Here is a 72089-nt window from a genome sequence, read left to right as displayed (position 1 = left end):
ACCTCAGCACTGTTCAAGAGTCAACAGTAATACCTATTTCATAAGTTTATTAGAAAGATTAAATTAACTGACATGTGAAAAAGTTTTGGAATTTATAAAGTATGTGCAACTGGGCACAGTGGTTACCACTAAAAAGTCATTTCCCTACATTTCTATACAAGTCTCCCTTAAAAAATTGGACATATCCCAAATACATCTTAGTGAACAAGATACAGAGTAGTAAATAAAGCCAAAACCAAGCAGGAGAAGAGAGATGAAGATTAGAGCAGAACTCAATGAAGTAGAGAAAAGAAAAGTAGAACAGATCAATAAAAGCAGGAGCTGATTCTTTGAAAGAATTAATAAGATCGATAAACCACTACCCAAACTTATGAAAAATAAAATAGAAAGGACACAAATTAACAAAATCATAAATGAAAGAGAAGAGATCACAACCAACACCAAGGAAATACAAACAATTTTAAGATCACATTATGAGCATCTATAGGCCAACAAATTAGTCAATCAGGAAGAAATTGATGCATTCCTGGAAAGCTATAAATTACCAAAACTGAAACAGGAATAAGTAGAAAACCTGAACAGCCAATAACCAGCAAGGCAATTGAAGCAATCAACAAAAACCTTCCAAGACACAAAAGTACAGGGCCAGAGGGCTTCCGAGGGGAATTTAACTAAACATTTAAAGAAGAAATAATACCTAGTCTACTAAAACCGTTTCAAAGGATAGAAATGAAAAAAAAAATACTTCCAAAATCATTCTATGAGGCCAGTATTACCTTCATCCCCAAACCAGGAAAAGATGCCACCGAAAAAGGAGAATAACAGACCAATATCCCTGATGAACATGGATGCCAAAATTTTCACCAAGATACTAGCCAATAAGGATCCCTGGGTGACGCAGCGGTTTGGCGCCTGCCTTTGGCTCAGGGCGCGATCCTGGAGACCCGGGATCGAATCCCATATCGGGCTCCCGGTGCATGGAGCCTGCTTCTCCCTCTGCCTGTGTCTCTGCCTCTCTCTCTCTCTCTCTCTCTGTGACTATATAAATAAATAAATTTTTAAAAAAATTTTTTAAAAAATTAAAAAAAAAAGATACTAGCCAATAGGATACATTAAGAAGATTATTCACTACAACCAAGTGGTATTTATACCTGAGATGCAAGAGTGGTTCAACATTCATAAAACAATCAATGTGATAGATCATATTAATAAAAGAAAAGACAAGAACAATATGATCCTTTCAATAGATGCAGAGAAAGCATTTGACAAAATACAGCATCCATTCCTGATTAAAACTCTTCAAAGTGTAGAGATAGAGGGAACATTCCTCAATATCATAAAAGGCATTTATGAAAAGCCCACAGCAAATATCATTCTCAATGGGGAAAACCTGAGAGCCTTTGCCTAAGATCAGGAACAGGACAGGGATGTCCACTCTTACTACTGCCATTCAACATAGTATTAGAAGTTCTAGCCTCAGCAATCAGACAACAAAAAGAAATAAAGGCATTAAAATTGGCAAAGAAGTCAAACTCTCCCTCTTTGCAGATGACATGCTACTGTATATAGAAAATCCATAAGACTCCACCCCAAGATTGCTATAACTCATATACCAATTCGGCAATGTGGCAGGATACAAAATCAATGCACAGAAATCAGTGGCATTTCTATACACTAACAATGAGACTGAAGAAAGAGAAATTAAGTAATCAATTCCATTTACAATTTACACTTGTACCTAAAACCATAAGATATCAAGGAATAAACCTAACCAAAGAGGCAAAAGATCTGTACTATAAAAACTACAGAACACTTATGAAAAAAATTGAGGAAGATACAGAAAGATGGAAAAACATTCTATGCTCATGGATTGGAAGAATAAATATTGTGAAAATGTCTATGTTACACAGAGCAATTTACACATTCAATTCAATCCCTATCAAAATACCATGGTCTTTCTTGGAAAAAATAATCCTAAGATTTGTATGAACCAGAAAAGACCCTGAATAGCCAGAGGAATATTAAAACAGAAAACCAGAGCCAGGGGCATCACAATGCTGGATTTCAGGTTGTACTACAAAGCTGTGATCATTAATACAGTGTGGTACTGGCACAAAAACAGACACATAGATCAATGGAACAGAATAGAGAACCCAGAAGTGGACCCTGAACTTTATGGTCAACTAATATTCGATAAAGGAGGAAAGACTCTCCACTGGAAGAAAGACAGTCTCTTCAATAAGTGGTGCTGGGAAAATTGGACATCCACATGCAGAAGAATGAAACTAGACCATTCTCTTACACCATACACAAAGGGAAACTCAAAACGGATGAAAAATCTAAATGTGAGACAAGATTCCATCAAAATCCTAGGGGAGAACACAGGCAACACCCTTTTTGAACTTGGCCACAGCAACTTCTTGCAAGATACATCCATGAAGGCAAGGGAAACAAAAGCAAAAATGAATTATTGGGACTTAATCAAGATAAAGAGCTTCTGCACAGCAAAAGAAACAACAAAACTAAAAGACAACCTACAGAATGGGAGAAGATATTTGCAAATGACATATCAGATAAAGGGCTAGTTTCCAAAATCTATAAAGAACTTATTAAACTCAACACCAAAGAAACAAACAATCCAATCATGAAATGGGCAAAAGACATGAAGAGAAATCTCACAGAGGAAGACATAGACATGGCCAACACGCACATGAGGAAATGCTCTGCATCACTGGCCATCAGGGAAATACAAATCAAAACCACAATGAAATACCACCTCACACCACTGAGAATGGGGAAAATGAATAAGACAGGGAACAACAAATGTTAGAGAGGATGTGGAAAAAGGAGAGTCCTCTTGCACTGTTGGTGGGAATGTGAACTGGTGCAGCCACTCTGGAAAACTGTGTGGAAGTTCCTCAGTGAGTCAAAAATAGAGTTACCCTACAACCCAGCAATTGCACTACTGGGTATTTACCCCAAAGATACAGATGTAGTGAAACGCCAGGAAACACCAGGACACCTGCACCCCAATTTTCATAGGAACAATGTCCATAATAGCCAAACTGTGTAATTATATATATATATATATATATGTAATATATATGAATATTACTTAGCTGTCAGAAAGGATGAATACCTACCATTTACATTGATGTGGATGGAACTGGAGGGTATTATGCTGAGTGAGATACGTCAGTCAGAGAAATACAATTACTTTTTTTTTTACTTATATGTGTTTTTTTTACTTATATATGTTTTACTTATATGTGGAATATAAGAAATAGTGAAAGGGACCATAAGAGAAGGGGGGAAGGAGGGAAACTGAGTGGTGAAAAATTAGAGAGGAAGACAAACCATGAGAGATTCCTAACTCTGGGAAACAAACAGTTACAGGAGAGGTGGGAGGGGAGATGAGATAACTGGGTGACTGGCACTAAGGAGAGCACATGATGAGATCAGCACTGGGTGTTATACTATAATGTTGGCAGATTGAATTTAAATAATTTTTAAGTCATCATGGGTTAAGTCCTAACCCATCAGCAGGACTTGTATAGTTGCCCAGCCATGATGATGAATATGTAGTAGGGCCCTAGAGTTTAAATTCTTAGGATCTAGAACAGATTACTTAGACTCTAATTCTGGATGCTACTTACTGGATGTTTTTCCTTAGGCAAATTGTGTAAATTCTTGAGACTCAGTTTCCTCATCTATAAAATGAAAATATATTACCCATGCCATTTGGTTGTTATTAAGATTAAATGAGTTAATATGTATAAAGCATGTAGTGCTTCATGAATAGTGCTTAATAAATTAGCTACTAGCGTTAACTAATAATCTAACTGTTTTTATGCCCACTGAATCATCCAGAAATAATGACTTAAGTTTTTGAATCATGCTACAAGGGTCAGGGTGCAGTCAGGGTCACAGGACAAGTAAGTACAAACAACCTCCTGGAGCCATCTCAGGTCTCCAGAAAAACAACAAGAGAATTAGAATCTAAGTTAAAATCCTATAAGGGGCAAGAAAGCATTAAGCCTTTGTATAATCCTTTAGCACTGCTTAGCTACTGATTTTAATAGTGTGGAGAAAATATCTTTGGAACAATTTTCACAGGATTTGATTCATTGCTTCTGTCAAGTTAAGCTACATTGTGATTGTCTTCAAAATCACATCTACCTTGTATGTCTGCCTCCATCATTTTCTTTATTAGGATGCTCTTGCAGGGTTAATAAAGTGTTTATATTTAAATTATTATATCTGTCAATCAAATGTAGTCTCCAGTCAATCATATATCAAGCTTAAGATGGAAGAGGGGCAAAAATCAGCTAAAATGACTTGGTTGACACAATATGTATGAAGTCTATTCAAGGAACAGGTTAAAAATGTATTTGTTATTCTCAGTTAAGTTTGGGACAGAGAGTTTGTCCTCTTAAACCAGCCACTACATAACTCAGATGACTCTACCATTTTTCCTCTTCTCTTGAGGATTTACGTAAGAATATATATTAAGACATCTCTCCCACTCAGGTTAGTATAGTTTTGACTGCAAATATCAATGTATTTGTATTATGAAACAATCATATTGTATTACCTTCAGTATTTATTACTTGAGTACATAATATGTAATTTAAAATATTACCAGGTTAATGCAACCGTGTTAAAGCTGGATGAAGAATCAGGTTTGTTTGTGCCATGATCACCTTTCATAACTTGTGGCTTAAGTAAGTTATATCACTTCTCTGAGTCTCATTTTCTTTATCTGTAAAAAGAGTTTGGCTCCCTTATCCCCATGCTTCTCTCCCTCCAATCAACATCCATTTCACAGTACCAATGTGACTTTTGTACCTATAGATCAGGTCATATCAACCAAATGATTTAAAATCTTTCAGTAATTCTTTATCACCACAAAAATGAAATTCAGTTTCCCTCAGATGATTTGAAAGTGCCTTGTGATCTACAACCTGCCATTTTATGTCCCGCCTTCTTCACACATGCATATATACACATGATGATATATATGATAATATGATAAATGATATGCATGTGTATATATATATATCACATTTTAATCCATTTGTAGTAATCAGCATTCTCTAACATGACCATTCTCTTTTTTATGTGAACATTTGTAAATAAATCATCCTTCTCAATGTGTCACTTGAAAATCTTTCTCATTCTTTCTCTCCAAACCCTACTACCTCCTCTGTGTTTCAATGCTTTCTTGAACATGCTTATATATACTTCCATTTTCACACATGTCGTTACAAAAAATCTATATATTATACTTCCCCCATTAAATTCTGAGTCCCATTTAGGGCAAAAGTAATGTTCTGTCCATTTGGTTACTCATTGTATTGTGTAAGTACTTCATGATTAAGAAATAGCTGTCATATCAGTCCCAACCACTGAATTAAGCATCTCAAAAACAAACAAATAAAACCTATTTAGCCTAAAAAAGTCAGTAAAGTATACAGAATACATTCTTAAACAAACAAAACAAAACAAAACAAACACCCAGAGGAAGATAAGAATGAAGCAGAAAAAAGAAAAAAAAAGAGTGACCAATAGAATACAAAGATCACAATGGCAGATTTAACTCCAACCACATAATAATTACATTAAATATAAACAGATTGAATACTCAGTTAAATGCAAAAGTTTTCAGAATGTAAAAAAAAAATAAGACCTAACTATATGTTATTTACAAGATACATTTTAAATATTATATACATACATATATAGGCACAGAAACATTAAAAATAAAAGAATGGAAACAGATTATACTCGTAAATTCCAAGCATAAAAATAAGTAGATGAGACTATATTAATATCAAAGATTTCAAGACAAGGCAAATGAACAGGGATAAAGAAGCTCTTTTCATAATGATAAAATAATCAATTATATAACGAAATCCAATTTGCAGGTGAGGAAACTGAAGCCCTGGGAGATTGAGCAATATAAACAGGAAGTGGAAGAGTAAGGAATGAAAGTTATTTCCACGAGTCCATTCTAGATATCCATTCTATCCAATGTGCCATGCTGCCTGTGATTCAACATACCAATAAAGGAAGCAATAAATGAACAAACATAATCACAAAGGTCCCTTTCATCTCCCAAATCTTGGAGTTTATTTTCTCTTCTATCTCTTTCCAAAGCACTCCCTGCCATATGATCTCCACTGTCTATGAGTCTTAGAAGAGGCAGTTCTCAAATCCCACATATGTGCAGATAATTCCTGCTGATAGCAATTGGTCTGCAATAATTTGTGGTTGGTCGATTTATTGATTTTCTTTCTCACAAATTTGATGCCCTCATAACTGCAGTAAAATAGTCTTGTAAGTAATATATATTTTCAGAAAGACAGAGCTAAGCTTCAGACATTCCATAGTTATTAATTTCAAATATGTTAGCGTTTATTGATTTTTTGGAAAATTTACTACTTAAGATGCTGCAGAAAGATGTATTTGCTGTGTACTGGCCTAAGCAGGAGAGAAATAAGATGAATAATTTTTATTTGTAAAATTTCTCTGAATCAAGTGTCTCAGAGCAGTATACTGGCATTGATTAATTTGAGCTCAGAATAAGAAGAAGTACTGGAGCATTTGGGGGTATGTAAGACTATCTGGTGAAAACTCCAATAGAGCTTCTCTTTTAAACTTCTTTTTAAAGCTTTATCAATAAACACTGAACATTATTGGAGAAGTATGAACTCTTTCTTTTTCACAATTGTGTATTCAACTTCATTATCATAAAGTTCAGTTTCATGCCAAAAGTTCCCAAAGTTGTGAGATCGAGTTCCCCAGTTGTAGAATCTTGGCTTTACTACTGTTGCCATTTGAGATTTGATGGAGAGACAATGTGAAATTGTGGTTAAGTGGCTAAATCTTTGAACTAGAGAGAACTGAGGTTGATTCCTAGTTATGTTACTATTAGTATGCCTTTTGATAGGCATCAACTTCTTTAAATTTCTGTCTCCTTCCTATAAAATGGTGAATATAAATACATCCAAATAGGTAAATGAGACATTTTATGCAGAGTGCCTACCATTATATTTAACACAAAGAAAGTACAGTGTTTTGAAACACAGAACAGAATGAAGTTGACTCAGCACCTTGGAATCATTTGTTGGAGTGTTGCTGGTATGGAGATGCCCCCTTGACGTGACTGCCTAGACTATATTATGATGGTGAGGTTGGTCACTTGAGGAGAGCTTCCCTAGCTTCTGTGGAAATGTTTATGCTATACATTGAACTCAGAATATACTGTTTTGAAAAATGAATGAATCAACAGGAGACAGAAGAGTTTGAGGTCTGCTTTTAGGAGGAAAGTTGCAAGTGATCTCAAACTTTATCTCTAATTACACCCAGTCACTGACAGATATAACGTGGGAGAACTTGGACTTCCTTAAGTGGAAAAAAAATTAGATCTCAGAAACCTTAAACACATCAGAATTCACCCCAAAAGTACATGAAAGCAACCATTCCATTTATTCTGCAACATTAGACATAGTGAAACCTTTTTTTTTTATTGGTAAAAGTCTTTAAAAAAAATTTTATCAGGCTGGAAAATAAGAAACTATGAAAGACCATAAGGAGTACCTTGGTCATACAATCTCCATGTGCCTATATTCTTCTTACTGCCCACATGAAACTATGTGTTCATTTTGACACTTCCACATTTTTAAAAGATTATTTATTTTAGAGGGAGAGAGAGAACACAAGTGGAGAGGGCCAGAGGGAGATGGGAAGAGAGAACCTCAAGCAGACTCCCCACTAAGTTTGGAGCCCAATGCAGGGCTTGATTCCACAACCCCAAGATCATGACCTGAGCTGAAACCAAGAGTCAAACACTCAACCAAATGAGCCACCCAGGCACTCCAACACTGCCGTATTTTTAATTGATTGTTTATGTGCTTTCTTATCACATACTTGTGCAATATTGCAGCTTTTACCAATTGGGATTTTTTTCTTGACAACTGTGTTATCAATGATAGTTTCTCTTGATCTTACTAACAACTTTGTTGATATCTCTTTTTCTATCTCCCTCCTTTTTTCCCAACTCTTTCTCTCTCTCTGCTCCATACGTCTCTCCTCATTTCTCATCCATCAGAGAGGTTTGAATAGGTTATAATAAGAACTGGCAATTCCTTCCCATCCCACATCTACAGGCTCACAACATGACTTTGAAGGTTCTCCTATAATGTAGTGGAGTCAGTTTCTCTATCAGTTAGGATTGGTCTGTGGCTGTGACTCATGAAACAATAGAAATCTGACACAAGCAGGGACTTTAAAAGTGTTTGTGGATTATTGGCTATAGGAAGATGGAATAGAGGTATTTTCCCTGTTCTTCCCACTAAATATCAGTATAAACCCTGAATATTATGCATGAAACAACCATAAGAAGACGCTGAAAGGTGAAGAAAAGAAGGCAGATTGGGTAAAGACCCCATAACCCAAGGCATGGCATAAGAGTGAATACCCTGAGCTTTCTTTTTTTTTGCCTCATATATCCCAGATGTGGAGCTGCAAGAGCTGGAAATTTAAAAATGCCAACAGGTACGAACAAAAGAAGCCCCAACAAAAACTTTCTCAATAAATAAAAGGAAAAGGGAAGCCTAGCAAGACATAAAACCTTTAGATAGTAAACACATTTTTCTGGCCAAACATCATAAAAATAACTGTGATACCTGCCCATCTACCCCACCTCCACCATGTCAGCAAAGAAAAAGTGCAGAGCCTAGACCTCCACCCCTAACAGGCTATAACAAATTGTCCCTATGTCCATGTTGGTGTAGTGTCATAGAAGTATGACTAGAAACCTAGGACTGTTATCCATACAGCATCAGTTAGACTTCTACCAATACCCCCAGCAGAATCAGTGAAGATCATGTAGGGACCCTGAGCTTCCACCTTTCCACCTTTACCTGGCAGTAATGAGGCATCTTTCTCTCTCTGATTGAGTGGTGTTAAAGGAAGTAAAAACTTCAACCATCACCCAGTATTAACTGCATTAGCATCACTCCTTGTGGTGTCAGTGGAGGTCATATGAGAAGCAGTAAAACACTCTCCTACACGGAAAACTAGTGAGGCATTTAGTGGGGAAACCAAACTCCCACCTCCCCTGCAGTAAAAAGGATTCTCCTCATTTGGTGTAAATGGATGCAGAGTAGAGAACTCATATCCTAATTCACCTGGCAGTAACAAGGAGGTGCCCTAATTTTCCTGTCTAAAAGATGTAAGAGGAAGCTCCAGATAAAACGGACGACTTCAGTAAAATGGGGAGTTTCATATCATAATATCCAAAATGTGCATGTTTCAATTGAAAATCACTCATCATAAAAAGAAAAAAGATCTTAAAATGCATTTTAAAAGACATCAACACTGACAGAGAAATTAGAATAGTCTGAAAAAAAATAGAATAGTCCGACATGATTTTAAAACAATTTTCATAAAAATGTTTCCACAAGCAATTGAAACATGCATGAAACAAATGAAAAAAAAAACAGTTTGGCAAAGAAATATAGTACATACAGAAAAACCAAATGAAACTTTAGAACTGAAAAATACATTTATGTAAATAAAAAATGCAATGGAACTACTCAAGAGAAGAATGGAGGATACAGAGGAAAGACTAAGTAAACTTGAAAATAGAACAAATAAGAATTACCAAGTCTTAACAAGTGAGATGTAACAAACTGAAACAAAAATAAAGAGAGCCTTGGGAATCTATGAGAATTAAATAAGCAACTTGTGTAATCAGAGTTCTGGAAGGAGAAAATGAGGATAGAGATGAAAAAGTACTCAAGAAACTAACACCAGAAACTTACCAAATTTGGCAAAAAGACATAAACTTACCAGCTCACGAAAATGAACTGTACAGATTCAAGAAACTGAACTAACTCCAAACAAGTTAAATTCAAAGAAATTATGTCAAGGCTTACCAAGTTTTATCAAGTTTTATCAAGTTGCTAAAAATTAAAGACAAAGAAAATACATCTAAAGCAGTGAGAGAACAACAACTTACCTACAGGTAAAAATAATTCAAATGACAGTAAACTTCTCTCCAGAAAATAGAAATATAGGCTAGATGAAGTGGCACATTTTTTAAGTGCTAAAAGAGAAGAATTGTCAACCCAGAACCCTATATTTAGCAAAAACACCTTTTAGGAAAGAAGAAGTCAAGCCATGTTCAGATAAAGGAAGACTAAAGAATTTAGATATATCTAAATATAGGATATACATAATATAGTAAATAATATATACATTATATATTATTATATATTTTATATATATTACACATATACACTAAATAATTGGCTAAAGAAATTTCTTTAAAGAGAAAAGAATCAAAAAAAGAGGGAACCTTAAAAGGAAGAAAGAATACAGTAAGCAAAAATACAAATAAATGCAATAGACCTTTTTTCTTTTCTTGACTTTTCTAGATTACGAAGATTGAAGCAAAATTATAACAATGCCTGGTGTGGTTCTAAATGTGTGCAGATAAGATATATAAGAAAATTATAATATAAATGGAGGAGGATATAGAGATATAAAGGGAAGTAACACTTCTGCATTTTACTAAAACTGGTGAAGTGATAACATCAGTAGACTATCAGAAGTTATATGAATATAATGTAATCTCTAGAGCACACACATAAAAATCTTTAAAAATATTTTTTCTAAAACACTATAGATAAATCATATTAGAATTATAAAAATTTTCATATTACCCAAAGGAAGCCAGCAAAAAAAAAGAAAGAGAGAGGGATCCCTGGGTGGCGCAGCGGTTTAGCGCCTGCCTTTGGCCCAGGGCGCGATCCTGGAGACCCGGGATCGAATCCCACGTCGGGCTCCCGGTGCATGGAGCCTGCTTCTCCCTCTGCCTGTGTCTCTGCCTCTCTCTCTCTCTGTGTGTGTGACTATCATAAATAAATAAAAATTTAAAAATATATATATATTTAAAAAAAAGAGAAAAAATGTAGGAACAAAAAAGGAAAAAAATGGCAAATGTAAACCCTAAATATCAATAATTAAATTAAATGTAAAAAGTCTCAAAAACTGATTAAAAGTCAGAAATTGGCAGAGTGGAATAAAAACATAACCCAACTGTATACTGTCAAGAAAAACTCACTTTGACTTAAACTTTTATAGCAGTTTTAGGTTTGCAGAAAAATTGATCAGAAAATGTAGAATTCCCATATGCCTCTTCTTACCTCTGCCCCCCCAGCAACCTCCATACACAGTTTCCTATTATTGATATTTTGCATTAGTTTGATATATTTGTTACATTTGATGACCAAGTATTGCACATTATTAGATGAAGTCCATAGTTTTCAGTAGGGTTTACTCCTGGTGTTTGATGTTCTATGGATTTTTGACAATGTATAATGAGATGACAAGTATCCACTATTATAGTATCATTTAGAATAGTTCACCTGTTACCAAAGATGATGTACAGATTGCAAATAAGCCCACGAAAAATGAGTTGTTAGATTGAGTTGTTTGATTCTAACCCAGATGCTTTGGCTGGAGAATTCTACCAACTATAGAACAAAAAATTAACTCCAATTCAGCCCAAACTTTTTCGGGAAATAAACAACAAGGAAATGATTTCCATTTCATTTTATGAAACCAGTGTTATTCATTTTATGAAACCAATGTTACTCTATTATCAAAAATCAAACAAAAGCATATAAAAAGAAACTATAGATCAGTTTCTCTTGTGAATATAGATACACAAATCTTTAACCAAATATTAACAAATATAATTCAGATAAATATTTTGAAAATTGTGCATTATTACTCTATAAGGCAAATTTTGGTGATAAAAGGCTGTGTCATTCTCCAAAAAATCATTCAATGAAATAACTATCAATAGATTGAGAAGGAAAGAGAAAGAAGAAAGACCACATGATCCTATGAGTTGATAAGGAAAACAGCATTTGACAAAAAGTAAATACTAATTCATAAAAAAAAAACTATCAGAAAATCAGGAATAGAGAAGAATGTTCTCAAATTGATTTAAAAAGTCTACAAACAATGTAACATTATATTTTATGTGAGAGACTAAATGTTTCTCCCCATCCCCAAGATTGGGAATAAGGCAAGGATGTCTATTATCACCTCATTTACTCAACATATTCGAGATATTTTAATTACTATAATAAGGCAAGAAAAGAAAATGAAAGATAAATGAGAAAGGAAGAAGGAAAATCAGTATTTGCAGATAACATGATTATGTAGGTAGGAAACTGAAAGAAATCTAAAAACAAAACAAAACAAAAACTTTGCAATTAGTAAGTGACTTAAATGAGTTCAGCAAAAACACAGAATAGAAGACAGATAGTCATAAATCGCATTTCTATATACTAGCAATGAACCCTTGGACTGAAGTTAAAAGCACAATACCATTTATATTTGCTCATAAAATGAATTATTTCAGTGTAAATCTAACAAAACATGTACAGGGGTTGTATAGTTAAAACTATAAAGTCCTGATAAAGGAAAACAAAGACGATGTAAATAAATGAAGAATCACAGTGTTATAGATTGGAAGCCTCAACAAAGATGTTTATTCTCCCCAAATTGTTTTTTTTTTTTAAGATTTTACTTATTTATTCATGAGAGACACAGAGAGAGGCAGAGACATAGGCAGAGGGAGAAGCAGGCTCCCTGCATGGAGCCCCATGTGGGACTCGATCCCAGGACCCCAGGGTCATGACTTGAGCCAAAGGCAGACACTCAACCACGGAGCCACCCAGATGCTCCTCCCCAAATTGTTAGACAGTTTCAACACAATTACAATCAAAATCCCAGTAAGATTTATTTTTGTAAAATAATAGATATTATTTTAAAATGTATATGCAGAGGCAAACAGAATAGCTAAGGTAATTTTGAAAAAGAACAATAAAGTTAGAGAAGTAATTTTACCTGACTTCAAAAATTATCATAGAGCTACAATAATCAAAACTGTGGTACTGGCAGAGGGACAGACATATATATCAGTGAAATTAAACTGAAAATTTGGAAATAGCCCAGCAGAAATATAGGCAACAGCTTTTCAAAAAAAGATGCAAAATCAGTCCAATATAGGAAGAATAATCTCTTCAAGAAATGGTGCTGGGGATCCCTGAGTGGCTCAGCGGTTTGGCGCTGTGTCTCTCATGAACAAATAAATAAAATATTTTAAAAAAAACAAACAAAAACAAAACAAACAAACAAAATAAATGGTGCTTAAGCATTTGGATACCCAAAGACAAAGACAAACAAAACAAAATGAAAACCAAACAATGAAACTTGACCCAAATCTCATAACTGATAGAAAAATTAACTCAAATTGATCATAAAATGATAACACTTAGTAGGAGACAATCTAGAAAAGAAACATAGAAGAGAATCTTCAGGACCAAGCCCTTTGGTGAAGCGCTCTTAGGAATGTCACCAAAAGTATGATACATTTTTTTTAAATTGATAAACTGGACTTTGTTAAAATTGTGAACTTTTGCTCTATGAGAGACCCTGTGGAGAAGATGAAAAGATAAGCAGCAGACTGGGAAACTGTATTTGTAAACCATGCAACTGACAATTACTACTATGTAGACTAAAGACTCTCAAAACTCTACAAGTTAAAAAAAAAAATCCAAGTAGAATATTGACATCAGACATGAAGAAACATTTCACCAAGATGATATGCAAATGGAAAACAAGCACATGAAAAGATCTTCGACATCAACATCATTAGCTATTAGAGAAATGCAAATAAATAGCATATCACTACTGATCTATCAGACAACACTAAATGCTGATGAGGTTATGGAGAAACTGGATCACATCCATTGCTGGGTGGAACATAAAATAGTACATCTACTCTGGAAAACATTTTGAAATGTTCTTTAAAAACTAAATGTGCAAATATCATATGGCTCAGGGACTACAGTCCTCATTATACCTGTCAGAGAAATGAAAACTATGTCCACATAACTCCTGTGCACAAATGTTTTATAGTAGCCTTATTCAAAATACTCCAAATCTGGAAGTAACCCTGAGGTCTTTCAATGGGTAAATGGCTAAACAAACACCAATATCATGAATACTATTCAGCAATAAAAAACACATATCTATTGATACAAGCAACCTGGATGAATCTCAAGCAAAGGCTGTATATTCTGTGATTCTATTGATATAAAATATTTTTTGAAGATTTTATTTATTTACTCATGAGAGAGGCAGAGATGTTGGCAGAGGGAGAAGCAGGCTCCCTGTGGGGAGCCCGATGCAGGACTTGATCTGAGGACCCTTGGATCATGACCTGAGCCAAAGGCAGACACTCAACCACTGAGCCACCCAGGCATCCCATAAACTTCTTGAAATGACAAAATTATAGAGAGGAAAGCAGACTAGTATTTGTCATGAGTTAGGAAGAGGCGGGGACAGAAGAGAAGTAGATTTGCCTATAAATGTGCAATGAGAGGGATCCTGCGGTGATTAAATTGTCTTGATTATATCAATGTTGACATCCTGGTTATGATAATGTATTATAGTTTTGAAATATGTTATTATTTAGGGAAGCTTGTCCACTGAGATTTGCTTTTTTTTTTTTTTTTTTTTTTGCTCTTCCTGGTATCTCTCTCTCTCAGGAGAAGTAGCCTGGGCTAACCTTGCAAATATGAATGATACAAGGTGTAATCCCATCTGTCAACCTGAAAAAAAAAGCTGGTCAAATTTGTCAGATATGAGAGTGAGGTTGCCCTTTGATTATTCAGTTACCAGTCCAGTCTAGCTAGGTGATGACAAATGCTTGAGCAATGCCAATAAAGATCAGTTAAGCTAAACTAGTCCTGGAGAACCAATCTACTGATCCACAGATTTTTGAGCTAAATAAATACTGTTTTTTTAAGCTTTTACGGTCATGATAGTTTCTTACACCACAGAAAGTATCTATTACAGAGCCTGAGAAAGTTGTCCAGGTTTTCCACAGTTTTTGAGAACCAGCTTCCCTCTAGGCTGCGTGCCTAGGACTATAGAGAATGTCCTGTGTTCCAGAGAGCAATCAGACCATTTGCACTCTGGGGACACCAGGTTTGATACCGTCATCCTTCTTGGATTCCAGTCACACATCTCCTGATTTGTGTCACTCTTAGCTCCATGACAGAGATACAGCCTTTGCATCTACTGTAATTGAAATTAATTTTTAGGGATCCCTGGGTGGCGCAGCAGTTTAGCGCCTGCCTTTGGCCCAGGGCGCGATCCTGGAGATCCGGGATCGAGTCCCACATCAGGCTCCCTGCATGGAGCCTGCTTCTCCCTCTGCCTGTGTCTCTGCCTCTCTCTCTCTCTCTCTCTCTGTGTGTGTGTGTGTGTGTGTGACTATCATTAAAAAAAAAAGAAATTAATTTTAAGATACTTATTTCTTCTCCTGAATACATCCTCAGTCTGAAAAACAAAACAAAACAGAACAAAACAAAACACTACATCTTATTTGGCTCAAAGTTCCCTGTTGCCTTGTTTTAGCAATGCTTCACATTCTGGAATGTAGGAAAACTTCATGCTAGAGCACTTCTGCTCTTCATCCTTTACTGTCAAGCAGGGCATGCTGTTGTGGCTTTGAATCAGAGAGGCTTTGTTTTCTTTAGAGATTTTATTTATTTACTCATGAGAGACACACACAGAGAGAGACAGAGACACAGGTAGAGGGAGAAGCAGGCTCCACGCAGAGAACCTGATGTGGGACTGGATCCCAGGACCCTAGTATCATGACCTGAGCCAAAGGCAAACACTCAACCAATGAGCCACCCAGGTGACCCAGAAAGGCTTTATTTGAATATTGACCCCACCATTAAATAGCATACTGCTTTGGGCATGCCACTAGACCTCTCTGATCTTCATTTTATTTGTTAGTAACTTTAACAGTAATTGTTTAATATAATATAAAATTGTTTATATTATAAAATTATAAAATTGTTTATATTGTTTATAATATAATATAAAATTGTTTAATATAATGTATATGAAAGGATCTGAAGCCTTGCATGAAAAAAAAACAGTGAGTTCCCTTCCTCAGAATTTCATTTCTCAACCATGTGCCTGTTTAGTCATCAGAGATGGAACTACTGTTCATAAAATCTCTTTAAGTAATTAATGCCTTGGAAACTTGTTTGTTCCCTTCCCTCAGTGAGAAGTTCTATAGTGGTGTTTCATGTTGATATTAGGATCCTTCTATGAGAAATACAATTACCAGTGATGAGCATGGAGGGGCATTACCCAGAAAAAAGTGGAGCAGAGCAACTTCGGGAACCTTTTGTACAGCCCACCATTAACCCTCAGAGAGTGGCTTCAAGAGCTTGGCCAAAGACACAAATGCTCTTTAATTTAAATCAAAGCTGGAAACAATTGCCTTGCTTATTCTAGTGTGTTCTCTACTTAAGAAAAAAATTGCATTGCTGTCTCTTGCCAGCAATTGCTGTGACCCATCAGGCCCAGTGACCTGAGCCCCTGCCGCTGAAATGAAATGACAAAGGGACACAAATCAGTGACTTCTCCTGAAGGTGTGCAGGAAAGGCAAGACCTGCATTCATCTTCTGGATGACAGGAAATGCAAATTAAAAATTAGAGCTCACACATTCCCCACCACCATACAGGTCAATGCTGCAATCATCAGCAGAACACAGAGCTTCTATTTGTTTAAAAAGGCAACAGGGATGGCCTAATTTCCATTTAAGGTGCACATGCTGTCTTCCTTTAGGTTCTTCTAGAAACAATTACCAAGATCATGATTATGAAAAAATTGACTTAGGAAGTAAAGATAACACTGGCAGGGAGAGGAGGAAGTCAAGGGAAGGGAAATCCATAAAGGGTGCTTTATTCAATCAGCTACCACAGTGAACAACATGACATTAATCATGTGGGGAAAATTATTATAGTGGATAAAGGGTGAGGGAATCTTGGTATTTATACCTCACACCCAGCAGTCATTGCCTCATGGCTGCTCCTGGAGAATATTACCTCCCAGGACTCTCTAACCTATGAAGAACATGGACAGAGTAGGTTTTTGGAAACCTAAACAAGGGAAGCCCTCCCCAACAACAACAACAAAAATGCAAGGATGACTATTAGAATTTGGACTGCTACACATGGATCAGAGAGGATGTGGGCAGAACACAAGCTGTGTCTGCTGCACCTATTAAACATTTTACAAGTGATTCTCCGTGGATTACCTTTGTCCTTAAAGGCTTTAAGCCTAAAGGTACAAATTGAAATGCAGTGTCTATTAAATTTATTTTATGAACTTTTGTTGAAATATTTCACAATAAAATATATTATAAAATTGAATAAAAAGAAAGATTAAAACCAGACAAGTCACTATATCTAAGCCAATTTTAAGTTAGTTACAGCCTAATCATTAACTCCTGCTGGTAATGGTGTGAGGTTAAAAGGCCCAGACTTGGGTCTGGCCCCGCTGACATCCCTGCTGATAGCTGTATGACTTTAGAGAACTAATTTACGTGTCCAGTCAGTTTCTGCACCGTTAGGATTTGTGGAAATGTTTCAGATTCAAAACAGTGGTTGTTAAGTGGTCATATGTCCCTTAGAAAATAAGGAAATATTAACTAAAAACTGTACCATTTGGAAACATGAATTATCCCCTACTGCCCACAGAATTAAGTCCAAAACCATCAAGATCTGTCCACACCATGTGATACAGCCCTAACCTTGCTTTTAAACTTCACTTGCTACTGTAAAAAACTCTTCTGCTGTAGTCAAACTAGTCTATTAACAGTTTATCAATCTAGTTGTCCTTTCTTAACTCCATGAGTTTACTTATAAAAACAGTAAGAGCCCAGCAATTGCACATTAGGAATTTATCCAAAGGATACAAACCTAATGATTTGAACATGCACACGCATCTCAATGTTTATAGTAGCAATGTCCACAATAGCCAAAATATGGAAGGAGCTCAGTTGTTCATCAACAGCTCAGTTGTTCATCAACAGATGAATGAAGAAGATGTGGTATATACACACACAAATATATATATTTACATAATGGAATATTACTGAGCCACCAAAAAGAATGAATTCTTGTCATTTTCAACAATGTGGATGGAATGAGGGGGTATCATGCTAAGCCAAATAAGTCATTCAGAGAAAGACAAATATCATATACGGAATTTAAGAGACAAGACAGCTGAACATAGCGGAAGGGAAGGAAAAATAAGATGATAACAAAAAGGGAGACAAACCAAAATAAATTCCTAAGAAACAAACTGAAGGTTGCTGGAGGGGAGGTGGTTGTGGGGATGGGGTAATGGGTGATGGGCATTAAGGAGGGCACTTGATAGAATGAGCACTGAGTGTTATATGCAACTGATGAATCACTAAATTCTGCCTCTGAAATTAATGATATACTATGTGGTAATTAAATTGAATTTAAATTCAAAAAAGAATTTAAAAACAGAAAGATAAAGGCATTAAGAAAATGCTCTACAAAATCATATTGCCCAATTCATACTATTTCTGTAACCTCAAGCACTTATCTATAACAAGGTACAATAATAGTACCTACTTCATAGACTTTTAAGATTATATATTTATACATATTTAATACACATGCAAATTTCTGAGAACAGCACCTGGCACAAGCTAAGCATTCTTCAGCATTTGCTAATATGAGTTATCTATCATTTAAAAAGCCTTCCTCTCTCCACCACTCACAGCCCCATTCTAAAACAAAGCCTCTCCATAGCTCCTATTCCAACCTTACAAATAACTCTGTCCTCTGAACTCCTGTAAAACACATAATTAGTTCCAAGTTTCTGGCGTGCATATTGCACCCACACCACCCTTGATCATTCTCTCTCTGGGTGAAACACTTTATCTACCTGAATTCCATGACATCACCCTCTCTCCTGGCTTGGCCCCTGGCTTCCTGGCCTCTCCTTCCCTGTCTCCTTTGCTATTTCATTCTTGGTTTCTCAGTTTTTTATATATTACCAGCACTCACCAATGACCTGTTCTACTATATTAATTTGCCCACTGGTTAAGCTTATCTTTTGGTAACAAATAGAACATGTTTATGTCAATGTCCCCCAAACTTACATCTAAACCACATTTCTTTCTCTTGAACCTAGATTAAATGTTTTTTTTGTTGTTTTTATTTATTTATTTATGATAGTCACACACACAGAGAGAGAGAGAGAGAGAGAGAGGCAGAGACATAGGCAGAGGGAGAAGCAGGCTCCATGCACCGGGAGCCCGACGTGGGATTCGATCCCGGGTCTCCAGGATCGCGCCCTGGGCCAAAGGCAGGTGCCAAACCACTGCGCCACCCAGGGATCCCTTTTGAACCTAGATTAAATGGGACATCTGAAATTTATCACATCAGTAGCAAAATTCATAATTTCACTCCTACATCTTCTTCCCTCACAACTTTCCCTGGCTCAGTAAATGGCAACTCTGTATTTCCATGTGTGTATGCCTCCAAACCTTTGAGTCATTCTCAGTTCTTCCATTTATCTCACACCCTATAGCAAATCCATCAATAAATACTATTTCTCTATCTTTAAAATATATACAAAATCTGGCCTCTTCTCTTGCTATCATCTTAGTACTAGACACTAGCATTTCTTGCCTGGATTACTGCATTAGTTTTTTATCTGGTCTCTCAGCTTATCTACAACCCCTACCATTTTTTCTTCAAAAGGACCCAGAGTGTTCTTTCTCAAGTTCAAGCCAGATCTTGTCTCTTTTCTGCTGAACTTTCTCCCTTGCCCCCATATACTTTCCAGAGCATTCAGAATAATGGCTAAGCTCCTACTGATGCTACCAGGCTCTGCTTGATGTGCAGCTTTTCCTCCATACATTCATCTCCTATTTTTCTCTTCCCTCTAGCCACACCCACTTCCTTGCTGGTCCTTGGCTCCTGGAATGAAGCACAGTCTACCTTCATTGCCCCTTCACTTGTTTCCTCTGCCTAAAATACCTTTTCTCTCATAGCCACATCACTTTCTCTCTGTTTTTCTTCTGATTTCTCAAATGTCTTTCAAAGAAGTCTTCCTTGACCATATGATATAGAATAATCCTCCCAATCCCATCCTGAGTACTCTGCATTCTCCTTTCACTTCTTTATTCCTCTTGATATCACTTATTGGCTTCTATCATTTTACTATGCATTTTACTTTTTTATTTGTTTACAGTCAGATTTCCTTCATTAGAAATTGGGCAGCAACTGTCTCTTTTAGGTTCAGTATCGATCCGCACCTTCTAGAATTTAGGTGCTTCATTTTTAAATATAATATTTGCTGAGTGGATGAATAAATATAAAATACTATGTCTATATCATAAAAAATTCTAGTTAAGTTGCAAGAGCCCTGAGAAATGGAGAGTTATCTCTTTCCCCACATTTACAGTTCTTGGCCTAGAGTAGAAGTTTAATAAATTTTGGCATTGGAGGTTAGAATCAGCAACTGATAAAGTCGCCCTGAGCTAAGCTAAACAATTTTTCCAAATGGCTTGGTTCAGTAGTAGGGACTTGCAGTGAGGCAAATGGATTATGCTTTCCACTGTGTATTTGCTTTGACAGTATATGGCAACATGGAACAGTGTTTATTTTTCTTAATTAACATAAGCAAGAGATACCACTTGAATGACAATAGTGAGTGTCAGAGTGCCAGGCAGCTTTCCATTTGGCTGAATTGTTTTTATCAGTTTTGAGAATTATTCTTATTCTTGCTTTAATCAACTGCCTCTACAGCAGCTCTCTCAGGAAAAAGTGAGAGCACGAAGGAAACAAACAATTTCTTATTTTGGGGAAACAACACTGACCACTTGGTCAACCTGGACAATCCTCCAAATGAAATCACTCACAACAATGATTTGCTTTGAACCTGCAACTGTTATGCTTTCAGGAACAATCCATGGCGGAAGATGACACACCATAGCACATTTCCATTGGGGCAGCCCCCAGGCTTCCAAAGGAGGAACTAGGATGTTTATTCCACTAGTCAGCTTTTTTAACTGGCTAATATGAAAACTCACTTTTCCCAAACCAGAGATAGCTTTTCAGTTGCAATGTTACTGTTCTCTCTCCTGAAAGAAGGAACTAGATTGTCAAACTATCTAAGCATCAGAAGACCTTGTTCCTAGATCATAAAGAAAAAAAATGTATTAGGAATCTGTGCTCTGGCATTAGGTTGCAATAAAATAACCCTAATTAGGGTTATAAAAATCTCTTATGATGCTTTGGATGAAAAGTATTTGGTCTAATAGTACGTTTCCAAAGGGTCAACCCCAGTGTTTTCATTTAGACTCTGAAATCGAAATTACTTGCTTTTAATGTTGATGGATAAACAAAAGTGTGCTGTACTGAAAATACCTCTGTGCTGGCAGTCAAAAAATCTGACAGTAGTTCTAGCACTAGCACTAAATAAGCCACATCCCTGAAGGAGGAAGAAGGCCAGCTTTGGATTTATGTGGACATGGGTTTAATCCCAATTCTATAAACTTGGGAAATAGAATCAGGCCTCTCTCCTCAAAACATACTTGAGATTCCTCTTGCAGGGCCTTAAATATTTTGCAGTATATCCTAATCTGCCTGTGAGCTGATCCCTGTAGCCATAGGTCAGCCACCTCTCCTAAATGGGATTGTAAACCATCTGCAAAGATTTTGTCATATTCATCTTTGTATCACCCCTACTGAGCTGAATAGAGAATGTAGCAGAGAATAGATGCTCATTAACTAGTTGCCATTTTTTCATGTGCAGTTGGTGGAATGCTCAGTATATTTCCATAAGTGTTTTTCACTGTAACCCTGAAATGTGGGCATTGCCATTCCCTTTCTACAGATGGGGAGGGTTAATGTTCCTTGCTTAAAGCCTGACAACTAATAAATGGACTTAGGAGTAGAATTCACACTCAAGTCCTTTGCCTCCAAATCTAATCTTCTCATGGTAGCAGAGACCTGTGGGCAGGCTGAGACTCAGGGTTTGAGAAGGGCTGAACCTTCCAGAGGACAATTCCAGCCCTATGTTCAGGTCCCCATGTGGCACCTGACCCTACCACCTCCTGTGGCGTCAATAAGCCCTGGAAGCTGAGTGCTCTAATCCTCCACTGCTGGTTCTGCTTGCACAATTGCACTGCATGGGTCTCAGGCTAAGAGCCATGGGCTTGAAGATGTGGCAGTAGGCCTAGGGACATGATCTCTCCTTCCTGTCTGGATGGATAAACAAGATTTCAGTTTTCATACATACTGTGTTGACTAGGACAGACTTTTTGTTATTGTTTCAAGAGCATATGAGGGATTTTTATCTCCGGATCATTTTCATATACTCATCAAACTCTTCTTCTTTCAGGTTTTTGGCCAGTTGCAGGAAGACTATATCTGATTTGCCAGCTAGCTGAGGCTGAGTATGGTCACTTCATCATGTGTGGGCTAACATCTCCCTGCCTGTGTGTTGGGTTCTCACAAATTTGTCTGCATCTACCCACTAACGACCCCTATCCTCTGAGGAGGTATTCCTGGAGTGATTCCAGGCCTCTCCCCTCATATTTGGTCCATCCAGCAGACTTCTCATATGTCCCCCAAACTCTTTAGCTACCTTGGGACAAAGGCTTCTTAGACTGAGGATCTAGGCCTAAATGTGAGAAGGAGGAGCAGCTACAGGTTCAGACCTTCCACCCTGTGGGTCAGGGATGCTCCTTAGAGCCAGGTTTATGGTATCCTTTTCTCTAGGGGCTTCCTCCACTACTGTATACAGCAGACCCAGGTACTCAGGTCTCAGCTCAGACTAAGAGGCAAGGTTCCCTCCTCTTGCATGTGTACGTGACCCCCAGCCCCTGCATGTGCTGTGCATATATGTCTTCTGGTATGTGTGGACTCTCTCAGGGCATAATGGTACTCAAAGGAATGTACAAGCTGCTTTCCGGAGCTGGGGTTCCAAAGCTCCCTGCTCTGAAATCCGTAGGCCTAGTTCTCTCTCAGTAGCATTTTCATCTAGCTCAATACATTACATCTCCCCATAGTTCACACCTCCTCGGCCTGGAAGTTCCTCCACGGGGTGTTACCAAGACAACAACCTGACACCTTAGAAGTTTTATAGCCATCCCCATGATGAGATAGCATCCTTGTTTGTTTGTATGACTAGCTTATATGATAACACAGAATTTAGCAAAGAAGCTTAATGTTCATGAGGATGGCCTGGAGCTAGCCCTCTTCTTCAGTCCTGTTTGGGAGATGCTGGATTCCCATGATAATCTCAGTGTCCTTCTATCACTACACTGCGCTGTGTGACAGACTTTTGGAGACACCAATTCCAGACAGATCTAATGTAATAGCTGTTGACCTTCAGGCATTCCTGCTACTCTCAGACAGTGTGAGATAGGTGATGGATGGGAGTGTGGTGCCCCTAGTAGGTAGGTGCAGAGACATTGCCATCCTCAGAAGTAGGAGCTCAGGTATAGAACATTTCCTTGCCTTGCACCCTCTAGCTGAAGCAAGCTAGGGCATTTATGCCACATTCAATAAAAATTAGAGCCAACCTCATGATACATTGTGATATATCAACAACACAAAGCAATGTAAACCATCATGGAAGCCCCAGTGAAGGAGAAATCAGATCCAGTCAGACCCATGGAGGACTCCCAGAGGCAGGACAAGTAGAGAGCATTTTCCAAGAGAACAACATTAGGATGCAGTCCTAAAGCATGAGCAGTGTTCTGGAAGAGAAGCACATTTTAAGCTTAGAGAATGGCTGTTTACAAGCTCTTGCTATATCAGGTTGGGAGACCCCACTTACCTTGTTAGAGATTGTGTTTCCCCATTTGGCTCACATAACAAGGTCACTCCTTATCCTTCTGGCTTAGTTGGTTCCCTAGAGTAGAGATTCTCACCAAATAATTTATTAAAGGGGTAAACTTAGGTGAAATATGTAAAGAAGCAAAGGGAGCATAATGGGACAGGGGAAGAGGGTGAGCAAAAATGTGGCCTCGACAGAAGAGGAAGTCCAGCCTGATCCCATGGGGAGTTGTGCAGCGTGCATTGTGCCACAGTGACATTCTCATGTTGCAGTAATGGGGCTGGCATTTTTTACTCTATGTCAATCAATCACTGATTTTGACTCAAAGAGGAAGTAGCCTGTCAAGTAAGTGGCTCCTTTTAGGCCAAGGGCAATTCTTCAGAGAAAGGAGGGCAATTCTTCCAATTCTGTGGAATGCAAACAGGAAGTACTATTGGAAGCTGGGAATGAGTATACCTGCTGGTGAAGGAGATCTGGGTTGGGGCACCGATGGTTTCCATGACAAGTTTCTACCTTCTGAGATACTGAAAAGGATGGGAGGTCCTCGGCTGCCCCATTAAATCAGCCAGACTCCTCTACACCACTGCATCTGCCCCCCTAGAAAAGGAGGAAAAACATGAGCTCAATTTGAAACAACAGTCAACACTTGCTTTTTGGAAGCTTACTCTCTCTCTCTCTCTCTCTCTCTCTCTCTCTCTTTTTTCTTTCTCCTGCTCCTGTCAATGCTTTGCCTTTTTGATCATAAGACTGGTTCTCATTTCTGAATCAAATCTAAGTTTTTTCCTCCAGGCTACAAGTGAACTGATTCCTTAAGCTTCCCATACCCCATGGGTAGAGACTGGCAGCATTAACCTCAGGACCTCAAAATTTCAGACCCTGTCCTGGCCACTAATCAAGAGTGCCCTCTATGGTCTCTCTCAGGCAGAAGTGACAGAACTGATTACACATCTGAAAGGCCACATGAAGAATTTCTTATAACATCATTTGCCGTCATGCCTGTAAATTAGTATTTTACAGTCTTTTATTTCACGGGCACCAACCTGAAAGTATTGTTTTTACGTTAAGAAGAAAAAACTATTTTTAGCTTGCTGGGGGAACAAGATGATATATGCTGCAGTTGTCAACTGTCTTTTAAAATGTATGTAGCACACTGGAACTCATAAATATTTAAAAGGACTAAATAATTATCTAAAGCTCCCAGTCTGCTTTTTAAAATTATCATTTCCATAGGGAGCAAGGGAGCATTTGTTCTTTGTCAACTGTCCAGACAGAATTATCATATATGAAAACTTGGCTCTCCTGTTTATTGCTGTTTTTGTCATTTTTGACTCACTATCTAGTTCCTCTTTTAGATCTCCCCGCTGGTTTCAATGCCACAAATTTGGCATGTGTGCCAAAATACCTCTATCACAGGCTCTTCCACATAGAGGGTCTGAACATCTGGGAGTCTGCTAGTACAAGTTCATAAACAGAGGTCAAAGGAAAGACACTGAATACATGCTGTCTCTTCCTGAGTTGTCAGGGAGTTTTCTGAGCAAAGAAATGTGATAATGCCTCAGCTATCTGACACATTCTTAGAACATGTCTATAGTATAATAAATCTTTCTGGATGGAAAAGAATACTAATATAGTGAAATGGAAATTGTAATTCTGTCTTGGCCACTTGCTGCATAACTTTAATGTACTTATTATAAAGTAAAACTCATAATAGTTATCTTGCAGGTTTATTGTGAGAATTAAGTGATCATTTTAAGAATTTAGATAAAATGCAGAGCTCAGTACTAGCCACCTATTAAAAACTCAATAATTGACAATGATTATAATTTTTATCTTATTATTATCCACTCTTTGAAGTAACATGACACTTCAAATTATCCCAGGAAAAAGATTTTTAAATATATTTTATGGAGTGTTACCCTCTTTGATATGATGAATATTTTTAAAATTTTTACATTTCCTTGATGTCAACATTATTAACATTAATGATAATTTAGTTCTAGGACATGGATGATCATCAGGTTTGCTGAAACATGTAGAGATGATTTCCCTACACTAACTATTGTTGGGCTGCAATGCATACTGTTTGGGTCTGTATCTGTTTTTTCTGTCTTTTCTACTTCCATGTTATTTCTCAGGGAAGGCATGTGCTAGCTAGTAGCAAACGCTCCTCTTGAATTTCTGCTTCCAAGTTCACGTGCATTTATAAAAAAGATCACCAAGCTTGGCAGAATTGCAAATATTCAGGGTTTTGTTCCTGGGACTATACAGACAATACATCAGGAAAGTCTCACCAATAATAACACCTAGAAAACATTGGATGAAAAATAATAAACATGATTTTAATGTATAGCAGTGCTATAAAGAATGTAAGGGAAATATTGAGGGTGCAAAATAAAGAAGAATTTGAAACCAGACACAAGTAGGTGCTGAGATTTCTGCCACTTTGGGTGTAACTGAAATCTCAGTAACGGAGTTAGTTTTAACAACCATATATGGTTAGGAGAAATGGATGTGGGGAGATAACCAGGATCCCCATATAAACATGTGATCTGAAAATGCTTCATCAGTAGTAAGAAGATAGACTTGATTTTTTAATGGCACCTCAGAGATAAAGGACAAGAGGAGAAATGTCTATTTTGCTCTGAATTCTGAATAAAGGAAAAGAAAAGATCCCCAAAGATTTTATAAACATAATTCTCTATTAGGGTTAATTTTGAAATTTGCAAAGTCTGCCTGTTCCAAAAAACCCCAGGTTAATAAATTTAGACAAAAGGTGGTCCCAGGTTGGTAAACTCAGGAGCGTCAGGCAGAGGCATTATTCTTAGGGATTCCTTAGAAAGCAGAGCCTGTGGCAAAGGACTTATCGGCCACCATTTTTTTAGGGTGACTGACTCCAAGCAGAGTCAAGCTAGAAGAGCCACTGAAATGAGGAACTCTAATGGTAGGCTGCTGATGGGTGTGACTATTTACTTGACCCTATACAAACCATATAACTACATCTCATTGATATTTTCAAAAGGAGAAAGGGGGAGAACTCTATTTTCCTGGCTTTGATATTTCATTCATCAAATATTTGCCCTATAGGCATTAACATCCCCAACTTCTGAGTGTTTGCAAAGCCCGGTCTTTGAGGTTCCAAACTCTGACATCAAAAGGGAAGCCCTGGGCAAGAGGCAAAACATAGGTGGTATGAGACATATGACTAGGTAATATGGGGTTGTGTCTTCATGAAAAGTCTAAGCCCAAGGAGAGCTGGTGACCATAGTAGCAGTGGGAACAAGAGGCAATATAGCTGAGAGGCTCTGAAGTGGAGTATAAGTAGTGTCTTATATGCCATACTGCATACGATTACCACAAATAAAATTCCTTTAACAATGTGCTTGCAACATTAAATTGTCAAACACACAAAGAAGCAAAACATCATGAGTGATGCAAATAAATCAACATAAAACCCAAGAAAATTTATATGTCAAATAATCAGATACATTGTTAAAAAAACATATTTAAAATACCACTATATTTAGTGAAGAGAAGAGAAAGAATCCTAAAAGCAGACTTCTAAACAATTTATGTATATACTACCCTCTCCAATTTCATGTACACCTTCTATCCTTAATTGTGGGTCGGGCTTGGTGAACTTGCTTCACAAATGCACACGGTGGAAGCGGGTGGAAAAGTAACTTCACAGTTAGAAATATAGAAAATACCACCTTGGTCATTTTGACCAAGGTTAACATCATGAGCAAGAAGTCACATCATTAGCATGTACCCTTGATATGATAAGAAGAGAATGAATCTTTACTTCTGTTATCAACAAAATGCATAATTCCAGTCCAACTTTGAGAAAACCATCAGACAAACCCAAAATAAGAGGGAAATTCTAAAAAACCCCACCTAACTAGTACTCCTTAAAACTGTCATGGTCATCAAGAACTGTCAGTCTGGAGGAACTCAAGGAAACATGATGACTAAATATAATGTGGTATCCTGAATGGGATCTGGAACAGTAGGACATTGGGTAAAAGGAAAAAAAAAAAAAAAAACAAAAAACCTATGAAATCCAAATGAAATGTGGAGTTTACATAACAATAATATACCAATGTTTTTCTTTAGTTGTGACAAACATGACATAAGTGAGAAAACATCATAAAACATGACATTGGTAGTGTCTTCAGAATATTGTTGCTTTAGCAGTGGGGTCAAGTAAGCCCTAAGATAAACACTAGACTCATCATAACAAAGTTTGAAATAAGACTGGAAATGAATTTACTGACCCTAAGTGTCCACAAAATTGAACAAAGTTGAACAGCATTTAGAAGAACACAACAAATTCCAGCATCCAACATATGTAAAATTCAGAGTTTCCAAAACCCAATAAAAAATCACCAGGCACAAAAAATCCCTGCAATATATACCCATAACAAGGGGAGGGGGAATCAATCACTAGAAATAGACCTAGAAATCACAGAGATTATAGAATTAGAATACAAGTATTCATAAGGCTATTATAAATGAACATGATATACTAAAGAGGATAAAGAAAAGCACAAAAATAGTGAGTAAAGATTAGATGAAATGAACTCATTCCCGGTAAAGTGCAACTTATTAAAAGTAATACAAAAATTAAAGAACAATGCAATAGTCCTATGAGTATTAAAGAAAATCAATCAGTGATTTGAGAAAAAAAATTACTTCCCACAAATTATACCTGGCACAGGTATATTTCTTTATTATAGTAAGTCTTACCAAATATATAAGGAAAAAAATCATCTTATGAATACTCTTTCAGTTGAGAGACAAATAGGAAATATTTCCCAAAAATTTGTATGAGGTCTGCATGAACTTGATATCAAAGCCTAACAAAAGAGGGGTGCACCTGAGTGGCTCAATCAGTTAAGCATTGGACTCTTGATTTTAGCTCAGGTTATGATCTCAGGGTTGTGAGACAAAACTGGAGTTGGGCTCTGAAGTTGGCATAATAAAGTCTGCTTAAGATTCTTCTCCTCCAAAACTGAGTAGGGAAACTTAGAGAGGGAGACAAACCATGAGAGACTCCCAACTCTGGAAAACAAACAAAGGATTTTGGAAGACAAGGAGGGTAGGGGGATGGGGTAACTGGGTGACAGGCACTAATTGAGGGCACTTGATGGGATGAACATTGGGTGTTATACTATATGTTGGCAAATTGAACTTAAATAAAAAATTTAGAAAATATTCTCCCCCTCCCTCTCCTTCTCCCCCACCCTTCCCACCCTCCTTCTCCCTCCCCCTCTAAAATAAATAAATAAATAAATGCCTCACAAAGGCATTAAGAGATAGAAACATTCTGTTTTATACACAAATAATACTGAAAATATGCTAATGATGGCAAATAAATATATAATTTATATCTATGTTCATATCTATATCTATGGACATATCATGACCAAATTTAAGACATTGCAGGAATGAAAGTTTGGTTTAACAACCGAAAATATATCAATGTAATTTTCCATATTAATAAAATTACTGAAAAATATTATATGCATACTCAAGAAACAAAAAAATTCTATTTATGATGGAAAAGTCTTAGAAGCTATAAACAGAAGAAAATTGGTAAAGCATATTTCTAAAATAATAATCATGAAGAGAAATGATGCAATGGTCATTTGCAAAAAACATTTCTTTTAATATCAGAGAAAAAAAAAGGCATTTATGCCCACCCCTCTATACCATTTTTATTCAACATTCTATGGGATGAAAAAAGAGCCAAGATATGCTGGAAGAAGAGCAAGTGGAACAAAGAAAAAAGTAGAAGGACTTTCTTTACCAATTTCCAAGAATTATTATATAACTACAGTAATGAGACATTGTGTTATTAGCGCCAGCTAGAAAAACAGACTGTGGATTAAATGACTGTGCAGAAACAGACTTACAGATATATGACCACTTAATTTTGACAATGGCAATACTCAGAAACAATGAAGGAAAAGATAGTTTTTTAATAAATGGTGCTTGGAAAATTGAATATCCATGTGGATAGAAAAAGTCCTGCTCCCTGTTTCACAACCTAGCAATAATACATTTCAAGTGAATTTTAACATGTATGTAAAAAGCAAGAAGTAAATTTAGGAGACTATAATACAGAAGAATACATTTATAACATTATATGAGAACAGAGCTTTATTTTATTTTTTTTATTTTTATTTATTTATGATAGAGAGAGAGAAAGAGAGAGAGGCAGAGACACAGGCAGAGGGAGAAGCAGGCTTCATGCACCGGGAGCCCGACGTGGGATTCGATCCCTGGTCTCCAGGATCGCGCCCTGGGCCAAAGGCAGGCGCCAAACCGCCGCGCCACCCAGGGATCCCGAGAACAGAGCTTTAAATGAAACTAGGAAAATATCAACCTTCAGGAAAAATAGGGCAACTAAATTGTCAACTTTTGTTTATCTTGAGATTCCAGTAAAAAAATAAAAATAAATAAAAAGTCAGCCACACTAACAATGTCAAAGCCAAACTTTGTAGTAAGCTACTAGATCTATGTGACCATGCCCTGCACATAACTCATGGTGAGCTGTGAACTAATGGTCCAGATTGACAGGCTTGATGGATCACCCCCAGGAGGGGAAGAGGATGGCAATGCCTTTTATATTATATTTATACTGAAATGAACTGAAAAATTATAACCCCTCAAAAAAAAAAAAGGAAGAAAGAAAGGAAGTAAAAGAAACAAAAAAGTAAGCCACAAAATGGGAAAAGATGTTCAATATACATAAACAAGGAAAGACTCCTATCAAGATATATAAACAATACTTTTGATTCAATAGGAAATTTAATTTAAAATTAATTAAAAATCAATCTAATAAAAACTGCAAGAAATTTTAAAAAGTGCTCCACAAAATGGACAATTATAGGAAATTACATTAGTATCACTAAAATGAAAAAAAAATCAATAGTGAAATATCACTTCACATTCACTGAAATGTTTAAAAATTTAAAAAATTTTGATAATTTAAGTTTAGTGAGAATGTCAAACAATGAAATCCTTTTCAATACTAACAGTTTGCCTCAGACATATGTTTTCTACCATATTGGCATTTTCAACTAAATTTGAACCTAACATATAATTTTTCAATATCTAGCAAGAATTCACTAGTGTGCAAAAGAATATATATGCACAAGAATATTTATAGCATTATTAATCATAATAGCCACAAACTAGTAATTGCACAAATATCCACACATTCCAAATGATGTCAGTGGAACACAATACAATAGTAAAGATGTTGAACCACCCCTCCATGTTAAAAGACAAATAAATTTGGGGCACCTGCGTGGTTCAGTTGGTTAAGTGACCGACTAGTGATTTTTGGTTCAGGTCATGGTCTTGAATAAGTGGGGCTATGTAGGGAGACACAGGTAGGGCGCTACATGGCTAGGCTCATAGAAATCCCAGATGTGGAAATGCTGAGGCTTATAAAACCAGAGAGAAGGGAACATAACAAGACCACCTTGTTTGTCTTAAATATTAGAGGGAGATAATTTCATGATAGTTACAGATTGACCACTGAAAGTTACCAAGTTCCCTGGTAAGTTTTCTGTAAAAGACAGACCATAAAAGCCCACAGTGGCAACCTACTAGGGACCCCTCTCTTGAGATATTTTTTTCCCTTTCTCTTCTTACTTTCACTTAATAAACTTTCACACTATCTCCCTCTAATCCAACCCCCACATAAGGGCACACCCTCTCTCTCTCTCAAATCTTTTTTAGAGATTTTATTTGAGAGAGCACCCAAGCAGTGGGGGAAAGGAAAGGGGCAGAGGGAGATAATCTCAAGTAGACTCCCCACTCAGCATGGAGCCCCTGTGGGGTTTGATCACACAATCCATGAGATTATGACCAGAGCCTAAAGCAGATGCTTAATCCACTGAGCCACCCAGGGGTCCTAAATAAATAAATCTTAAAAAATACAAGTGCAACCATATGAGCCAAATAATGCAAACCTAAGAGATTATTACTGGATCATTCCATTATGTAAGGTTTAAAAATAGAAAAACTAATACACAATGTTAGAAACCATGTTATTTATAAACCTTGGAAAGGAGAGAGAGGAATGTTTGGGAAGGAATATGAAGGAAACTTTTGGGATTCTCAATATGCTATCCATTAAACTGCTTATCTATTAAAAGTATTGAACATATATTTATGTGAAATTTTTAAAAGAAGATTTGATATAGTTTAGAATAAAGAAAAATCAGGAAAAATATAAATGCCCTTCAATGTGTTAGTAAGGAATCAATTTATAGTGCATAGTTAATACAGAATAATATCCAGTCATTTAAAACACTGTGATACTAAGACAATTTCATTGAGGTGGAACATATAAAAAGATATAAAATATAGTATGATTCTTCACCCTCCTCCCAAAAATATTTAAAATCATAACTTCTTTACAAATTACTTTTGGATGAGCAAAGGTAATTTCCTTATCCGCCTCAAGTAGCCTCTGTTGGTTCAAAATCTCAGAGCTTCCTGAGTGAAATCTGAAACTGGCCTGGAGCAAGGAGGGCAGGCAGAGACCAAAGTGGTGGTGGTGGGGGGACACTACAGATTGGCAGGTGGCAGGTTTAACCAGCATGGGAACTCACCAGGCTTGTCTTGGGGCTTCAAGACAAGTAGATTTCCACCTGCTGCCAGAATCTTAAGGTTTCTATGGAGACATTAACAGAGCTCAGTCACATACACCAATCATCTGTAGGGTCTCAACACAATCTCACTGTCACAAGGAGGCATCCTTGCAAACAGTGGGAAAGGTGGGCGGATGGTACACTGTAAGGACAGAGGAGGGGTTGGGAGCCTCCATCCTGCTCACAAGTCAATTGGGGGTCACGTCCTCCCCATGACCTTCCCCTGTGAATCAGCTCAGAAATACATTTGTCCTTGTTTCTAGTAAATTGCTTATCTCAAATTAACTAATGACCTTTCCAGCCAGAAAAATTCCCCTTTCTTTTTTTAACCTGGAAAAACAGTCAGTGTTGCAGAACAACTATAACATTCTGTAACATTCTTGTGATTTACAATACTTTAAAACCTTCTTTTGTCTGACTTTATAACCCTGGAGAAAACATGCACCTAAACAAAGAGCCTGATCTCAGCTTTACCCTAATGGTGGAGTCTTGGAATAGTATAGAAATGAAACCTGTGCTTGCAGACTGATTATCAGTATTTCCTGGCCAGATCCCATTTCATTTCAGTGGAGATCCTGGAGATTTTGCTCATATATTATTAAGGGAGAAAACAAATTGCAGAAAAATATATATAATATTTATATAAAATAAGACTATATAGATAGATATACATAGGCACTTTCAGGTATGTGAACACAAACATGCAGTGAAATCCCTCCAGATTCTGGTTTATGCCAGTGGGCGTTACTGCTTGGAAATGAGATGGGGGAGGCTCCCTTCCTATTGCTAGGCCATTTGACGGCTACAGTGGCAGCCAGCTCTCTCCCCAGATGACTACTCCCTCTTTAGCCTTCAGGCCTACCCAATGTCAGAGAATCTGTCTGCTAGGATAAAAAGGCCAAGCCTGGACCTCAAAGAGATTCAGAAAGATGTCATGTTTGCAGAGAAGCAGACAAGAAACTTTCCACGTCATTTTCCCATTGTGTGATCACAGCCACCTCACAACTATGATTATCATGCTAAAGGAGAAATAGTGGGTCACTGCATGTCCTCACTGAAATGTACAGTATACAGAAATAATAGTTTAAATAAAGGATGAATGTGATTTCCATGTGAACCTAATAAAAAATTATCCAATACAGATGAATAAAAGTTTAAAAATATTCAGTGGGTCATTGTTGAGAGATTATGGAAGACAAGGCAGAAAGGCACATGTGCATGTCTGTAGGCAGCAATCAACCTGTACTTCTTAAAACTTGGGCTCAAGGCTTGAGTTCTTCTAAAGAGAAGGAAGCAGAGGACATGGAGCAATAAGGGAAAGCATCCACATAACTGTGAACCCATGTGTTTCCATTTCTCAGGTCACAGAGCCACATAATTAGAATCAGAACTAACTGCAAAGCAAAGGGATGGATTTAAAGAAGAAAACAAGGATCAGTGGGATGTGGGAACAAAAGCTGTCTTATGTTATTTTACCATGAGTGCCCTGTCCCATATGAAGACCTGATTTTTATTTTTCATTTTTTATTTTTTGAGGGAGAGAGAGCATGACAGTGTGAGCAGGGATGGGGTTTGGAAGAGTGGGAAGACACAGAAGGAGGAAGAATCTTAAGCAGGCTTCAACCAGCACAGAGCTTGTGGCAAGCCTGAATCTCAAGACCTTGACCCTGAGATTATGACCTGAGCCACAATCAAGAGTCACAGGCCTGGAAACCCTGGGTGGCTCAGTGGTTTAGCGCCTGCTTTTGGCTCAGGGCGTGATCCTGGAGTCCCGGGATGGGGTCCCACATCGGGCTCCCTTCATTGAGCCTGCTTCTCCCTCTGCCTGTGTCTCTGTGCCTCTCTCTCTCTCATAAATAAATAAATAAATAAATAAATTAATTAATTAATTAATTAAAAAAATTTAAAAAAAAAGTCAGACGCTTAACCCACTGAGTCATCCAGGCACCATGAAGAATGGATCTTAAAATCGGCCCTATTTTACTTCTTAGTAAAGAGGAATGGGAAGCGTGTGTGTTTTATGTTTAAAAGTTCTGCTTTAAAATAAAATAAATAAAATAATAAAATAAAATGAAATAAATAAAATAAAATAAAATAAAATAAAATAAAATAAATAAAATAAAATAAAATAAAATAAAATAAAATAAAATAAAATAAAATAAATAAATAAAATAAAATAAGATTTCTGCTTTATTATTGCCATCCATCTGTGTTGGCTGTGTGGGCCTGGCATTTGTTGCTGGGTCCTCTGAATCCTGGGAAACAAAGCCTGCCCAGAGCTCCCAGGGTACTTTTACTAGAGCACCTCTACTTGCCCAGGGGCCCTACTTGTCCAGAGGCTGGCAGGTGGAGTGAGTTGTGGCTACACTGTTCTGAATCACTAACACTTGTGTGTGTGTGTGTGTGTGTGTGTGTGTGTGTATATTTCAAATCGGTTTCAATGTTATATCCCTCTAAATATTACCTCTTAGTCTCAGGCTTCCCAAAGAGAATGGATCAAATTGCCTGTGAGGCTGCAACACTCAGGGGGTCCAGCCTGCCCATCATTCAATAATGAAAGATCTAGATGATTCATGAGATTGCCAAGATCTGTCTTGGGCTATAGAGAGAAGAGAACCAGAAAGCCAAACTCTCCAGTCTATTCTCTAAGAATTCTGTCATTTTTTCCCCACTACTTGAAAACAAGTTTGTAAAAAAAGAAAAAAAAAAACAATGTAAATACCTTTAACAAGGTTTAAGAGCATGACACGTTGATTACAGAAAATAAGAAAATAAAAGTTTCTATAAGACAATAAACATAGTCTAAAAACACCCAGATAGAACCACTGTCCATGCATTAATATATTTCTTTATAATCTTTCATCTATTTAATCTCTCTGTATGTGTTTATAATACATATCTATATATAATCTATGTTACTATTATTCATCTAAGATATAAGCTAAGATTGTTTAGAGAGCTCAGCCTTCTTTTCTTCTCCTTGCCATTTCATATACATGTGTGTGCACTTCTGACTTATTCATGACTCTGATTTTATCCTTGTGAATTTGTAGCTGCTGCTGCCACAATTGCCTCTTTATCACTCTCTCATAGCTGCCCAGACCTTGTTATTATTTATTTATTGAAGTTCCAAAATATTTGTCAAAATCCTTACATTTTGAAATGTAAGAAAACTTTATAATTTAAAAATAAAATCAACCCTATTTTCAAACACCCATCTTCTTGACTTTCCTATTTGGTCTCAGCTCCGGTAAAATAATTCTCAATTAAAGGTCCCATTAATCAAGGTCACATCGAGGTGTCATTCCTCTTATTTCCCACACATTCCTGGCCCTTGTGCAGGAACTTGGGGCTGTTTGTGACACCACCCCCTTGCAATACTTGCATACACCTTGACTAACCTTCTGATAATGCTCTTTCCCTGTTTTACATTCCAAGTAATACCATCATTCACCTTATTACCCAGACTAGAAATCTGTAGGCATCCAAGACTCCTCCCTTACCTTCATCCCACCATACAATTCCAGGTCCTTTAACCCAAGTTCCAAATTACTCCTAATAAATCTCTTCCTGTTCATTCCCTTCGATGTCACCCCAGTTCAAACTCTGTTCATGTTTCTCCTGAGTTACAACAGAAGCCTCCTCCTTGGATGGCTTCTCTCTGGCCCAGCCTTCCTTTCTTGCAGCCTCCATATGGCCTCTTTCAAACACAACTGGTCTCTACACTCGTTGCGTCTGGAGCCTTATATCTCTATCATTCAAAAATCCTCAAAGCTCACTATCTCTCAGGCTTTCTTTCAATGTCCATTCCATAGTGCCTGAGAACCACACTAAAGCAATAAAGTGTGATTGCCACACCAGCAGCAACAGCATCAGCATCACCTAAGAACTGGTAAAAGATGAATATTTCCAGGCCCCAGACAAGAACCTGCTGGTGGGACCTAGAGGTTGACATTTTACAAACTTTCCTGGTAATTCTGACACCCACTGAAGTTTGTGCAAAAAGAATACCCTATTCAAATACATATTTCACTGGTTCTTAAAACTATGAAAATTTACATCTATAAAGAACATTTGGGGGTTTTCATTTACTCAAGTGAAGGCACTAATGCTCAAAAAGGATGTATAGAGTGGCCAGAATGACCAATGGATTTAGGAAAATGCCAGACTCAGCATCCCCATCAGTGATGGTTTCTACCATTCCATGCTGCTTCCCGGGCAATCCTCCTGCCTATAGTCAAAAGAAGTACCTTTGAATCCATTGGAGACTCTTGGTCATATAGAACACCACTGAGACAACTCACTTCTGCAGACTTTATGATCATAGAACAGAAGCCCACAACAAATATCAGAAAGTCATCAAAAATGACCATTACTCTGGGATGTCTTGTTTTGTGTTTTTGGAAGTTTCATTATTATCTTTATTTCTTAATTACCTTCTTTATTTTACCATCAACCACAGAGATGTTGATTGCCAGTTTGAGCAGGGTAAGATTTGTGTCCTCAATGCATCAGTAATAATAGATATAATAATATAATTACTAAGAAAAACACAGATCACAAGAAAATTATACAATAGGGTATTTGTAAAGTGTGCCAGGCAATTTTATATGCTGCTTAGAGGCATCAGGATTGGTTCAACCATGCTTGAGGGAAATTTTAAGAGATGTATTATCATTTTAAACCATAAATCGATTTCTTAGAATTTTTCCGAGAAAAGTACTTCCACATATGCACATGAAGGCATAGAACAAGGAGGTTCCATGCAGGTAGTCTTATAAAAACAACAGTAAGTGGGATAACTGTTAAGTTAACTAAAGCACATTCATCTTAAGCAATGCACCCCCCTATTACAATTGAATGAAGTCCTTTTATATATTTTGACGGGAAAATCTCCCCAATACATACTGTTGCATTAAAAAAGAAAGCTATAGAATCCTTAAAATTTGTAAAAATTTATTTAAAACTGCCACCAAAAATGATTGCATGTCTATATTATATATCATGTGTATGTTAATGCACAGCATATTATAGAGATACATATAAAAATATAAATAGTGGTTACATCCTTGGAGAGAACTAGAATCAGTTAGGAGGACTCTGTTTCTTTCTTTTTTTTTTTTTTTTGAATGAAAAGATTATTTTTTTTAATTGAGTTCAATTTGCCAACATATAGCATAACACCCAGTGCTCATCCCATCAAGAGCCCCCAGGAGGCCTCTGTTTCAATGTAATATTTTTCTAGGTTGATGAATTCAGGTTATAATTAAGGAATTAAAATGAATTTTAAAAAGCAACTCCTTCTCCCACCCCCCTCAAAAAAAAAGCTATGTTATATTAACCTTGGAGAGAGAGAGAGAGAGAGAGAGAGAGATATGAAATATTCACACCCTTTTTTGTTAGACTTAGGATTGCCTCTATATATCTTATTAAGGAACCCCCACATTCCCAGTTGAGAAGCCTATCCCTGAAGTCAAAATTTCTCCCCAGTGTATGCAAATATCTGTATATTTCTTGTTCTGTTTATTTTGAAGATGTATCGACAACTTTCTATATAGTCTCAAATGCCAGAGATTTAGTCCTCCTTCATCAAGGTGTATGGAATCTTCATACCATGCCAGAAGTGTCCTCCTGCTCAAGGAAATTTAATCTTCATTTGAGATAACCTAAAGAAAATATAGCTACATCCACACACATTGGAAGTCCCTTTATGTTTCTTTTCAATATTATGTACCTACGTCTTTTCCTCTCTTCCCTTCCATAGGCTAGCTTGTCTCCTCACTTCAGAACTTCTGGGAAAAACAATAGCATAGTGCCGCAAATCTGAGCTTTGGAATCCAAAATACCAGCTCCTATAATGATCAGCTTTGTGACCCAGCGAAACCAAGTTCTCTGAGCATTATCTCCTTCAACCAGCAAATTATGAAAATGCCAGTTTAGCACACTGTAGACTCGTAATACTTTCTTTCCTCCAGATTATGTTCCTCCACCTTAGACCTCAGATCTCTGACAGACGCCCTCCTGAAACATCACTTATTAATTTTCTGCCCCAAAACTCCAAAGCCTACTTGTTGTTCATAGGATAAATGATAATAAATGATAATTCCTGTATTTTTTATTATGAGGACTATGAGCTGTCTGGCAACAACTGACTCCAAACTTTGTTTTTCCCCCAAAACGCCTTTGGTGATCTCTGTCTTGGTTATATGAACCAATCTCAGATCAAGAGTATTCCAACCCTAACCTTTTCCTCTATTGTGTTTGACTTACCATAGTTTAATTTACATGCAGCAAAATGTACAACTCAATGACATTTTATACATGCATACACCTATGTAACTACCACACAGTGCAAGCTGCAGAACATTTCTATCAGCCCAGAATGTTCCTTAATTCCCATTCCTGATTTATTTCCTTCACACTCAAAAATGAATCACTTTTCTGACTTTTATTCCCATAGATTTGTTCTGTTTAATTTTGAATTTCATACAGATGGAACTAAACCATACATACTCTTTTGTGTCTAGATTCTTTTACCCATCATAAGGCATTTGAGATTCATCAATGTTGTTGCATGTGTTAGTAGTTTATTCCTTTTTATCACTGGATAATATCCCATTGGGCGAATATGCTACCATTTGTTTAGCCATTGTCCTCTTGATGGACTTTTGGGTTGCTTCCAATTTTTGCTGAAGCTTCATTAATTTTTGCAAACAAACCATCCCATCTGTTTTACTCTCTACTTCCTACCAGAGCCTTGCAGGTTTATCCCCCTCAAGACCTCACCCAAACCCACGTCTTTCCTGACCACAGAGAACCCCATTGCTGACTCCTTTTTTTTTCTCCCTGCTGCCCATGGTAATAGTGACTTCTGTTGTCTAGAACTATTATATATCAGAGTCACATGCTGCTTTAACTTAATTTCTCCCAAGACAGCATTCTCCACATTAGATGGAAATGTAGAACAAAGCACAGGTAGCATTGTATGTTTCCTTACATGCATCATAGCCTCTAGCACTATGCCATAGGCAATATTTGTTAAATGAAAAAAAAATTAACTTCAAATAACTTTCGTCATAGCTCAATATTATAAAAATATTAACAAATTCCATAAACAACATAACTAATGGGTGTTATGAGCCAGATGCTCACACCTGAATTCCATTGCCAGCTTTACCTTTAACTAGCTAGGCTTACTTAAGTTACACAGCTACTCAGTCTCAGCTGCAGGGTCTACAAAATAATATTGGTTTTTATTGATATGAGGTTTATTTAAGGCACAGTGCTTTGCACAGTGCCAGGAACCCAAAAATGCTTAATAAATGGTGGTCATTATTATCTCATTTAATTGCTATTAATATCATTTAATTTCACTTAATTCCACAGGTTTGGCAGCATTTCCACCACCATTCTCTATCCCTTATTGCCAGTATTAGCACAGCCAAGTATCTATTTGCTTGCTTTCTGCCTTTTCTCATTAACATGCAAGCTCCCTGAGGGCAAGGACTTCACTTCTTTTGTTAATCATTCTATTCTCATCCCTGGAAGAATGCCTAGTATACTGCAGATTCCCAATAAATATTTATTGAATATGTGACTGAATGAATATAATATCCATCATCTTATGGGTGAAAGACTGAGGCTGAAAGCTTTGAGTTAACTTAGCAAGTCTTCAGGCTCAGAGGTAGACCCATCTTTGCTTTCCCCACCAAGCCACCTCTCTGCCTGTCCTTGGCCAGTAGTGGAGATCCCAGTACTCAACTAAAGAGTCTACCTAGTGATTGAGAGTTCTGATTTTCAGGAAGTTCTTTCTTCTGCTGAGGTGACAACTTTCTCCCTGTGCAAAATTATAGTGTCACTGAGTTGAAAGAGACTTCAGGTAAAGATCCCAATGCCTGGGCACCCAGCAGTTCCTGTTTGCCTGTGACATGTCATGCTGGAGGCAGCATTTAATTCAAATAAGAAGTGACACCCACATCCTGGTGCCTCAGCTGCCAGCAGAGGGCCAGTGACAACTTCCATTACACAGAAGGGTGAGCCAGATGTCCTAGAAAAGCTTCAGCTTCTCAAATCCCATCTACCTAATTAGATTCTCTCCACAGAGTTAGCTGGATCCCTTCCTCTGTGTCAAGTCCTAAATTCTGCTTTAAAATGTGTGCTGCTTCAGTGCTGTAGTCCTGCAAAGAAAGAGGTGCAGCTGGTGATCAGAGGAACAGCAGGAGCTGAGTGATAGGAAGGATGAAGGGAAGGTGATTTGGGAGAGGGAAAAATGAATATTGAAACGTATCCACTTCCATATTTAGCAGAAGATATTTGGTTTTAGGACATAGATTTGTGGGAAGTGTTCAACCTCAGTAAGTTTTCAGTTTTGGGGTTTAGGGGAAAAAATACTTCTTTCCATCCCAACCTTGGTCCTGTAGGACATTCAGATGTCTGACTTTAGAAAACCTTTACATGAAACTGTTATCATTAACTCCAATTATCATGGCCTTCCTTCTCTTCCTGGTTCTGAAAATTCTATTCCAGTGGATAGAAAGCTCTGATCCCCAGTACTCAAGGCATGCATTAGCAAAAGTACTGCAGAGCTGCTGATGAGATGTGCTGGCAGCAGAAGACCTTTGAAAACAAAACAAAACAAAACAAAAAAAGAAGAGTTTTGAGATGGTCAAGAGAAGAGTTTGCACTGATTTCAGTCTTTTACTGATGATACAACGCAGACATCAAACTTGTGTTTTTGTTTGTTTATATTCTTATGAATTGGAACTACTACAAGTAAAGTACAATTTAGGGGAAAAAATGAATTTTGCTTTGAGTTTAGAGTAGAAATGATACTCCTGTGTTGAGAAGTATATGTCACATAAAGAGAAATGTAAAACACTATTGTCACCAAATTTTTAATATGGAATTCAAGACTTGTGAAAATAAGACATAATTTTTTAAATGGAGGGAAATCTCAGAAAATCTGGGTCTTATATGAATGCCTTCTATTCACAGCAGTCCATGATATGGCTGTCAGTAAATCAAAGAGCACCTGTAGTTCCTATCAGTCACTGCCATAGAGGAAATGTTTTCTTGAGCCATGTGCAAGGCCCTGAAGAGGGGAAGCTGCAGACATAAATCAAATAGAACTTATACTATGGTGGAGGAGGAATTATGCTAATGCAGTGGCCATGGGACATGGTCTATAGTGATACACAGTGAACCACTATAGAAAAAGTGGACTGGAGCACCCCAAGGGGAGAGATTGTATGTTACCATTACAGCTGATGACTCATGATGTAAAACTACAAAATGAATGTAATGCAATTAAGACAAAAAGGTGGTACAGTGAGGGAGAGGTGCCCTGAGGCATGTGTGAGTTACAAGAGTGAAGAGGGCTTTTCTATGTACTTAGGTGTTAGAGTTCAGTGTGGTGCTTGAGGCCAAGGGTGGAGATAGGATGTCATGGGAGCAGGGTACTGAAGCACAGGGGAGGCCAACTGCAGAGGGCCTTGTGTTAGGTGGTGGAGTCCAGCCTAGACACAGAAAGGTGCTACAGGAAGCACTGCAGGCTTCTGAGCAAGAGGATTTAGGAAAAGCCTTCAGGTAAACAAAATAGCTTTTATAAGCCAATTCTTGGTTCCTCTTTCTCCTCCAGCCAGGTAAGGCAGAGACCTCCTGGAAAAGGTGGCATTGGGGGAGGTACTGTGGTAATGAGAAGAGAAGATGAACATGAGATTAAGAGAAACAGAGACAAGTAAGACAAACAAGATTTAGCCTCTGTCCTCTTCCAGGCTTTCTTTCAAGCCCATGTTTCATTCTTCAGCATCCACACTGGGGCTACAAGAAGACTGAAACAGAAATGACCTTTCCTTAGACAAAAGCAGCCTCTAGGGTCTCAGGACATCAATAGAATCATATACCTTTGCTCAGTGCTAAGCAAGAACCTCTCATCTTCATCCTCTTCCTTAAGTTCCTTTGATGGGGGATGGAAAAATGTTTTAAAATACAAAAATGTCTACTGATGCAGGGTCAAATTAAAGCATCTTGCTAATGCCACATACAGGAGTTGCTCACCATGATGGTCCTGAGCCACTGACACTTTCAAAAACTCAGGTTATGGGAATGGAAGGAACAAAGAGGAAAAGGGGCACATGGCATGAGAAGTAAAGAGGTTGGGAAGGGTCATTGGAGAGGGAAGAAAAAAAAATAAAATATAAAATCAGGGGGGCTGTTGACTTCCCTGGGTAGGACAAACCCTACATTTTCATTTTTGGAAAATAAAGCACTTGACACATTAAGGAAGCTATATTAGGCCACAATACAAGGTCTTCTCTTTAGAGTTGTATCAGTATCAAATGTCAAGTTCGTCTTCTGGCACTTATGCATAGCAAGTCATTAAACGATGAGATATCACACATATGCTATAATAATGAATATCATTTTTTATTGAGACAGTGTCATCTTGGCATATTATCTTCCACTTTTGTTCATGGGGAAAAAAGTAAACATTCACCCAGTCTTAGAACTAAAATGCCTTTTAATATTAGAAATGTATTATTTAAAGGAAGTTAATTTTTGTTACGGATACTAGGAAGCAAAGATCTATGGAAGAAACACAGCATGTGGAAAAAGTGTGTGTGTTGAAATTCCTTATCTCCTACCTTGTGTGTGACATGAGCCTAGTGCTATGGACACTTCTGAGTCTCTGAAGCTTCACACATAGAGTGGTGGCATCAGTCTTACAGGATTTACATCATGGTGGCATAAATTAAAGAGAAAATTCAGGGAAAACTGTTTCATGGTCACCTAGTTAATTCTCAAGAAAAATTAGATATTCTGGCCCTTCATACATACTAACGAGGTCCTTTAAACTACTAATAAAATTAAGAAGAAGGCAAAATGCCTACAATCTCACATTTTTAAATAATCCATGTGGATAAATTTTGTAATGAAAACATCTCATGGTCAAGTTTGGAAAATCCAAATAATATAGAAAAATAAAAGTGTAAAGAAAACTGTCCTCTCACATTCCAAGTGCTGTGGTCCAAAGTCACCAAGACAACAGATTCACATAATTCTTTTAAGACCAATTTTTAAAATGCATTTGTCAGTGTATACTTGTTTATGAATATAAAGATAATCATCATTCATATTTATACAATAGCTAATAGTGTACATGTATAATGATTTTTGTTTATTGTGCTTAGTAACACATGCTAGAGATCTTTCCATAATAATGTATGTATATATCCTCTTCATATATTTTAATGGTTATAAAAGAGCCTATTGTAATATTTATTTAGATTTTTAAATACATTTTGACCATTGTTTGTTTACTGTTGTTTAATAGTAAACAGAGCTGTGCAGAACATTCTAGTCCTAACAATTTGGCCAACTTTTCCTGGTACAAATCAAAAGATTGGAATCACTGAATCTAAGCACTCAGCTTTTTTTTTTTAATTTTCCACTGAAGAGAAATAATAATTTATACAACTTTTTAGTACCGACATTACCAAATTAAAATTTTTGCCATTTGAATATATGAGAAAGTTTATCTCATTTCATTTAAGTATCTTTGTTTAGAGTATGTTTTAAGAGTATGAATGTCCTTCTAGATGCTTCCAGAACAATTTGCAGAACTGACCCCCCAAAGCAGTTCAGACCCCTCTGAACATCTCATTGAGTCCAGGATCACACCACCTTCACATGGATCTTGAAGTCAGAGAGATGCCTCCATGCTTGATAACTTAAGGAAATCACCATTCAAGTTAAGATGTAGATCAGAGATAGCCATCACCTTTGTAATTTTTGGTCTTGGCAACTAACATCCTCTTTTTTGTATTTTCTTTTTGCAGTGTGGCTATGTAGGATAAGATATGTGGTGATGTAAGATATTAGGATATGTGGGGTGTCTGTGTGTTGTGTGACTTCCTTCTTATATTTTAAATGATCCAGAGTCTCCTTATGGTTTTTCAAGTGATTACTTGGTCATCTGTCTCTCTGCCACAGAGAAAGCATCACATGCAGAATTTTGGCTGCTTAGCCTCTTCAACACTGGCATATGCCTTGGAAGAACCAAACCACCATATTTGCTATATATTCTAACAGTGAACCATATTTGCATACTTACCATTTGGGTCATGGTACATTTTATTTTTGAAATTCACGGAGTTATGTTTTTATATGTAATTTTTAGTTTGATCTTAATATTCATAAGTAAAGTCAGTTCATACATTTCCATTATTGTTGCTCTCTTTGTAAATTTTTGAGCCTCATAGTTAAAATAGTTGTTTAAGTATCATCTAATGGTGATCCCTTAAAAACTCCCCCTACTCCTAGCTTGACATCAATTTCTCTTTATCCTTCACTTATTTTTGCTGCTACACTTCAGTACTCACTTGTCCATCCTTTTATATTTTACTTTTCTGGGTCACACTGTTTTAGATGTTTCTTACATGTAATATGCATTGGGCATTACTCTTTGATGCAATCTGAGCCTTTAATGCTTTCGAGAGATTAAAATTTATGTCATTTTTCCATTGAACTAGCAGAATCAGTCCCCCTAGTATCCTTTTATGTAATTTTCTTCCTTTTAGTATTTTCTGTCTTTTTGCAAAGTGGCTAATGTAGATTTTAGGATATGTGGTGTGTGTGTGTGTGTGTGTGTGTGTGTGTGTGATTTCCTTCTTATATTTTAAAAGATCTAGAGTCTCCTTATGGTTTTTAAGTGATTACACTTACTTTTTATATAGTACACTTACCTCTCTGGGTCATTTTTTTACAACCTATATTGAGTGTCTTTTACAGCAGGTGAAAAAATAAGAACCTTCCATCTCTTGTCACCTCCTCTGTTCCTTCTAGCTTTCCATATTTACTTTTGTTGTTGTTATTAACATATTCTTATTATTATCTCTTCCACTGGTGTACTCTGCAACTTCCTTTATCCCTTTCTAAGGTGCATCTAAATTAAGCAGAAGCTATTAACAGAGTATTTAAAAATATATAAGGACATTTGCACAGTCTTTCATAACTTCCTTTATCACCCACCTCCAGGTTTTGTTTTCATCATATTTGCTTTTATGTTGTCAGAGTTCCTAGTACTTACTTTCTGCAACTACATTCCCAAAACACACTTGGACTTCATTTTATATTTAAATGAATTCAGCATTCACCTTTAGTTCTTTTTCCATGCTTTCCTTCTTCATATGTAGTCATATCTCTGCCATTTTGTCGTCAAGTTATTTTCACAAGAATATTTCATGTTTCTTTTCAATTAAAAAAAATGGCCAAAAGATATGCCTGAACAACATACAAAAGAACTTCGGTTGTCTACCAAACATTAAACAAAGCCTTTGTATTACTAACGATCAAAGGACTATTTAGTAACACTATATTATAATTATTATTACTATTACTATTATTATTATTTGCTGTTGTGGAGTCTACTAGTTGCCTACCCCAATATCTAGTCTCCTCTTCCTCTCTACCAATATTTGCTTTTTACTTGAGTTTTTCATGGGACATATTGCAATTGTGGGGAAAAAATCTGCCATTCACAATTTCACTTGTGACTAAGTTATTCATGGGGTGTTCTGGCAAATAAGATGTGATTGGAAGTTTAATACGGAATTTCTGAGAATGCACTGAAAGAAAGTCAAGTCAGCTAAGAGGTGTTTTTTTCCTATTGCTCTGTCTCCTTCCAACGTGTAATGCATAGATCATGGCTAGAGCTCTCTAGATCTTTTTTGTACTATATTTTACCTTGAAGTGGAGAAGCCATGCACTAGGATTGTGAAGATAAACATTAGGAGCTGGGTACCCTTAACACATAGCAGACTGTTTCTACTTTTTTTATACTTGAGAGAAAAATAACATTTTATTTTTTTATTTTTATTTTTTTAATACTAAATTTATTTTTTATTGGTGTTCAAAATGCCAAAATACAGAATAACACCCAGTGCTCATTCTGTCAAGTGCCCCCCTCAGTGCCCGTCACCCATTCACCCCCATTCCCCACCCTACTCCCTTTCTACCACCCCTAGTCGTTTCCCAGAGTTAAGAGTCTTCATGTTCTGTCTCCCTTTCTGATATTTCTCACACATTTCTTCTCCCTTCCCTTATATTCCCTTTCGCTATTATTCATATTCCCCAAATGAATGAGACCATATAATGTTTGTCCTTCTCCGATTGACTTACTTCACTCAGCATAACACCCTCCAGTTCCATCCACGTCAAAGCAAATGGCGGGTATTTGTCGTTTCTAATGGCTGAGGAATATTCCATTGTATACATAGACCACAGCTTATTTATCCATTCATCTTTCGATGGACACCGAGGCTCCTTCCACAGTTTGGCTATTGTGGACATTGCTGCTAGAAACATCGGGGTGCAGGTGTCCCAGCGTTTCATTGCATCTGTATCTTTGGGGTAAATCCCCAGCAGTGCAATTGCTGGGTCATAGGGCAGGTCTATTTTTAACTCTTTGAGGAACCTCCACACAGTTTTCCAGAGTGGCTGCACCAGTTCACATTCCCACCAACAGTACAAGAGGGTTCCCTTTTCTCCGCATCCTCTCCAACATTTGTGGTTTCCTGCCTTGTTAATTTTCCCCATTCTCACTGGTGTGAGGTGGTATCTCATTGTGGTTTTGATCTGTATTTCCCTGATGGCAAGTGATGCAGAGCATTTGCTCATGTGCGTGTTGGCCATGTCTATGTCTTCCTCTGTGAGATTTCTCTTCACGTCTTTTGCCCATTTCATGATTGGATTGTTTGTTTCTTTGCTGTTGAGTTTAAGAAGTTCTTTATAGATCTTGGATACTAGCCCTTTACCTGATACGTCATTTCCAAATATCTTCTCCCATTCTGTAGGTTGTCTTTTAGTTTTGTTGACTGAATCCTTTGCTATGCAAAAGCTTCTTATCTTGATGAAGTCCCAATAGTTCTTTTCTGCTTTTGTTTCTTTTGCCTTTGTGGATGTATCTTGCAAGAAGTTACTGTGGCTAAGTTCAAAAAGGGTGTTGCCTGTGTTCTCCTCTAGGATTTTGATGGAATCTTGTCTCACATTTAGATCTTTCATCCATTTTGAGTTTATCTTTGTGTATGGTGCAAGAGAGTGGTCTAGTTTCATTCTTCTGCATGTGGATGTCCAATTTTCCCAGCACCATTTATTGAAGAGACTGTCTTTTTTCCAGTGGATAGTCTTTACTACTTTGTTGAATATTAGTTGAACATAAAGTTCAGGGCCCACTTCTGGGTTCTCTATTCTGTCCCATTAATCTATGTGTCTGTTTTTGTGCCAGTACCACACTGTCTTGATGACCACAGCTTTGTAGTACAACCTGAAATCTGGCATTCTGATGCCCCCTGCTCTAGTTTTCTTTTTTAAAATTCCCCTGGCTATTCGGGGTCTTTTCTGATTCCACACAAATCTTAAAATAATTTGTTCCAATTCTCTGAAGACAGTCCATGGTATTTTGATAGGGATTGCATTAAACGTGTAAATTGCCCTGGGTACCATTGACATTTTCACAATATTAATTCTGCCAATCCATGAGCATGGAATATTTTTCCATCTCTTTGTGTCTTAATTTCTTTCAGAAGCATTCTATAGCTTTTAGGGTATATATCCTTTACCTCTTTGGTTAGGTTCATTCCTAGGTATCTTATGCTTTTGGGTGCAATTGTAAATGGGATTGACTCCTTAATTTCTCTTTCTTCAGTCTCATTGAGAGTGTAGAGAAATGCCAATGACTTCTGGGCATTGATTTTGTATCCTGCCACACTGCCAAATTGCTGTATGAGTTCTAGCAATCTTGGGGTGGAGGCTTTTGGGTTTTCTATGTAGAGTATCATGTCATCGGCAAAGAGGGAGACTTTGACTTCTTCTTTGACAATTTGAATGCCTTTAATATCTTTTTGTTGTCTGATTGCTGAGGCTAGGACTTCCAATACTATGTTGAATAGCAGTGGTGAGAGTGGACATCCCTGTCTTGTTCCTGATCTTAGGGGAAAGGCTCCCAGTTCTTCCCCATTGAGAATGATATTTGCTGTGGGTTTTTAGTAGATGGCTTTTAAGATGTTGAGGAATGTTCCCTCTATCCCTATACTCTGAAGAGTTTTGATAAGGAATGGATGCTGTATGTTGTCAAATGCTTTCTCTGCATCTATTGAGAGGATCATATGGTTCTTGGTTTTTCTCTTGCTGATATGATGAATCACATTGATGTTTTACAAGTGTTGAACCAGGCTTGTGTCCCAGGAATAGATCCTACTTGGTCATGGTGAATAATTTTCTTAATGTACTCTTTGATCCTCTTGGCGACTATCTTGTTGGGAATTTTTGCATCCACGTTCATCAGGGATATTGGTCTATAATTCTCCTTTTTGGTGGGGTCTTTGTCTGGTTTTGGAATTAAGGTGATGCTGGCCTCATAGAACGTGTTTGGAAGTACTCCATCTCTTTCTATCTCTCCAAACAGCTTTAGTAGAATCGGTATGGTTTCTTCTTTAAACGTTTGATAGAATTCCCCTGGGAAGCCATCTGGCCCTGGACTCTTGTGTCTTGGGAGGTTTTTGATGACTGCTTCGATTTCCTCCCTGGTTATTGGCTTGTTCAGGTTTTCTATTTCTTCCTGTTCCAGTATTGGTAATTTGTGGCTTTCCAGGAATGCGTCCATTTCTTCTAGATTGCCTAATTTATTGGCTTAGAGCTGTTCATAATATGTTTTTAAAATCGTTTGTATTTCCTTGGTGTTGGTAGTGATCTCTCCTTTCTCATTCATTTTATTAATTTGAGTCTTCTCTCTCTTCTTTTTAATAAGGCTGGCTAATGGTTTATCGATCTTATTAATTCTTTCAAAGAACCAACTCCTGGTTCTGTCGATCTGTTCCACAGTTCTTCTGGTCTCGATTTTGTTGTTGTTGCTCGAATCTTTATTAACTCTCTTCTTCTGCTGGGTGTAGGATCGACTTGCTGTTTTTTCTCTAGCTCCTTTAGGTGTAAGGTTAGCTTTTGTATTTGAGTTCTTTCCAGTGTTTGGAAGGATGCTTGTATTGCGATGTATTTCCCCCTCAGGACTGCTTTTGCTGCATCCCAAAGATTTTGAACAGTTGTATCTTCATTCTCATTAGTTTCCATGAATCTTTTTAATTCTTCCTTAATTTCTTGGTTGACCCTTTCATCTTTTAGCAAGGTGGTCCTTAACCTCCACGTGTTTGAAGTCCTTCCAAACTTCTTGTTGTGATTTAGTTCTAATTTCAAGGCATTATGATCTGAGAATATGCAGGGGACGATCCCAGTCTTTTGGTATCAGTTAAGACCTGATTTGTGACCCAGTATGTGGTCTATTCTGGAGAAAGTTCCATGTGCACTTGAAAAGAATGTGTATTCAGTTGAGTTTGGCTGTAAAGTTCTGTAAATATCTGTGAAATCCATCTGGTCCAGTGTATCATTTAAAACTCTTGTTTCTTTGGAGATGTTGTGTTTAGAAGACCTAATGAGTGTAGAAAGTGCTAGATTCAAGTCACCAAGTATAAGTGTATTATTATCGAAGTATGTCTTAATTTTGATTATTAATTGATTGATATATTTGGCAGCTCCCACACTCGGGGCATATATATTGAGGATTGTTAAGTCCTCTTGTTGGATAGATCCTTTAAGTATGATATAGTGTCCCTCTTCATCTCTCACTACAGTCTTCGGGGTAAATTTTAGTTTATCTGATATAAGGATGGCTACCCCTGCTTTCTTTTGAGAACCATTTGAATGGTAAATGGTTCTCCAACCTTTTATTTTCAGGTTGTAGGTGTCCTTCTGTCTTAAATGAGTTTCTTGTAGACAGAAAATAGATGCGTCCTGCTTTTTTATCCGGTCTGAAACCCTGCGCCTTTTGATGGGGTCATTAAGCCCGTTCATGTTCAGAGTTACTATTGAAAGATATGAGTTTAGTGTTATCATGATATCTATTCAGTCCCTGTTTTTGTGGATTGTTCCACTGAACTTCTTCTTAAAGGGGAATTTTAAGAGTCCCCCTTAAAATTTCTTGCAGAGTTGGTTTGGAGGTCACTTATTCTTTCAGTTCCTGCCTGTCTCGGAAGCTCTTTATCTCTCCTTCCATTCTGAATGAGAGCCTTGCTGGATAAAGTATTCTTGGTTGCACGGTTTTCTCATTTAGGACCCTGAATATATCCTGCCAGCCCTTTCTTGCCTGCCAGGTCTCTGTGGAGAGGTCTGTTGTTACCCTAATACTCCTCCCCATAAAAGTCAGGGATTTCTTGTCTCTTGCTGCTTTAAGGATCTTCTCTTTATCTTTGGAATTTGCAAGCTTAACTATTAAATGTCGAGGTGTTGAATGGTTTTTACTGATTTTAGGGGAGGATCTCTCTATTTCCTGGATCTGAATGCCTGTTTCCCTTCCCAGATTAGGAAAGTTTTCAGCTATGATTTGTTCAAATACATATTCTGGCCCTCTGGCCCTTTCGGCGCCCTCGGGAACCCCAATTACACGTATGTTTTTTTTCCTCATGCTGTCAATTATTTCCCTTAATCTATCCTCATGATCTTTTAATTGTTTGTCTCTTTTTTCCTCAGTTTCCCTCTTTGCCATCAGCTTGTCTTCTATGTCACTCACTCGTTCTTCCACCTCGTTAACCCTCGACGTTAGGACTTCTATTTGGGTTGCATCTCATTCAATTGATTTTTAATTTCTGCCTGATTATATCTAAATTCTGCAATCCTGAAGTGTCTTGAGTCCTTTATGCTTTATTCTAGAGCCACCAGTAGCTTTATAATAGTGCTTCTGAATTGGCTTTCTGATATTGAATTGTAATACAAATTTTGTAACTGTGGCAGAGAGGACGGTTTCTGATTCTTTTGAGGTGAGGTTTTCCTTCTAGTCATTTTGCTCAGTGCGGAGTGGCCAAAAACAAGTTGTATTGGGAAAAGGAGAAAAAGAGAGGAGAGAAAGAAGAAAGAAAAGAGAAAAAGAAAAAAAGGAAGAAAAAAAGAAAAAAGAAGAAGAAAAAGAGAAAAAAAGAAAGGAAAAAAGGGGTGGGGCATGCAAACAAATCAAAAAGCAAAAAAAAAAAAAAAAAAACAACAAACAAAAAAAAAAACAAAAAAAACCAGAAAACAAAACAAACAAAACAAAACAAAACAAAAACAAAAACAAGGGGGGAATACCTCTGATTCAGTATACTGTAAATCCCTCGACTTCCCCTGGAGATTTCCATTGCTGCTTGGTCAATAATTTTTTTTTCCCCAGTCTGTCTAGCTGGTCTTCTGGGGGAGGGACCTGCTGTGCTGATTTTCAGGTGTTAGCACTTGGGGGAGCTGCTCTGCCCCCTGCCTGGTGCAGGGCTCAGTGGGGGCTGTTTACCCCGTGAGGCCCCAGGAGGAACAACCCCAGTGGCGGGGCCAGCTCTGCAGCCCTGGAGTCAGCACCCGCAGTAGCTCCAGAGCTCTCTGTCTGCAGGGCCTGGAGGCTCCGGGGCGGGGCCGCTGATCTGCTCAGCTCGGGGCAGGAGCGTCCTCACTGTCCTGGGCCCTCCCGGCCTCTGCCAGTCCCGGGGGGAGGCCGGATCCTGGGCTGTGTCCCGGCGCCCTGTGCTCCGGGGCCTGCGCTGTGGGATTCGCGCTCCCGCCCCGCAGCCCCCTCCGCGGAGCCGCCGCCCGAGCCCCTCCGAGCTGCTCCGGGTCCCGCCGTGCGCGCTGCAGCCCTTAGGGAGCTCGGCGCACTCTCCCGGGGCGCAGGTGTCTGTTAGTGTCCCCGGAGCCCGAGGGCATCCCCGCCCTCCTGGGTCCTGCTCCACCTCCCTGCGAGCCCCTTTCCGCCCGGGAAGGTTGGTGCGGCTCCTGCTCCTCCCGGACGGGGCTCTCCTGTCCTGGGGACACTCGCCCCGGCCTCAGCCCAGCTCCTCGCGGGGCCCCTCCCCCTTGGATGCTTTTTGTTTCTTTATTTCTTTTTTCACCTCTTCCTACCTTGATAGAAGCGTGAACTCTTCTCACTGTAGCGTTCCAGCTGGTCTCTCTTTAAATCTCAGGCCGAATTCGTAGATTTTCAGGATGATTTGAAGGTTATCTAGGTAATTTGGTGGGGACAGGTGACTTGGGGACCCTACTCTTCCGCCATCTTGCCCCTCCCCCTCAGAAAAATAAAATTTTATATTGTTTTTAACCAATATATATATATATATTTTTTTTAAGATTTTATTTATTTATTAATGATAGAGAGAGAGAGAGGCACAGGCAGAGGGAGAAGCAGGCTCCATGCAGGGAGCCCAACGCGGGACTCAATCCTGGGACCTCAGGATCATGTCCTGGGCCAAAGGCAGGCGCTAAACTGCTGAGCCACCCAGGGATCCCCTGTTTTTAACCAATACTATTTGGATATTTCTGTTATGCGCAATGGAATCTATTTTAATTGACAAGCTTACTACATTGGAAAAGATTTTTTAAATGTGTTGGCAGGAGTGTGGGGTAATAGGAAAACTCCTACATGGTTAGTGAGAGTAAAAGTTAGTGAGAAATTTTGTACTATATATGCAAAACTCACAGATGCAATGATTTCACTCTGAAGAAAATGGTGTGATGAGTTATGATATTTCCATACAATTAAATATTCTGAGGACAAGTTCAGTGTATACCAATTTTTAAGTGCCCTAAAATGAACATTCTGAACAGTGTTTTATGTAGTATAGAATGTCTCTGTTTAGAAACAAACAAATAAGATTAAGAATGTGAGAGAAAGAAAGAAAGGTGAGAGAGAGATGCCTCTCTCCCAGGAGAAAATATAAATAAAAATAAATGTAAGTCTAAGGGGAAAATTACATAAGCCATACTTAAGTAAATATGAAAAAATGAGGAATTCTGGAGGGCAATTATATACATTTATGGATATAATTATATATACATTATGTATACATTATTTGGAATGGTCAATTATTTGGAATGTGACCTCAGTTATTTCTTTTAAGATTTTCTCTATTTATTTGACAGAAAGAGCAAGAGTGAGAGAGAGAGAGAGAGAGATTATGAGGTGGGGGTGCAGACGGAGAGGGAGGAGCAGATTCCCTGCTGAGCAGGAACTCCCATGCGGGCTCCATCCCAGGACCCTGGAATCATGACCTGAGCTGAAAGCAGACACTTAATGGACTCTGCTCCATAAGTGTAAATTTTCTTAACAGGATTGGAATGCCATAGTCAAACAGGAACAGAAATGGTCTATAGCCTCACCACTCCCTTTTTCCCCTAACTCTAAATACTAGTACACACCCTGAGTACTAAAATGGATGAACTCAGACAAGTCATCAATGTTGTAAAAATCTGTGAAGATTTTCCTTCATAGTGTTCTGAAACACTGAAAGTATGCATCAAGGCCAGAGTGTATGGATCATAAAAGGGAAGCAGGGCTGGAAGAAATTCAATCTGAGTTCAGCTCTAGAACAGCACTATAAAAGAGAGGAGTGGTTCCCAGTAACAGGCTTAGAAGCTGTGTTCCTTGTCCATTCTCCTTTTCTGTATAACAGAGGAGGAGGAACTCCTGTCATGGAGCTCAAGACCCAGGATCTGGGCCCTCAGAGAGGCTTTGAATTTTGAACACTTGATCACTAAAAGAATGGCCATATGAAATCATAGAAGAGAGAGAATCCAATTCCGTGACTTCCAGGCTCTTGAGTATCTCCATGCCAGAAGAGAATTATTCATAATCAGGGGGTTAAATTCCAAACACAGGGTAGATGCCCACACAGAAAACCGCAGGGAAATCCTCATGTTGTACTGTTTAATGGACACCCAGGAATTACAAGTGTTGGTGAGGATGTGGGGAAAAAAGGACCCTCGTGCACTGTTGGTGGGAGTGTAAATTGATGCAGCCACTGTGGAAAACAGTATGGAGGTTCCCTCCAAAATTAAACAAATAAAGCTACTATATGATCCAGTAATTCCACAACTGGGTATTTGCCCAAAGAAAATGACAACACTAATTTGAAAAAAATATATGCACCATTCTGCTTGTTTGCTTTTTGCAGTATTATTTACAATAGTGAAGATATAGAAGCAGCCCAAATACCCATCCATACATGAATGAATAATGATGTGATGCATGCACGCATACACACATATGCACACTAGATATCAGCCATAAAAAGGTTGAGATCTTGTCATTTGCAACCACGTGGATGGATATAGAGAGTATAATGCTAAGGGGAATAAATCAGAGAAAGACAAATACCATATAATTGCACTCCTATGTGGGATTTAAGAAACAAACCAAAGAAAAAAAAGAGACAAACAAAAAACCAGACTCTTTAAACTCACAGAGAACAAACTGGGTCATCAGAGGGAGGTGGGTAGGGAGATGAGTGAAATAGGTAATTGGGTACCCTTAACTGATGAGCACTGAGAAATGTATAGAATTGTTGAATCACTATATTGTACACCCCAAACTAACATACACCATTTATTAATTATACTTCAATTAAAAAAAATCAACATTCCCTTTTCTGTTCCACTTATTACTAGCCTCTTACTAGCCTCTTCTGAAAGTGTGTGATTTTTGACTTCTTGATTCCTTTCTTGACTGCCGTTTATCATATTCAAGGACATTTTCCACCAGCTTCATTGGAACAAAACCAAGATAAGCATCATCTTCCTCACATTAAGCACAAACTATAAAGATACAATTTTAATATCTTCCTAAGAGTATAAAAAAGTAGAAAAAAAGACATTTGATAAACATTTCTAAATTACTACCTAGGAACACATATAGATTTATATTCATACTAATTCTACATAAGTGTGTAAATTTTCTTTGCTTTCATCAACAGAGGTTATGATTATTTTTAAATTTTTCCAGTGTGACAGTAAAGGGTCATATGATATACATTTATTTGATTAAAAGTGAAGTTTAAAGTTTTGTTATTGACCGTTTATAGTTTGTCTCTTGTGATATGTCTCTTCCTGTCTTTAAACCAATTTTCATCTTTGTGTTCATTTTTCTTCTTGATTTAGTTGTAATTGTACTTTGTGTATGAAAGATATTGACCATGGGCCATAGTTTTTAATGAAAAATAATTTCTCATGTTTTCATAAAGTTTTTTTATTTGCAATAACATTCTAGGGTCTCCCCAGTATTATCCAATTCACCCAATCTCTGATTAAATACTGCAGTGTTATCTCTTGGGGAAGGAATATCTATGCTATTCTAGGCATCTTGGAATAATACCATAGTTTGGAAGGAGGCAGTAGACAATTTGGGGGATTAAAGTCAATGATTCTAACTCTTTAACAAATGAGAATTTGAGATAAAATTGTATGACTATTTGTGTATATATTTGTAAAATAAGAACCAGATCCTTGTTTTTCCTTATATATAGTCCTTACTCATTTCTTGACTTGACTTTACGATAAAAGTTGATACATGTTTAAATAATTTTTAAATGAATGAATAAGTAAGTAAATAGGTAATAGAATTTTCCTCACTGATAACGTTCTCGTTTTTAAGGTTTTATTTATTTATTTGAGAGAGAGAGTGAGAGAGAAATCACGCACGAGCAGGGGGGAAGGGCAGAGGGAGAAGGGAGGGCTGAACAGGGAACCTGACACTGGACCGTATTCCCAGGAACCCCAGATCATGACCTGAGCCAAGGTGGATGCTCAACTGACTGAGCCACCCAGGCACTCACACTGATAACTTTCAAAGCAGTGTGATCACTAACCTTCCTAGCTATTTTTGCCTTCTTCCATGATAGACAGATTTAGTTCTGCATATTTTTTTTAGAAATCTGCAACTAACAAGTTTCAATAAAATATTTTGGATCTTATAAATATTGAATCAAAGAGCTTTCTCTTTCTGAGAAATGTATTTGGATGATTATAGGCATTCTCTTATTTTGTTTATCACTTATCATAAGTCTATAGGACATAAATAAACAGTAGTCTGACTGTACTGCCTGATTCTGAAATGCAAGCTCAAATAATAATTCCCTTATTAGATAAAAATAAAAGTCTTATTGACTATAAATTGTACTACTGGGTAATTTTAAATGTCAAAGTTCATAAATACATCATTTATGATATCATAGAGGGGTACATTTTAAGGTTTGGGAGAGCAAGACCTGGGCAGATGCATAACATTGTGAAAGAAACACAGTGGGTCACTCTAGGCTGGGATGACCTGGGGTCTACAATATAGGGAACCCTAAATACTCAAGAGTGCACATCAAGGGTCAAAGAGTGACAGATATGAGTATGGAACTGATGAGCACATCACTACTTTAGGGTTGAAGATTATGGAGTTAAGGGAGAAGCTCTGAGATGTCACTGGAAAAGCATATAGACTTTGCAGTCAGACATTCACAGGCTATAGTCCTGGCTATGCTCACCTGGGTGATCATAAGTGGGTTACTTATCCTCTAGGATCTTCAATTTTCTTATTTGTGAAATTATAACAATGAAGCCCATCTCATAGAATTGTTTAAAAGACATGTCCTTGCATTGCATCCGGCTTTTTTACATTCACTCTGGTTCTGCTGTAATAACCCATATTACTCAGTTATAAACTCGTAGCACCTTGCCTCAGCTCTGCACAGCACAATCTCTAGCATCCCTTATCACTATCCTCTGACATAGAGTCACAGGGACCTTCCAGACTCTCACATATTGCATAGCCTACAAGTCCTATTGGAACACTTGATCAATGGGGCACAGGAGTTAGTGGATAAATGCTCTCTTCTTAAGGCCCTTGAGATAGAAAAATTGGATGTCTGTTCTTTATGGTTTCTCAGAAGATCTTGAGGTTCTGACCTGCCTTTCCTTTCCTGCTTCACACTCCTAGTCTCTCACTCTTGTTCCCTCTGATGACTTCCTAGACTTTGTCATCGGCCCCTTTCTCAATCTCAGTGTCTAGGAGGAACTTAGGTTAAGAAAAGTCTCTAGTCAAGCATATGCTAAATGACTTTGAACATTAATATCCTAATTTTGGGTCCCTCCATTCTTTTGTTGTTGCTGCTTTTTGGTTTTTGGGCCCTCCACCCCCATTCTTTAAAAAAAAAAATCTCATATCCCACCTAGGCTAACATCTTCTGCTTTAGAATTGTGGTCTATGGGATCCCTGGGTGGCGCAGCGGTTTGGCACCTGCCTTTGGCCCAGGGCGCGATCCTGGAGACCCGGGATCGAATCCCATGTCAGGCTCCCGGTGCATGGAGCCTGCTTCTCCCTCTGCCTGTGTCTCTGCCTCTCTCTCTCTCTCTCTCTCTCTCTCTCTCTTTGACTATCATAAATAAATAAAAATAAAAAAAGAATTGTGGTCTATTAAGTGCTTGATGGGAACCACTAACTATCCTTTCTTGTTTTAATCCCTTCCAGACTAGGTAACCCATCAAATGCCATTTTTCTCTATATGTATTAAAAGTCAGCATCAAGCACTTAGAAGTCAGGAGGTAAGCTTACCATTTATGTATTGATTCACTCACACTCAGTAAATCATTTAATTTCTACTGAGTATCCCATGTTCTGGAGGTATGTAAGGACACAAAAATGCCATGTCTATCCTAACCTAAATCTTTCTCAGGAGAGGAGAGAACATACAAAAAAATTTAAGAATATTAATGTAACTCAGAACACCAGAAAAGTCACCAAAATCAGCTTCCCTCATTAAGTGTGGCCAATCTCCCCCAGGCACAAATGTGTGCCATGACAATTTCCCTAGGTCTCTCAACACAACTCTCCTTATGCATTAGAAAGATAGGCAAAAGAAAGAAAGAAAGAAAGAAAGAAAGAAAGAAAGAAAGAAAGAAAGAAAGAAAGAAAGAAAGAAAGAAAGATAGGCTCATATGACTGATTCTCCAAGTAGACTGTGACCAATTCAAGGGCAAGTATCATGATTTATTTACCTCTACATCAACATTCAGAAATTGGTAGCAATCAAAATATCATGTTGACTGGTCATCAGTTTATTCATAGGAGCTCTCTGAAGGATATTCCACTTAAGTATACCTTGCTTTACTCCCCTTCTCAATGGTCATATAACATTTAAGGTGGTCTTTCTAAAATGCATATCTACTCATGGTTATTTTCCTGCTTAAAACTTCAATGGGTTCCCATAATTTTTATGATAAAATTTAAGCCCTTTAAGATGGTTTATGACATTCTTTGTGAAATGGCCTTCACAGCTTCATCTCTTGCTGTTTTTTTTTTTTCAAATCCCCTTTCTGCACCAGAGAACTGTATTATGAAAGTCCTATGAGTAACTATCATTATCTTAATTGAAACAAGACTGTGTGTGGACATTCATATGGGATGACAATATAAAAGAATGAAGGCTAGATTAAATTGGGCAAGCTCTTTAGTAGAGACTCTGAGAGTATGACTTAAACCAATAAGCATAGAAATTCACAGTAGGACCTAGAACAAGGGAGCAAGAGCTGAATCAGTGGCCTTTCAAGTGTTACCATGGACTAGAATCACCTGGAGGGCCTGACCTTCAGCCCCGTCCCCCAGGTTTCTGACTCAGCAATAACATGAGCAAGCTCTCAGGTGGTGGTGATGCTCTATGCTCTGAGGACCACTCATCTAGAATATGCAGAGAAATATCTGAGGAAGATTCACCCCACAGATAGGCAAGATCTAGAAAAGGAAAAGACAGAAAGGGAGAGGCTGGGCTTGAGGTTTTACAGAGAGATTGAACACAATCATTGTTGTATAAAGCTACTATTAGTCACAATAGGGTGGTGGCAGGGAGAGGAAGAAAAGTTTGGATCCAAAAGGCATTGTAGAAGGATTGGCATAATATGGAGATACTTGAGTTGGAAATGGCTTAAGAGAAAACAGATGTCAAATTGGCCCAGCATAATCCCAAGGATATGAGTAACCCTATTTCATACATTCAACAAGTATTAGTGACTGCTTACTATGTGTCCTAGTCATTCTAAAACCCTGGGAAATGAAAGCGATGGGATATAGGCCTTGTTATTAAGAAGACATGAACCTTTGCCTTTTTCTGTGCCACACTCATCTATGTGCTAGATGTTTCTTATGCACTGATTCATTTCAATTTAACAGCCATGCTGTGAGTTGGGTAGTTAGTTTCATCTTAATTTGTGAGTTTTCTTTCATGGAGTTCAGTTTTAAATGTCAGAACGATTCCCTGCAAGCAGTCAAGATGAATGATGTAATCAAAGCAGCAGATGCCTGGAAATGATTCCAAAGTGGTGATTTTTGTGCCCCACCCCTCCCTGTCACCTCAAATGTCCTACACCTAGCTTCTGCCTGTCCAGTTTTATTGCAGTGCTGCTCTCCATATGTCTGACATCAAAGGAACACAGTCTTTCTGAAATCCCACAGTGCCCAGTTTGTGTTTTATGTGCACCATAGCTTTCTCAACCATGGCTATTTATAAGCTTGCACATCTCCGTGATAGTTAATAAATCCCCCCTTCATAACCTATTTCTGCACCCTGTGTAAAGAAAAGTATGCAGACAGCACATGATAAAATGAATGAACTTTCCCCACAAGAGATAATTGAGGGTGTGGCAATATTTATTCACCAATTTCATTTACTTCACTAAAATTTTTTTTTACTAAAATTTAATAATAAAAATAATACCCTCTTCCCAAGAAGTATACTCTTCAGTAAGATATTATATGTATGAATTTTAACATTAGCAGGTTTTTTTTCAGTTTATAATGTTAATTGGACTATTGACGGTAATAGTAACTATAGCAGCATCAAATCCTGTATGTTTAGTGATGTCACACTTGTTATTCCCAGTGTGAATGCAAAATTAAGTATCAGAAACACATTTTTTAGTAGGTTATATTATTTTTCCAGCCACTAGCATATCACATTTCACAGGTTTGGAAATCTGGTTGGTATTATGTTCCTCTTTCTCAGAAGTGTGTTTTGAACATTTTTCGTAGAATCTGATAGACTGTCAAAATGTTCAAGGGATTAACACATGTTTAGAAGTTCTGACCCAATCTATTTCACTGCTTTCACTTTTTTAGGGGACCAAAAGATTTTGAGATGGGAAGAAAAAATATTGCTCTGTTCAAAGCCTACTATTGACCTACAGTGCAACATTTTGTTTGAATCATTTTGGGACTATTTTTGAAAGCCAGCCACCAAGCAGAACATACTCTCTAGTTGAATTTTAGAGTGTAGTATAAAACACCTAACTTCTTTTTAATTTTCCAGTGTAAACTACTGCAAGGAATCTCCATAGCAAGTAGTACCACTGCTAAGGAAGATTAACCCCTGTCTGTATATTAAAAAGTTTGGTTATCCTGAAAGCCTGCCCCAGGTCCTGTGGCAGACACAGCAGTCAAAAACAATACCTGCCTGCTACCAGCACTTGTACATAATATGGGGGAACACAACAAATGCCCATCTGCCACAATAGGATGATCACAGTCAAATACCTCACATGCCTGGGACACAAATACAGGTTATTTTTTTTTTATTCATTCATACCCTTTTATTGTTCTTCCTTTTTCAAATCCTCATTTTCTTTTTTTTCCTTCTTTGTCTTCCAATTCTCAACCTTTCTATTTTCTTCACAGCTCCTACTATAAGTATCTTCCCAAGTATAAATTCTATTATTAATCTTTCCACTCATCTACCTTTTTATCACAGTTTTTTTCACCCAATGAGACATTCCCACTCAAAATGATATGCCTAGACCAAATCACAAGAGGGGACAGGAGCCATCTCTAGTAGCTGCCCAAGGGCATGAGCTGGGCAGTAATAGCTCATTGTATTTGTGATTTCTAAAGTGCACTGGCAAATATCATACTGTAAGGTTTCCTAAGCCAATTCAGGAATGGCTGGGTTAAAGTATTGGAAAAGCCAGTGAATATTGTTAGATAAGCTGGTTTCATGATCAGATTTCTACTTAGAAAATTCATTACATTAGCAATGTTCAAATAAATTAGGAGTATGGTAGTGACACAGAGAAATATATTAGGACACTATTTAAAATATTTTTTTTCATAAAAGAGGAAAGAAGAGTCAAGTTTCTGAACTTTGACAATAGGTGGTCAGGATGAGGGGGTAGGAGACATAAGTTGCTATTGGTTGGTATGGGTGGGTGGACATTAAACCTATACTGGAGGTTCACTGAGGCAAAGGTATGATTGAAATCAGTGTAAAAGTAGGGAGAAGGGATTTTTAGGCATCCATAGACTCATAGTGATAGATGACACTAGGCATCGTTCCCCCAAACGCATAAACTATATTTATGCCATATGAACAAGGCCACTCTTGGGACTCTATTTTGTAGTTACTCTACAACCACAAAAATAGTGAAGTATCGCCCTGGTCCAACTAACAGGAGTGGCTACTCTCTTTAATCATCCTGCTTTCTGGTAAAGCTCACCAGGGTACCCAATCACTGACTTGCCTTCTGACAGACACAGTTCAGAACTATTTCCCATGGTGACTCTAGTGTGAACTCTCCTGAGCCACAGTAAACTAAACAAATCTAATTTTACTTGGCTACAAGTGTATTCCTTGCAGCCTGGTCTTCTTCTGATAGTCATCAATAAAAACATCCAGTCGGAGATTCTTGACACTTTGTAGGATATATGGACAAAGAGCTCATCTGAGATGGCTCAACTGAAGATACAGATTTTGAAGTTATCAATATACAGGTGACCCTTGCCGCCAAGGGATCTAATGATATTTCCCATAGAAAGAATCTAGAGAAAAGGGGCCTGACAGGATCCTAGGAGTCCCAGATATTTCAGCAATTAATAAGGTGGAGAGGTGATCAAAAAGAATTCTGAAGAATTTTCAATGTCAGAAATGCTAGAAAAAAGAATGTTCTAGGAAAGAGGGAGTCCTTCATGAAATACCAAATGATACAGAAATAGTCGAGGAAAATAAGACCTGAAATATATTCAATCAATAAGCTAATTGGACCAGCTCAGCTAATGAAGAAAATGATTATGACCAAAATGAGTCATTTAAAGGCTTTATTTGAACTGGCATAGTTTTGTGGGGCAAGAAACAAATAACTGTTTGTATGTTCTTATTACATGAATAAACAGTCAGATATGTATCTAAGGCTGACTGGAGTAGCCATGACTTAATAGATGCTCCAGATTTCAAAGCCAAAGTCTTACAAGGGGTCTGGCATCTGCACTACCTGATTTTCTTGGCATAGACACTGACTTTAAAAGGCATTTATAAAAAAATAAAAAATAAATAAATAAAATTAAAAAAAATAAAAGGCAATTACATAAAGTCAAGCAGGTTATTTGTGACAAGTCTTAACCCCTTATCATAATAGCAGGAGTAGGTTCAGGCCAATCCTGTGTCACTTTATAAGAATGAAAGTATTTATGATAATTAGAGCCTCTGAGATGTGCTAAGACCTACCTACAACAATGTTTTGCATAGACTGTCTTTAATCTTCAGAACATCCAGGAAAGTAGGAGGTTTTTTTGTTTTATTTTGTTTCATTTCCCCAGTTCTCATGGCAAGACATGAAAGTCTGTAGAAGTTAAGAAACTTGCCCAAATTTACATGTTTAGGCAATTGGAATTTGACCTTAAATCTGTTCTTTTTTCTTTGTGCCTTGCTGGAAGGGAAAGGAAGATGTGGATGGATCCTGCAATGCAGGTACTGAGCTACCGGTGTGAGGACCCTAACTGGTTTGGAGAATGCCATCTTTTAAGGAATGACAGTAGGTTGCCGGATGTCAACAGAATAAGATCCCCTATGTGACATCAGTGCAAATGTCCTGAGTGCATGATCCATTTCTTAGTCATTCTTATCTCATCAGCACTGAGTACAGTGTCTGACACAGAATAGATACTCACTTTTTAATTAATCTAATTTAACTGAGGGACTCAACCTAGTTGCAGCACTAGGAAATGACTTTTCATTTCATCCAATTCTTGCTAAAGTTGACCCAATGAAAAAAATTAAAATAATTTTTTCCTACCTCTAGAGTTAATTAATGCCAAAGTGCAATTCAATCCAAAACAAGGATTCTAGTTAAATGTCAACATTCTTGGAAAGATTGATTGTTGAGATTTGCTGAACCCTCTGAGAATACTGATTATTAAATCTAGTCTCAGACTAGATTTGAAAGTGTTTGACCCTTTTCAGGGACTCACAGTGTTGAGCTCTCCTTGAGTCTCCACAGATTGAAATCAAGAAGAAAGGTAGTGCTGTGTGTAACAGAATTGGGAAGGCTCTGCTTGAATCCCATCTCCATGAGTGCTACTGAACTCGGGACCTAGCTACTGCTCTCTGAAATCCATCACTGTACCACTGCCACCTTTCCCATTAGCTGCTCCCATCCAGCGACTGAGAACATGGACACATCTTCCTGGGAGACATGTGACTTCTTTGACAGTGGCTTTGGTTCAATGACCTTTTGACACCTTGCTTAGAACTGCAAGAAAGTCTGAGACACTTCCACTCTATCTTCCTTCTGCCCTTCCTTCTCTCTTTTGCTCTAGATCAGAATGCATCATGGTCTGAGGCTCTCCAGACCTTTCTGGTCCTGACTATATTGTCTCTCACAGGCATTTTCCTAAGAAACTTCTCATAGGTTTAATCCCATCTTGGCATACACTTCTCAGAGGACCTTGAACTAGCACATGGAGCATCTCTGATACCCAGTGCACATCTTGCCTCTTTATCTTCCCAGATACATTGTCACCTATCCTCCCTTAAGATATCATTACAGGGACTCACACTTCTCTGAAGGAGTGTCATTCCATTATTGCATACATCTAATTCCCCCAATATTACTCTTCAAGTCCAAATCGCTTTCTCTCTGTGACTTCTACTTATTGAATATGCAGTTTTCTTCTCTCTCTCTCCCTCTTTTTTTCACCTGTATTTATCTAGTACATACCTCCCATATGTCCTGACCTGGGCTGGCACTTTACATACACTATCTCATTTAAGCCTGTTGGTTGTGAAGCCTGTTGGTTCATTGGTGTTATAGGTGGGGAAAAAAACCTGAAGCTCTCAAAGGTTATGGATTTGGTCAAAGGACATATAGTATGTAAGTGGCAGAATCCAATTTCAAAGCTAGATCTGTGTCCTTCAAAGACTGGTTAACCTTGCATCTAGATTCAGTTCTGATTCCTGATGCTAACGTTCCAAGTACCCAAAGAGCAGGGATTCCCAGAGAGTCTGCTCATTGTCCCTTGCATGGAAATGTAACCTCTAAGAGGAGACTGACCATGTTATATTGGAATAACGATGTCAGATATTAAAATAATTGGGAATCTGCCTATTGCTACTAAACACTCATAAGCCAAGAGAAGTCAACAGATGGTTGGAGAAAATTTAAGGAGTAGTCCCAGATAAAGAATAATGGGAGTCACTGACATCCAGAGAGTGACTTGCTCTGAAAGGCAAATAACCAAAAAAGATGCCTCCTTGCAAGAATTACAGTTATTCATTCCATAAATATTTATTGAATACCAATCCCTGCACTAAATTTAGTTTGAAGTTTTCGAAATCTATCCATGGACCAAACAAGGTAAAAGTTTCTGCCCTATTGAGTCTTATATTTCTAACTGGGGAGAGGACAACAGATGATTTTGAAAAAAAAAATATTAGATAAAATATGTGGACAAGTTAGATAGTGTAAGTACTCAGGAAAAAAAATGAATTGGGGAATGGAGAAGCCCATGTCAGGGGTTGAGGATTTGCAGATATTGAAGATGCTCACTGAAACAAGATAATTAATCATTGTGATGAGACAAGGACTGAAGAAAATGTCAGAGGTTAAGTATTCACAGATGTTCACTCTTTCGTGTCTCCTAGGAGTGAAAGAGCAAGGTAGCTAGTAGAACTACATGATCAATAAACAAAGAAAGGGCACAGAACTCTCTGAGGAAATGGAATGAAGACAAGGAGAGAAACTGGCACAGCAGAAGAAAGGGGGGAGAGAAAGACAGAACAGAGAGTTAATGCAAAAAATTGAATAGTTGTTTTAAATTGCAAGACTCTAGAAGAAGAAAGGGATAAGAAAGGTGTGCAGGAGTTTTCCGGAGTCCTGTGCTGTGAACTTCCACTTCTGTATTCCCAAGAACAGTTGAGTAAAAGCCGCTGAAAGACGAATTCATTACGTGTAGTTGTATCATTTACAGAGAGGGTTCTAACAGGAATTCAACAAAAGCCCCAGCATTCACAACCTCTACCCTGTCTTCAATGAAACTATCCCATTAAGTTCCACACCATTGCATCTAGACTCAATGCATATGATGTTTTCATTCACAGCTGCTTGATCCTGTGTCTTTCTTAGGCGGCCCTATTCTCAATCCTGGAATCCCAGTGTCTTCATTGAGGTGCCCCTCATACCTCAATACTGAAAAGTTCAAGGGTTGCCACCCCTTAGAGACAGAAGAATGTTTGGGACCAAGTGAAAGCCTGTATCTCTGGCTCTGGGGGTTCTGTGTGTAAGAATGCGGTGATTCTCTAACTTTAGTGGCTTAGGATGAAAGTTCCTGGGCTTTAAAAGAGAAATCACAATCCAACTGAAAGGCATCCTGTGCTGTACAAGTGGATTTGAATTTAGGAATGAACCCCTGATGCACAAATTTGTATCTTAATCTTTATGGAAACCAGGATCCTTAAAGCTAAAAATGGTGCCTGTTTGGTCAGAAGTCACCAAACCCACTGCCTCTTGGTTCACCTGCACGCCCCCAGAAGCCATCAGGCTAAAGGCCTCACTCTAGATACCTGTCCTTGAGTCCATAACCAGCAACACTCTGGCCACCATTTATTAGGTTACAAGGTAATCAGTTATAAACAAGCAAAGAGAAATCAACAGAACTATGTCATGTAAATAGACTAAGGGGACTTCACATGGTCATCACCATAGTGAAACCTCTGCCAGATACTTCATGCCTGATCAGCCCATGGCACAGCATGTCTGATCTTAGGTCCTGACTCAGGATTGCCTCCTCAAGTTTACAGTCAAAAGTCAAGATTTTAAAAAAATGGGTTCATTGCTATATAATTGATACATAATAAACTGAATATATATAAAACACATAATTTAATAAGTTTTTGTATATAAATACGCAGTGAAACTCTCACCACAACCAAAATAGTGAACGTATTCATCACCCATAGAAGCATCTGCCTGCCCCCTGTCTCTTTCCTGGTCCACCTTCCAGGCAACCACTGCTTTGCTTTCTGACACCAAAAAAATTGAATTTCTAGAGTTTAATATAAATAAGTCACATAATGTGTACTCTTTATTACCTAATTTCTTTCACTCAGCATAATTATTTTGAGATTCATCCTTGCTGTTTGTACTAGTTATTCATTATTTTCTTATTGTTGAATACTATTCCATTGTATAGACACATTGAACTTTGTTCATCCTTTAACTTCTGAATGATCATTGGGTTTTGGCTCTTAAAACTAAAGCTGCTATGAATACTCCCCAACAGGTTTTTTTTTTTTTTTTTTTGTATAAACATATGTTTTCAGGCAGCCCGGGTGGCTCAGAGGTTTAGCGCTGCCTTCAGCCGGGGGTGTGATCCTGGAGTCCCAGGACGAAGTCCCACATCGGGCTCCCTGCATGGAGTCTGCTTCTCCCTCTGCCTGTGTCTCTGACTCTCATTCTCTCTCTCTATCTCTCTCTCTCTCTCTGTGTGTCTCTCATGAACAAATGAATAAAATCTTAAAAAAATAAAAAACATATATTTTCTTTTTTTTTTTTTAAGATTTTATTTATTCATGATAGTCACACAGAGAGAGACAGAGAGGCAGAGACACAGGCAGAGGGAGAAGCAGGCTCCATGCAGGGAGTCCGACGTGGGAGTCGATCCCGGGTCTCCAGGATCACGCCCTGGGCCAAAGGCAGGCGCCAAACCGCTGCGCCACCCAGGGATCCCTATTTTCATTTTTCTTGAGTAAATTCCCAGGAGTACAATTGCTGGATCAAATGATAGGCATATGTTTAACATTTGTGGAAACTGAAAAATATTTTCTAGAACAGTTGGACCATTTTAGAAGCCTACCTAGACTGTGAGTCACTGTTCTTCCTCATCAGCATCAATATCTAGTACAGTAAGTCTTTTTCATTTTAGCCTTTCTGATAGTTGTGTAGTGGGATGACCTTGTGGTTTTAATTTGCATTTTTCTCATGACTAAGTATGTTAAGCATATTTTTATGTTTTCTACTATATGAATATTTTTTGGAGAAGTGCCCATTCAAATCTTTTGCTTATTTTTTATTTGATTATTTTCTTATAATTGAGTTTTGAGAGTTATTATAGTCTGAATACAAGTCTTTTATGAAGTATTTTCTCCACATCCATAGCTTGTCTTTTTATTCTCTTCACAGTATTTTACAAATGGTAGTGTTTTCTTTTAATTTTTATTTAAATTCAATTTGCCAACATATAGTATAACACCGAGTGCTCATCCCTCCTTAGTGCCCATCACCCAGCTACCCCGTCCTCCCACCCACCTCCCCTTCTTCAATGATTATCCTTCTCCGGTTGACTTATTTCACTCAGCATAACACCTTCCAGTTCCACCCATGTAGAAGCAAATGGTGGGTATTTGTCGTTTCTGATTGCTGAGTAATACCCCATTATATATATATATATATATATATATATATATATATATACACACACACAGAAATACATGCGCAACTCATGAATGATTGATGTCCAGACCAAGATGGCTGGACGAGCATTGGAGCTCCTTTGTCTGCCCAAGGGTCAGCCCTGTTACCTGTTGGATATGGGCTGTGGTTCTGGGCTGAGTGGAGATTATCTCTCCGATGAAGGGCACTGCTGGGTGGGCATCGGCATCAGCCCTGCCATGCTGGATGCAGCCTTGGACCGAGACGCTGAGGGAGACCTGCTTCTGGGGGACATGGGCCAGGGCATCCCCTTCAAACCAGGCTCCTTTGACGGTTGTATCAGCATTTCTGCTATACAGTGGTTCTGTAATGCAAACAGGAGGTCTGACATCCCTGCAAAGTGCCTGTACTGCTTTTCTTCACTTTACTCTGTGCTGGTTCGTGGAGGCCGGGCCGTCCTGCAGCTGTACCCGAGGACTCCGAGCAGTTGGAGCTGATTACGACCCAGGCCACCAAGGCTGGCTTCACTGGTGGCAGGTGGTGGACTTCCCCAATAGTGCCAAAGCAAAGAAGTTCTACCTCTGCTTGTTTTCTGGGCCTTCGACCTTTATGCCAAAGCCCCTGGACGAGAGTAACGAGAGTAACGAGGAAGAGGAGGTCCAGGAGGCCGCATTCCCACCAGAGAGGGTCCCCTACAGGATCGCGCGGCGGGGCGGTGAGTGGGTGCTGGAGAGGGAGGCCGGAGGCGGCAGGGCAAGGAGGTCAGACCTGACACCCAGTACCCTCGCCGCAGGCGCAAGCCCCGCTTCTAGGTGGTTTGCTCAGGCTGCACGCAGTTGTTACAGGCGAGCAGTTTTCTCTGTTGAAGTGCCTACATCCATCAGCTGACAAAAATATTGTTTTAGAAAAGTTTTCATGTTCTAACAGTTTCTCTTCACTTAACAAAAGTTTTAATAGCATCTTATTTTGTTCTAAAAGCAATAAACCACTTCCTGGGGGGGGGAGTAGGGGGGGGAAGCAGCCTCCTAGAAGGCCTGGGAAAGCCACTCTCTGCAGAGGTGGAGGGAGTGAACACTCAGACTTTTCCTGAGCATTTGACACTCCTCCCTCGCTTTCCCCTAAGCGTTCCCAGCCCAGGCCAAGGGTGGCCCTTGGTGCAGAGGTGACCAGGCCCTGTTTGAACCAATGAAGAGGCAGAGCTCAGAGCCCTGCCGTGTAATGCCCTAGGTCGTTCAGCCAGCCTAGTCTTCCATCTAGCAACAGATGAACTTTGTAAAACATTTGTTTTGTTCATCCAACCAGCCATCCAACCTTCCCATCTACCCAGTAAATATCACTGGAGCATGCACATCTCCATGTGCTGCAGATTTGGGCAGCTCACCTGAGAAGGATTCATGAACCGTGGCTTGCCAAGGCTATCATTGAGAAAGCCCGTTGAGTACCTGGAGGAAGCACCCCAAGAGAATACCCTTTATGGAAATCTGGAGGCAACCTATAGGCCATCAAGTGGCAAATGAGCTCCTCCAGCCTCCGTGTGACACCAGGCATCCTCACTGCAAGTCTGGGGCTGGCTCCCTGGACCCATGGAGGACCTATAAAAAAACTTCTTTCAGCCTTCATGAATGAGGATGACCAGTTTAAAAAAAAAAGAAAAAATATATATATGACATCCTTATACATTCATCTGTCAAAGGACATTGAGGCCTCTTCCACAGTTTGGCTATTGTGGACATTGCTGCTATGAACATTGTGGTGCAGGTGTCCCGATGCTCCACTACATTAGTATCTTTGGGGTAAATTCCCAGTAGTGCAATTGCTGGGTTATGGGGTAGCTCTATTTTTAACTCTTTGAGAAACCTCCACAGTTTTCCAGAGTGGATGTACCAATTCACATTCCCACCAACAGTACAAGAGTGTTCCCTTTCTCTACATCCTCACCAGCATCTGTTGCTTCCTGTCTTGTTAATTTTCCCCATTCTCACTGGTGTGAGGTGGTATCTCATTGTGCTTTTGATTTGTATTTCCCTGATGGCAAGTGATGTAGAGCCAAAGAGTAGTTTTCAATGTTTATAAAGTCCCATTGATAACTCGGTAAAAATTTTAGTTTACGGTAGTCCCTTTAGTGTACTAAGAAATCTTTGCCTAATCCAGGATCATGAAGTTTTTCTTTTACATTTCTTCTTGGAATGTTATAATTTTAGGCTTAGTATTTTAGGTATATGATTCATTTTCAGTTAATGTTTATATGTGGTGTGAGGTATGGATCATTTTTTGGTTTGGGGGCATTTTGTTTTTGAATAAACACATTAACAATATTAACTTCCATTTCATGAATCCTGCATATCTCTTCATTTATTAAGATCTTCTAGAACTCCTTTTAGTAGTATTTCATTATCTTCAGTGTATAAATATTTTATATTTTTGCAAATTTATCCTTAAGCATTTCACATTTTTAGTGCTACTGTAAATGACATTTTTATTTCAATTTTTGATTATTCATTGTTAGTACATATAACTACAATTGGTTTTCACATTGATCTTGTATTTTGCAACATGGCTAAACTTTCTTATAAGACCTAATTAGCTTTTCTGTATCTTTCATTGGATTTTCTACATAGAGATCATACCAACATCAAATAAAAAGTTTTACTTTTTTCTTTCCAATTTGAATGTCCTTTATTCCCTCCTCAGCCCCACCTTTATACTGGCTAGAACGACGAGCACAGTGCTGAATAAAATGTAGAAAGCAGATAGCCTTGTGTTGATCCTGGTATCATGGGAAATTTTCAGTCTGCTAAATATGATAGCTGTGGGTGTTTTGTAAATGCCTTTTCTCAAGTTGAGGAAGTGTTTTCTATTCCTAGTTTGCTGAGTTTTTAGCCTGTTTCTCAGGTGCACTGCCTTCCATTGACTACTAACCAGTGTCTTAAAAAATATACTTAAAAAATATATTTGGCCTTTGATTGGTATTTTAGCTAAGAGAACAAATCCACTCTCCATCTTGACCAAAAGCAGAAGTCCAAAAATCTTTTTTGAAAGATGAGAAAATGAACATGAAATTGAATTTCATATCGTTGGATTTCATGATAATTATTGTTGCTGTCACTGTTTCTTCTGGTTCATAGAAGTCCAGAGTTTCCAAGCAGAGTTGCAAAGATGGTTTGGTGGATTTGACAAATGTTCTGGTGGTGCTCTGCTAATGAATCACAGGGCTCAGCCCTACTACTTTCTATGTGTATGACCTTAGAAGTTGCCTAACTTCTGTAAGCTACAGGTTTCTTATCTGTAAAATAGGGATGATCATAAGGAATGACTAAGATTATGAACACAAATCATCTAACACAGTATCTAACACAGAGTAAATATTTAATAATTGATAATTTGTGTTATTTAAAAATACCTTGAATTAAAAGGCCAGTAATAGAACTTGAGCTGGCTGAGTCACTTTTTCACTTATTATGTACAGTTAGTCAATTAATTACTCTGGGTTTTGGTTTTACATGTTACTATACGTATACATAGATAAATATAGATATAAATACAGATACAGATATTGTTTAATCTTCAAATGCCATTGTTAAATGAGACAGGTTTTAGTTTGATGGCTCGGAAATCTCTGGAAAATTGGGCTCCAAAATAGTGTGAGATGACATACCTCATACTTTAAGCTCATATTTTCTTTCCTCAAATTCTATCACTGGCCAAACTCCCAGAGCATGAAGTGGGCCCTAGTCTTCCATTTTCCTTGCACAAATAGCCCTGCAATACCTAGAAAAGTACACCAGAAACAGAACAAAGAAAGCTGGATTATAATTCTAGACACTGATCCTTTTCTGATCTGTGGTCTCATTTCTCTTCTTTCTCAAATGAAGATGTTGAAGTAGGCCCTTCCATGTATTCAAACATTGTTATTGTGTTTCTACTAAAAACAAAGCCCTTGTGTTATGCCCTGGAGATTCAGAATCAAAAGATGAAATCCTTGTCCTCAGAATATTCACAGTCCAATAGGAAAGGCAGGCATGCACACAAAGGACAAGGTGATAAAAATTATAAAAATATCATCATAC

General features: G+C 38.0%; 1 pseudogene; it reads left to right on the top strand.

Annotated features, from left to right (window-relative positions):
- The first annotated feature begins 41899 nt into the window (after window positions 1-41899).
- On the top strand, window positions 41900-68834 carry LOC129507300 (probable 18S rRNA (guanine-N(7))-methyltransferase; annotated as a pseudogene).
- The last annotated feature ends 3255 nt before the right edge of the window (window positions 68835-72089 follow it).

This window comes from Nyctereutes procyonoides, unplaced genomic scaffold, assembly GCF_905146905.1.
Source record: "Nyctereutes procyonoides isolate TBG_1078 unplaced genomic scaffold, NYPRO_anot_genome, whole genome shotgun sequence".
Classification (NCBI taxonomy): Eukaryota; Metazoa; Chordata; class Mammalia; order Carnivora; family Canidae; genus Nyctereutes; species Nyctereutes procyonoides.
This window is presented reverse-complemented; position numbering and strand designations above follow the sequence as displayed.